The sequence below is a fragment of the Microtus oregoni genome, unplaced genomic scaffold (genome assembly GCF_018167655.1).
Source record: "Microtus oregoni isolate MIOR12 unplaced genomic scaffold, Mior012 000002F_ref0000024, whole genome shotgun sequence".
Taxonomy (NCBI): domain Eukaryota; kingdom Metazoa; phylum Chordata; class Mammalia; order Rodentia; family Cricetidae; genus Microtus; species Microtus oregoni.
Window position 1 is genome coordinate 70,619,714 of NW_024543061.1, and position 72,089 is coordinate 70,691,802.

A 72,089-nucleotide genomic window follows, 5' to 3' on the forward strand; every position below is an offset into this window, starting at 1 on the left:
AACTAAGAGAGACTTACATAGATCTAATTTACATGGGAAGTAGAAAGTAAAAAAGACAAGATCTCCTGAGTAAATTGGGAGTATATGGACCTTGGGGGAGGGTTGAAGGGGGAGGGCAGAGGCAGGGAGGAGAGCAGAGAAAAATGTAGAGCTCAATAAAAATCAGTTAAAAAGAAGAAAAAAAGAAAAATAAACTGTGGTTGAATAAAAAAGAAGTTAGAATCTTTTCCTCTAACTTCAAGAATAGGAAAAAACATTCACTTATCATCTCCATTTAGCAAAGTTGTGTAAGACTTAGATAAAGCATTTTGACAAGAGAAAGAAATGAAAGTTGTCACCATCATTAGTATTTAATTTAAATCACCTGTCTTTTCATGTTACATGATCTGGGCATGGAAACTTAAACATACCAATCAAAAAGTTTAGGAGGGGCTGGGGCTGACTGAGGGGCCACTGGAATTGGCACCAGGATTTATTCGTAATGCTTGTACTGGCTTTGTAGGAACTTATTCTCTTTGGATGGATACCTTGCTCAGCCTATAGTATGGAGGACTTTGGACCTTCTTCAAAGCAATGTGCTCTACCCTCTCTGAAGAGTGGATGTGGGTTGGGGTGGGGTGTAAGTAGAAAGAATAAGGATATGGGTTTAGTTCTGAACAACAAGATGGCAGATCGTAACCATCTGTAACTCCAGTTCAGTGGAGATCTGAGGCCCTCTTCCAGCCTCCAAAGACACTGCAAATATATTGTTAACAGATAAAATATGCAGACAAAACAACTATACACACAAACTAAACAAATAATAAATAAATATTAAAAAGAAACATTACTGCCTTTTTCCTTATAATCATTTTAACTTAGTAGTGTGAAACTTAGCATTGTAAACTTGACACAGTGTAGAATCCCCTGGAAGCGACTCTCAGTGAGGAACTGTTTACATTAAGGTTACCTGTGTGCCCACCAGAGAGGGATTCTCTTAATTGGGATAATTGAGATGGAATAGGTTCTGGACTGAATGAAAAGAAGAGAGCCATGAAGCCCTATTGTGCATTCATTTATTCTTTGCTCTCTGCTCTAGAGTGTGATGTAGTACGAGCTGCTTCAAGTTCATACCACACTCAATTTGCAATTATGGACTGTAATCTGGCTTTGTGAGTCAATAGATCCTTCTATCTTTATTAATTTTGTCAGGGAATTCTATCACAGCAACAGAAATAATATAAGATAGGCAGATATACCACTTACATTATCTTGCACCTAGTCCATCTAATGATAACAAACTGAATTGTGGGTAAAATGGCTTCTGAGTCAGTTTCTGTTTAGTCTATGAAAGAGAGCACCACAGACTTCCCTAGGGATAGACAAAGGGAAAAGAAGATGTAGACCAAGGCTTTCAACCCCTGTTACTAAAGGCTGCCCCTTGCTACTTCTTGACTTAGTCTACCTTCCTCTTGGCATTGTGCTGATTTCCTGCCTTTACCCTCTTACCTACTGAAATAAAGCTTGGTAACATTTTCTACATTTTCCTCAGCCTTAATAATCTTGTGGCAACATAAAGACCTGAATCACTGCTGCAGTCAAGATGTGAGGGAATGTAGGAGGAGACCTTTTTTGTTTCTTCTTATCTGTAAGTCTTGGGAACAGATTTTACTGAAGAGGTACATTTTTGTCATGTTCCAAACTCCATAAGTAACTGAGGATGACCTTGAACATCAGATCCCCCCTCACTCCTGCCTCCACCTCCCAAGCACTGGGATTACAGACATGGCATGATGCTTTAGTTATTATTTCTATTGCTGTGATAAAATGCCATGATCAGGAGCAACTTGTGGAAAGGGTTTATTTGGCTTTTACTTCTACATCGTGGTTCATCATTGAAAGAAGTCAGAACAAAAACTCAAACAGGGCAGTGGTATGAGAAATCCTTCTATATATGTGTTGCTTTTATTGGTGAATGAATAAAGAAGCAGCTTTGGCCTGTGACAAGGCGAAATAGAGCTAGGCAGAGAAAACTAAACTGAATGATGGAAGGAAGAAGACAGAGTTGGGGAGAAACCATGTAGCCCTACTGAAGACAGACACTGAATGGAACTTTACCTGGTAAGCCACTGCCATGTGACAATGCACAGATTAATGGAAATGGGTTAGTTTTGAATGTAAGGGTTAGTCAGAAATATGCTTACACTATTGGCCAAACAGTCTTACAGGTAATATAGCTTCTGAGTGATTATTTTAGGAGTCTGGGTGGCCAGGAAACAAACAAGCAGCTTCCAACAACAAATTGTCACCCAACATGGGGCATGAAGCCATGACCCGAGATTAAGAATCTCATGCTCTACTGACGATTAGGCTAGAACCTGAAGCCTTGAGCTGGTGCAGAGGGCATGAAGGGGTGCCACTTACTGGCTTCCTCCACCTGCATTCTTTTTTTTCCACCTGCATTCTTATCAAACCTAGGATCTCCAGGTCAGGTATGGCACTATCCAAGATGAGTTGGGATCTTTACCATGAATCATTAAGAAAATGCCCTATAGGCCTGTGTATAGACAGACTTTATGGAGACATTTTCTCAATTGAGGATCCCTTCCCTCTAATGACTCTAGCACCTGTCAAGTTGACATAAAACTAGCCACTACACATGGGTTACCACATTTAGTTCCTCATGCTTGAGACTGAACCCAAGGCTTCATGTATGCTCTGTAATATCTCCAGAAACTGACTTATTTCCCCAGCCCCTGCTTCTACATTTTGTCTTTTACTCATAGGCAGTGTCTTTTTTTCTTGTAAATAATTTAAATTTTTGTTTTGCAAGTAAAAAAAAAATACAGTAAGTTTCTTCTTCATGCAAATCAGATAAACCATGTAGAAACCTATTCTAATCTTAAAAAAATTGCTTTGAAATTTAAATGCAGAGAATAGACTATGAGGAATGTAATTGAAGAAGCATCACATAGGACTTATTCAATGGTGTTTTCTTCTCTTCTCCATGATGTTGTGATGTTGCCAGGGATGCTCTGACCACACCATGAGGTCTGAATGTCTTAGGTACTGTAATCTTGGATGAAACATAAATTACTTGATTAATTATTATGTACTGTTAGGAGTTTTGTCATAGTAACAAAAAATAAAATATTTCTTTAGGCAGCAGATGAAGTTTCTGGAAGAAAGAAAAGTATAATAAATTATAAAAAGAACTGTATCTAAAGACATACCTCCCTTTAAGTGATGCTGATAGGTCTCCACATGGCCTTACTCCAGAATTAATAAAATTTCTGTATTTAACAAACTGTTCAATAATTCTGGATTTCAAATGTGATAATTATGGGGTAGTGGGAAGAGCAGTTATGGTCATGTTCATGGCACCAACTGCTCTACCACTGAGATACAAGTCAATCCTACTTATTGATAGTTTATGACATTATCCAGCAGCTGTATAGATGTTATTATTAGTGACTCTGATTAATAATATTACAACTTTATTTTCAGATACAAACTTGGTGAGTTTACTATGTGTTTTGATATATATGGTTACATTACATAAGCAATTTTTATATGATTAAGAAGTTCTGATGAGGTTATGCAAATTTAGTTTGCCCCAATGCTTTAGTGAGACTGACATTATGAGGCAATAATACTATGAAGGGTTTGACCATTAGGTCATCTTAAGTCTGACCCCTTGGACACCTAAGTGTGTGAGATATTATAATGATGATCCTAACCCAAAATGATTCCGAGAAAGATAAAGAAATGGGAAGTGACCTACAAGAGTGTAGCCTATAGTGATGACACATCACATTGGATGTTTCAAAGGGGGAAAATAATAAGCCTAAGACAAGTAACTTCAATGATAAACATTTTTGTTGTTGGGTTTTTAAATCATGTCCATTAGTTTATGTACACTGTCAAGCAAATAAGAATTTTTGAACGTTTCCTTCTGTCTATTGCATGATTTATTATGTTATATTTTATATACTTAGCCTATCGTGCAGTATTGATGGTCTGTATTGTTACTGTTCAGCTCTATAAAACATTAACCCTTTGTTTTATTTGTAAAATGTTAGAGTCAAATGGAAAAAAATAGTTAAAGCAGTGCAACCTTGTGTCCTTGCCGTGTTGTTCTGAATCATAAGAAACTGGTGATATTTTGATGTCTTTGTTTGATGTGTCATAATATAGATTTTCTGCATTTAGTCATTTCCAAGATATTTCATAAACTTTCAAAGAACTTTTGTCAAAGATACCTTAAATTACAATGTATGACCTTTGGCCTGCAAAGACTTATGTTAATGTCATAATACAAAATATATTCAGTTCATCTCCAAAAGTCATTACACTCTGAAATACAAAGAACTCTTTGAAAACACAAATATGAACCCAGTTTTGTTAAGCAATATAAACTTAGTATACCTTATATAGACACTGTGAGATCAATTTATGTAAGTTCAAGTTACAGTGGTGTAGATAAATAAATCCAAGGAGAAGATATAGAAAAAAAATAAGGAAGAAACAGACCAAAACAAGATACTAAATTAGTGAGGAAACCATTAAGTTCTTTATTTTCATATTCATCATCTGGACTATGTTTTTATGATGTGAAGCTCCCTTGATTTGGAAGCACCATCCTTTGATGACCCCACTCTTGGGCTTGCTTTTCTTGCTCAGAAAAAATAATTTTCAGCAAATGTTCCACACTCATGTCATCTCTAACTTCTTGGAATCTCCATTGTGTGCTCACCTTCATCCTCACATTTTCATTCTTTGCCCCATTTTGGAATATCAATATTGATCATGTGTTACCCTTTCTGTCTATCCTTTGAAACATAGTTGGAGGTCACCATGTTTCCATAACTGTTTCATTCTGTATGATTGTAAAACCAACAACAAATACATGATGACAAGTTCCAGTGACTTTCTAAGCAATAGACTGTGCCCTTTGGATCACAGGTGTACTGGTGTCTGAGTACCTGGATTTCTGTACTTAGGCAAAACCTTTGCAAAGGGCCCAGCACCAGGGGACATGCTAGAACTCTACTCTCAAAGAAGTCTTTCAAATGAGCCACTGCTGTTGTGGGAAGTCCTTCTGTATATGTGTTGTTTCTATTGGTTAATGAATAAAGAAGCTATTTTGGTCTGCGATAGGATAGAATAGAGCTAGGTGGGAACGACAGAACTAAATTCTGGGTGGAAGAAGCAGAGTCAGTGAGAAGCCATGTAGCCCCACCAGAGATGGATGGTGGACAGAACTTTGCTCAGTAAGCCACAACCACATGGTGATACACAGAATAATAAAGAAACTGCTCTGTCCTATGGCAGGGTAGGATATAGGTAGCAGGAAAACTAAACTAAACTGAATGCAGGAATGGAAGAGAATTGAAAAAGAGGGAAGAGGAATATCATTTTTAGAAGAATCACAGAATTTAGGCTCCTGATTTCACTGTAGAACCTATAAAAGTGAGGCAGTTTTTAGGACTGAGCACCCTTGAGCTTTCACTCTTGTTTATATCAGATGTATATCAAGCTTCAGCTATTGTCTGTTTTACTATTCCAGCAAATTAGCCTGTTTGACATAATAGAGCACCATAGTCTGGATTAGTTGTATAGACAAATGAAAAATGCTTAATTCTCACAATTCTAAATGCTATTTAAAAATCAGAGCAGGTATTATGGTTGGCACTGGTGAAGGCCTTCTGGTATTGTCATCATGAATGGGTGAGTCATTCATATGGCTCCATCTCTTACTTCAGGACTGTGGGAAGTAGTGGGTGATGGAGTCGGATGTATCATTTTCTTTAGTGGTGTGGCCACTGTTAAATTGCCCATATTCCAGTAAATAATCACATTCACACTCATGTCAGCAGCTAAAATCAGACACTGTGTGTTGCACATATATTTACATACATCAAAGCTGGAAGGAGTTTTGCTAACCACAGCAGTCGTGTGTTTGTTCACGAGTTCAACCACTGAAGAAGGTTGCGAAAAAAGAAATCCCACACCAGCTCAGAATTGAGTATAATAAAAGGTTATTTATTTAGGGGTAGACTCACATATCAAATCCTCTGCATGAACAGGGAACATCAATCAATTCCAGTAGCCGAAATAGAGAGCCAGGATGCATGCATTACATCAGTATATCTAGTATATGAGGCCATGCACAAGTGGGTGGGTAACATAAAGGATATTGGATGTAGGAATTCCTATAGCAAATCACCATGCTGAAAGAGACCCCCACATAGTGGGGGCTTCCTCCTGGACCATGAATTAAGCATAAACCATACCCAAATACCGATTTTTACAGAGATATCCTTTATTAAGTGGAAAGAAAGGTTAAAACGATTGCTTTCTGCCTGAATCAGAAAGCAGCAACAAATGACTTTGCACGTGTCATTTTTCCTAGCAGAAGAAGGGAAGGTCTGTGTTAGAATTGGCAAGGATACAGCTGTAAAGGAGATAGGTTGAGGGAGAGAAGGGGAAAGGAGTAAGAGGTAAGGGTATTTGTCCAGGAGGAATAAAGGCTGCCCCTGGATAGAGATGAGACAGATGTGTCACATATCAAAGGGAAGTTTGTAAAGGTAAAGAGGAAAATCCTGAGTTAGGATGTGGTGTTTCATTTTAATTGAGCATGTTAATTAGGTGAACTAAAGGCGGCTTTTGATTGGTGGATCTTGGCAGACAGTCTCTTTGCTTCAGGAATGTATCCTAATGGTTTTTTAGCAAGGCAGAGGGAATTGGGGAGGAGAGCAATGCCTGCCAGAGATACATGCTTGAGTGGGTTAGTGTCCCTTCACATGCAATATTCAGAAGAGAATTTCACATTAGTCCTCCCTTCCAGTCATGGGTTCTTGTGTCCTCTGTCAGATTCCTTTGCCTCAAAGCATCCGTGTCTTGTATCTAAAACCAGAATGCATTGGCACAGGAGACCACTTCCTAAACATAACTTCAGCAGCACAGACACTGAGAGAAACAATTAATAAATGGGACCTCCCGAAACTGGAAAGCTTCTGTAAAGCAAAGGATACAGTCAACAAGACAAAATTACAGACTACAAAATGGGAAAAGATCTTCACTAAACCCACATCAGAGAGAGGTCTGATCTCCAAAACCTATGAAGAACTCAAGAAATTGATCATCAAAAGAACACATAATCCAATTAAAAATGGAGTACACACCTAAACAGAGATCTTTCAACAGAGGAATCCAAAATGGCTGGAAATGATCAGCATCCTTAGTCATCAGAGAAATGCAAATCAAAAGAACTTTGAGATTCCATCTTACACCTGTAAGGACGGCCACGATGAAAAACACTGATGACAACTTATGCTGGAAAGGTTGTGGGGAAAAGGGAGCACTTCCGCATTGCTGGTGGAAATGCAAGCTGGCGCAGCCCCTTTGGATGTCAATGTGGCAATTTCTCAGAAAAATAGGAAAGCAACCTTCCTCAAGACTCAGTAATACCACTTTTGGGTATATATCCAAAAGATGCTCAATCGTGCCACAAGGATATGTGCTCAACTATGTTCATAGGAGCATTGTTTGTCATAGCCAGAACCTGGAAACAACCTAAATGCCCCACAACTGAAGAATGGATAAAGAAAATGTGGTATATTTACACAATTGAGTACCACACAGCAGAAAAAAAAAAACATCTAAAATTTTGCAGGAAAATGGATGGAGCTAGAAAACATTATTTTGAGTGAGGTAACCCAGAGACAGAAAGACAATTATCACATGTACTCACTCATATATGGTTTTTAAACATAAAGCAAAGAAAACCAGCCTAGAAACCACAATGCCAGAGAACTTAGACAACAATGAGAACCCTAAAAGAGACTTATATAGATTTAATTTACATGGGAAATAGAAAAAGATAAGATATCCTGAGTAAATTGGGAGCACGGGGACCTTGTGGGAGGGTTGAAGAGGGGAGGGGAGTTGCAAGGAGGGGTGCAGAGGAAAATGTAGAACTCTATAAAAATTAATAAAAAACCCCGGAAGTCTGAATAGGTCCTTATAGGTACTAGTTTCTGACAGAAAAATATGTATTTCATAGTTCTATTGACTATGGCAATTTTCTCGGGCTGTATTCCATATACAGCCAGCCATCATCTTTATCACCATCACCATCATCATTATTATTTCATATAACATCATCATCATCATTTTATGTGTATGGACCTTTTGGCTTTGTATGTACCATATGTGTTCCTGGGGCCCTCTGAAACCAGAGAGAGTGTTGAATATGCTGGAACTGTGCATATAGACAGCTGTGAGATGATGCCGTGTGGGTCCTGGGAATTGATCCATAGTCTGTTGGAAGAGCAACCAGTGCTCCCAGGCATTGAGTCATTTCTCCAGGCCAACATTCATCCTCTTTAAGTGTCCATAGTAGAACAATGGGGCTCATAGCTGTGGTTTTCTTTTCTTATATTCTTCATGTTTTCACTGCTTATTGTATTTTAATGCAAACAACAAATTTTAGAATTTCACTTAGAGAACTGTTATCCAATGTTTTTTTTTAAAGATTTGAAAAATCAGAATTTTAAAATTTCAGTTATAGATGTTTTAGCATAAGAACTTTCTTTTGTTTTCCCTTCATGGTTTTTGTTCCTCTTTAGGCTCTCCCATCTGTTCTCTCATCATTACTGGGTCACCTTTTAAATGACTGAAACTGCAGTATTAGCTGCTCTCTTGAAGAGGCAATGTCAGACAACTGTCGCCAGACTCTGAGATCCTTTTTTAAAAAAAAATTGATTCATTATTTTATATTATAATAACTCATACAAGAAAGGTACAGAAAACCATACTGATTAAGCCAAGTCAAAATATGAATTCTTTATTAGCTGATGGCAAGAGCAGGCACATGCCTTAACATCCCTTGATGCTTGGGTTCAGGGGTACAGAATTTCTAAAGGCAAAATACACGAAGTCCAGAGTTTACATCAATGTTAGATGAGGGTCAGGATAACCTTGGAACATTTATTTCTGGCAGAGAATATATGTTCACAGTTTTAGGTACAGCGTGACAATTAATTTTGGTTTTGTCTTCTCTAGTTTTTTTTTTTTAGCTTATGTTAAGTTTGTGTAAACATTAATTATTTTGGTTAATACATCTTGACAATGGAAATCACAATTGTTTTTCTAAGGTATTAGTGGTGGATAGAGAGATGAGAATTGTCTAAGCAAACCCCAAATGGAGCCTGGACAAGGTGGTGTTACGCTAGACACTCAATATATCTGTGAGTGCACATATGAGTTATCATGTGCATGCAGGAGCCCGTGGAGATGAGAAGAGGGTGTCTGATCTGGTGGAGTCAGAGTAACAGACTACTGTGTGCTGGCATGTGGGTGCTGGGAATTGAACATGTGGTCTCTGAAGAAACAGTAAACATTCTTAACCTCTGAACCAGACTCAGAATGTCCTAACTTTTCAAAGTTACTTGCCATTGTTTTTTATTGTTTTTTCATTAAACCAGTTCTTGTTGTTTCAAACAGTGTTATCAATACATCTCTTAAACAGTCTCAAAAGGTATCTTCTGGCTAGGAATCTACATTGGGTGAATGGGCTGTGTCTCTGGTTTACCTACTAGATATACTGAGACTCAAAAACAGTTTGATCCCTGGGAATACAATCTAGGATAAACAACACAGTGTAAAATTATTCCACGAACAGAAAAACCAAACAGCAACATGGCTCACTGGGTAGCAGCACTTGTCACGCAAGCCCAGACACCTGAGTTTGACCAATGGACTCCACATAAAGGTGGAAGAAGAGAACCAGTTCCATCAAGTTGTCCTCTGACCTCCTCATGTACACTGTGGCATCCCTGCTTCTAACACATAAAACAAATTATAAACTTAAACAGACATATTTTGCTATTCAGAGTTTAATAGTGCTAATGCAATAGTTATCATGGCATATTAAACTCACAGGTGTATGCATCCTTAGATAAACAGACTTTAATATACAATTATTTTGCATGCAGATAATGACAACTATGTTTCTTCTTTCTGAATCATTAATTCTGTGTAAAAACAATTAAAAACCAGAAATCAGGAGGTGGTCCCTGCAGATAGCATTTCTTATTTCAAAGTTAGAATTAGCTAAAAAAATAAATAAAAAATTAAGCACAGGACAAAGAGAAGAATAATATTGTTACAGGAAGAAAACAAAGAGTTGTGATGGAGCTGGGTGTGGGGTGGGGTGAGGTGTGGGGTGGTTTAATTACAGATCAGTAACCTTAATGGAAAACATCAGGCACAAACTAATCTTACACTGTCTGAGAAAATAGAACTGTGATTCTAATAAAAAGAAAATGACACAAGAGTTGGAGTTACAGACTTCCTAAAATGATGTGTAAGTGTCTCCAGGGAGTTCAGTAAAATAAAAACACACACGTTGCAAAGGTAAGAATACGTGAAGCTAACATGCTTTCTCTGTTATGGTACACTGCTGCTTCCATAGCAGAGCGCTCTCCTTTCTTCTGGATGTTCCTTCTGTGCCACACACAGACAGGATGCACACGTCAGCAAGGTACACTTTATCCAAACATTGCACTTACCTGGTTTCCTATATTTTGGTGCCATTTTCACACAGCCAGGACCCATCTGTTTCATCTATATTAAGAATAATCTACCCTTGAATTTTAAACAATAGGAAGCTTTCCTGTTGAGTACAGAAAAATAACAACCAATAACTTTATATAATCCTAATTAATTTTCTTTTCTTTTGCCTTTTAAAAATATTTTAATATATATAATTTGAGACAGAATTTCACCCCATAGTCCAAACTGGTCTGGAAACTCACTGTATAAACCAAACTGGCTTCAAACTCAGGGTGGTTCTCCTGTTTCACCCTCCCAAGTGCTGAGATTAAGGGAATGAGTTTCTAGGCTGGGTGATCTGCTCCTTCTTTACTAACTGCATCTATGGGTCTCCGCAGGGCTTGCACAAGCCTGCTAGGAGAACATGCCAGTGGGAGCGCATTTGTTTCTTTTGTTTTCCTGTAACATTAAACATTGCAATGCAGCAGAGAACTCTCTATTTTCTCTCTAAGGACAATAGTAAATCATCATTAGTAGCCATGAAAGGCCATCCAGAACATTCACATTGGTAGATAGATCTTCACGACCAGTGCTCTCAGAACAAACAGTTACAATGAAACAGGAAAGTAGGAGCCTATGACCTACCTGCTCTGCTTTGGAGTCTATCTCAACAAGATGAGAATTCAGTTCCTCACAGGGAGACTTTGCTGTCTGCCCAGGTTTTATTTCACGAAAACCATGATAGAAATGTGAACAGAGATCACAGGAGCCATGTAGGAACCACACATGTGTGAAATGAGTGCTTGTGAACATTACATTCTGTGTGTAACTGAAGCCAGGCCAAGATAATAATGTATTTATAAGAAGAGAATGATCTAGAAATATCAACACTACATTCTCGTAAATAAACATTAAAGAATGATTCTATCTTTTATCACTCAGTAAGAAGAAATAATCATGTAAAATAACTATACAACAGTTTTTATAATTGTCTTACATTTCCTACTGACAAGTTACGATGAGTCAAAATGAATTCAATTTTTTAGAATAGATTATATATTCAGTAATCTTGAGGGAAGCTGTGGGGAGAGAATTTATTTTGGATTCATATGCTTTATATGGACACATAACTATGGGTCAGAGGTTGCTGCTGTGCTTGAGCGTGTTTGAGTCTGCATTTTGTTTTCTAAGGATCAGCATCTGGAGTTCATAGCTATATTTTATACGTGGATGCATAAAACTATGCAAATATAAATTAACTTTCATTATTAAATTCCTGTTGTTTTTAGATAATAATCTTTCTTCATGACATCCTTGTGGCTCTTGTCCAAAGGAGTGGATGTCATATTTCCACAATTGTTATTACATTAGTGTGGAGAAAAAAAAATTTGGGCTGACAGTTTGGTGTCCTGCAATGCCCAAAACTCCAGTCTGCTTTACATAGATAGTGAAGAGGAGCAGGTAAGAGCTGCCGTGTGTCAATCATTGCTTAATCATTTTTCCGGTTGGTGTGATATGTGTGGAGTCCATTCATATTCTTATACATATTTCTTGTATTTACAACTCTGTATAACATTTCATTGTTTTATTTTAGAACATTTTATCTATATTTGTGTACTGAATATTTATTTCCATTTTTTATTTTATAGAAACCATTCTTTTACAAGTACATTTATTCTGAAATTAACTTTGTCATTTAATTTTACCATACACAAAAATATCTATATGTATTTGATAGCTAATATTAATCAGACTGTGAGTAGGTGGAGGTAATTAAACTCAGATAACTAGGTAGACATTTTCATTTCCTTCGTGTACATTCTCTATGCATATTCTTATCTGGTCTTTCTGCTCAAATCTTTATTTTCTTGTCTTTTGCTATAATTAGTTGCACATGCCTATGAGTTTTATAAGACAGGGACTGGACGTATTTTACATCTGAAGTAATCATAAAAATTTTAATCCCTTAGTTTTAATTTTATGTGCTATGTGAATTAGAATAATACAGACTACAATTGTAATTGCTATGGTATGAATAATGTGGTAAAAGCTTTAGTGAAAATTAGTTCAGTAAATTCCTAAATTTCAACATTTTCACAGTACAACCCATAGAGGGACAAAAACACTTTCAAAAGTAGTTTGTATTTCTCATTTAAGTATTTTAAAGCTTTTTATTAAATTATACAGTCACAACTGGTATAGTTAAAAGTAAACGTTATAATGCTCCTGTTATTTATATCTTTGAAAAAATCAGAATAACCATTCCACATTTAATCCACATGTGTACTTGAAATAAAAGAATTTTCTTTACTAAGAAGAAGCATCGAAAGACACTTCATCGTTACAGAGGAAAGCTCCTTTATAATTCCTCAAAAGCATGCTTACATGGAGAGACAACTCTGGTCATTATCACCAAGGTAAATAATAAGGCCAAAAAGACGATCCAGGATCCCAGAGATGAGCTTCTCTGGAATTGATAAAAATTCTGAAGAGATAGAAAATGGATATAGATGTTCACAGCATTTACACAGAAGAGAACTCAGAAAATCAGAATAATAAACACAGCACCCAAGCCTTTGCCATGCTGCAATCGGTCTATAGGCAATATTATTGCATTTCCACTGAATAAAATGATCATATATTTTTGCAAAAAAAGAATGAAAACTGATCAAATCTTAAAAATAATAGCATGGGTAAGTTTGGAACTTCCTTTCCTTTCAGTAAGCAGCTTATTCCTGCATGCCAGTTAGTAACCACCCGAGAACAGTTACACTGAAGGTCCATTCAATGCCTTACATTTGCAGCTGCTGTGCCTGCTGTTCCTTGAGATGCTTCTGGGAAGCATTGTATTGATAAAAAAATACAAACACGAGTAGATGGCTAACTCTCCACAGACAGCAAGGACAGAGCTTTGACACAATTTTCCAGTGTGTTCCATGAGCTGGATTTTCCTGAGGTACTTAAAGGCACCCATGCTTCAGTTTGATTCCCTGCTTAGAACTGTGCCTCACTGGCTCTACATGGAGCATTTCAGAGTCCCCTGAACTGAATGGGCTGGTGGAGACAAGGAAGCAGTAACAACCTCCCTCTCTTGCCAGAAAGAAAGACCTCCTGCATTGAGGTGAGGAGGTCCCAGGAGTCCTGTGGAAGCTGAGCATGGAAAGGTGAAAGTCAGTGGCAGAATCCAGGACAACTGTGACAGAGAACTAAGCAGGCTGCCCCATGAGGTGAGTCATGAGCAGAAAAAGAGATTTCTCATTAATGTGTCTCTGAAGGCTGAACAGGAAATTCTCATACCCAAATGATTTTGAAATCGGTTTTTATCAGCACATCTTTACAATGTAGGTCACTTTGTGGTCTTGTTGAAAGGACATAGTGGTCAACTAAGTGTATCTTGTAGTGTGTCATTTACTGAGTACCTTACAAGAATTGCTATGTGTTCTAAAAAGGTGAGAGAGGATTAATCACCAAGCTTCCTCTTGCAAAAGATTCTTATTTGGGTTTTCTCTTTTACAGAAAAATATTTTTATATAATATATTCTAATTGCAGGTTTTCCTCTCTCTACTTCTTCTAGTTCCTACACACCTCCCCTCCCATCTGAATCCATACCCAATTTTTCTCTCATTAGAAAACAAACAGGCACCTAAGCAGTAATAATATAATATAAATCAAAAGAAAACAAATTGTAATAATAGAAAAGAACTGAACAAGAGAAAGTATCAAAGTAAAAGCATAAGAAATGCTTGTAGATGCAGAGGCAAAGACATTCTCCAACAGGAATTCCTTAAATTCCAAAACTGTAAGTTATAATAGCTATGCAAAGAATCTTTAAGTTATAAAACAAAGTAACCTGACTTAAAATTATGGGATAAGGAACCTCTAAAGATGCCATTGAGTTTGGATTGTGTTGTCAATCGACACCTGATTATGGGCCCTACCATTAAGAATGGTTTATTTCTTCAGCGTGTCACCCTTAGAGAAAATTTAATTTTCATTTGCAAGTGACCACTGATTGGAGGTAGCCTATGTGTTAGGTAAGAGGACAGGTGTCCACTTCTTCCTTCAGCTCTTGGACTCCATCTGGTGCAGACATATGCAGACGTTGTGCATGCTGCCACAGTCTCTGTGAGTTCATCTGCGTGCAAGTGCTGTTGTGTCTGGAAGGATTTGATTCCCTGTTGTCCTCCATCCCCTCTGGCTCTTACACTCTTTCTGTCTCATCTTTTATTTATTTATTTATTGAAAAAAAATTTCCGCCTCCTCCCAGCCTCCCATTTTCCACCCCCTTCTCCCCCTTCTCTCCCCCTCCTCCCACTCCTCTCCCCCTCCCCCCACTCCTCTCCCCCTCACTCTCCAGTCCAAAGAGCAGTCAGGGTTCCCTGCCCTGTGGAAAGTCCAAGGTCCGCTCCCCTCCATTCAGGTCTAGAAAGGTGAGCATCCAAACTGGCTAGGCTCCATAAAGCCAGAACACGAAGTAGGATCAAAACCCAGTGCCATTGTCCTTGTCTTCTCATCAGCCCTCATTGTCCGCCATGTTCAGATAGTCCGGTTTTATCCCATGCTTATTCAGTCCAAGTCCAGCTGGCCTTGGTGAGCTCCCAATAGATCAGCCCCACTGTCTCAGTGGGTGGGTGCACCCCTCACTGTCCTGACTTCCTTGCTCATCTTCTCCCTCCTTCTGCTCCTCACTGGGACCTTGGGAGCTCATTCCGGTGCTCCAATGTGGGTCTCTGTCTCTATCTCCATCCATCGCCAGATGAAGGTTCATCTTCCACAGTCCCTGGAGCCCTGAGGGGAAAGATTTGATAAATACATCCCTTTTAGGGACCATAATTTCCAAGGGTATTGAGTTTAAACTGACAATCAAAAGCCTGCTTGGGACTGACCTAGTTCCTCTGCATGTCTGTTACAGTTGTGCAGTTTGGTCTTCTTATGGAAATCCTAACAAAGGAGTTGTTGTCTGTTTCTGACATTTTTGCCTGCTTCTGGGACTCTTTTCTACTTCGTTGTTGCATCATTCATTCTTAATATGAAGAAAGGGGCCTAGTCTTATTTCAACTTGATATGCCATATTTTGTTGATATCCTAGGGAGACCTTCCTCTTCTGTGCAGAAACAGAAGAGGAGTGGATTAAGGGGGGGGAGGCTGGGAGGAGTGGAGGATGGGTATCTACATATATATGGAAATGTTGTTAATAAATGAGCAAAACCGTTGTATTCGTGGAACTCAATATGTAATTTTCAGCTTCCATCAAAGCAATACTACAAAGTCCTATGACAACAGCAAATTGTATGGTAAATTTGAAATATAACGGCACTTCTGCAGAATCTCTCCTTGAATATATGAAATGTCTTATAAAATTTAGCATTATAAAGAGTATCTTGATACAAAAGTAATATTTATACTTTGGTGTGTTTAGTATACTTCAATGATTGCTTTTGAAAAAATTCATTATTAGAACAAATAATATAATTCACTTTAATATGTACATAGTCCTAATCTTATTTTCAGGTTATGGAATAGAGAATTACCTGAAAGACTCCAATACAGGTTTTTTAGTTGGTGAGCTTATGCTTACAAAGATATGTATGCAAAACTGCACAGTCATCTGCTGGGAGGCCTGAGGTTGAAAGCATGACACAGTTATGTTCACCATGGAAAAGTTCTGTTATCCTGCAATGGTGGAAACACAAAATGAATATATACTTTATGTGGCTAATCTATTAAGTGAGTGACTCCTATAAATAAGTGCAAATGAAGGATCTCATGCAAGTAGGCAATGGTATCTTCACCAATAGTGTGGTAAATGCTGATTATTATGAAAGCCAAGTAGCCAATTCTTCTGATTCACATAAGGAGTTCATGAAGGTCAGCTTCTTTCTGCCTGTTTATAATTCATCTTCATTTATTGACACCATTCTTTTGATGCTTTCTTTTTATGATTTTTTTCTTGTCTATTGCATCATCCTTGAAAACTTACCTTGGTGTGAAAGTTGAGTCTTTTTTCAAAACCCAGGGTTGATCTCTTCTCTTCCGAAAGATGCTAGTCCATGTGATCAGTGAGAGGGATTGCAGAAAGTTCTACCAAGGAATCAAGGAATTTTATCAGTATGAAGTCTCATACTGTCTTTTGAATGTGTTAATATATTCTGTCATAGTATGCTTAATATCTAGTATGAAGCAAATTATTAAAGTTGAGAAAACTTATTACATTGCCAAAACATTCACACATATGTCATTTTGACTTAGAGTTAACTTTTATTCTAGTATTAGTAGGAAATTTGGCAACTTAATTATGTAACTTAATTCATATTTATGCTCACAACACAAACATAACAGGGATTCAAACAAATTTCCAGAAGTTATGCATGAAATTCTCTGGGTATTGTACTCAAACCATTTTTTCTACTATTTCTCAAAGTTCAGTTTTAGAAGGAAGGTTGTGGCTTGCTATTGGTGAAATGGTTGATGTAGTGGACATAGTTTCTTTTTTATGGGTAGCCATGTTATCACTAAGTAGCTGAGCCTCCACTGTTGTCAATCACTGTAGAGGTGGCTTACTAATAGGGTAGGTCTAAAGCTTCTCTTGGCTACTGTTATAAATAAAGGTCAAACTTGGGGAGTTATAATCAAAGATACAAGCAAGAAATTCTGAAGGCATGAAACAAAGCTGAAAGGACTTGACACTTGAAGGTGGGGGACTTCAGAATGGCAGGACATCCTGTGTCACTCATTCAATGGAAGTAAATTACCCTATATGTTCTTTCTCGGGGCTCAGCAACAAGATGTAGATTATGTGAGCTCTCTCCTCTGTGTGTAAGAGAGACTGGCCAGCAGCACTGAGCAAGGCTGAAAGTGCCTAATGGGGTAATTGGTCATATGAAGGGCTTCTCTTACTTGCTGAAGGACACCAGGGTGGGAGGTGGTGTCCAGGATCCCGTAAGCACAAATGGCCATGTAAGTTGCCTCTGCCTTTGAGGATGTGGCATTCACTCCTTCCTTCAATGGCCACCAGATACCATGGGTGCTGTGGGCGTATTGTCTAGCACATTGGCAATAATAAAGGTTAAGCAACGATTGATACACGGCAGCTCTTACCTGCTCCTCTTCACTCTCTATATAAAGCAGACTAGAGTTTTTGGCATTGCAGGACACCAAACTGTCAGTCCAATTTTTTTTCTGCACACTAATGTAATAACAATTGTGGGAATATGACACCCACTCCTTTGGACAAGAACCACAAGGATGTCATGAAGAAAGATTATTATCTAGAAGCAACAGAAATTTAACAATGGAAGTTAATTTACATTTGCATAGTTTTGTGCATCCAAGTATAAAATATAGCCATGAACTCCAGATGTTGATCCTTAAAAAACAAAATGCAGACTCAAATATACTCAAGCACAGCAGCAACCTCTGACCCATAGTTATGTGTCCATATAAAGCATATGAATCCAAAATAAATTCTCTCCCCACAACTCTACTCAAAATTGCTGAGCATAACATCTATTCTAGAATACCAAATTCATTACTGACTCATCCTAGACTGTAAGTAGGGAATTTAAGCCAATCACAAAAACTGTTGTATAGTTATTTTACGTAATTATTTCTTCTTATTGAGTGACAAAAGGTATTATCATCTTTTAATGTTTGTTTAGGAGATTATAGCGTTCATATTTCTAGATCATTCTCTTCCTATAAATACATCATTATCTTTGCCTGGCCTAAGTTAGACACAAAATATAACGTGTGCAAGCCTCAGAACTTTGGCAAGTGAAGTTTACTATTCTGACTTGTAATTAGGAAGGGGTGGGTTTGCTCCTTTAGTTTAGTATCTGGAGGGTTAATGTAATTCTTAGTAAATTTAACATCTAAATTAATCATAACAATTCTAATCCCTTAGTTTAAAATTTATGTGCTTTTTGAATTAGAATAATACAGAATACTATTGTAATGGTTATGATATGAATAATGTGGTAAACACTTTGGAAATAATTAGTTCAAAAAATTTTTAAGTTTAAGCATTTTTACAGTCCAACACATATGGTGACAAAACACATTCAAAACTAGTTTATTTCTCAGTTAAATTTTCTAAAGCATGTTGTTAAATTTTAAAGTCATAATTGATATACTTAAAAGCAAACATTATAATGCTCCTTTTCTTTATAACGATGACAAAATCAGAATCAAACTTCCACATTTAATCCATGTATGTACTTGAAATTAAAAGCATTTCCCTCACTAAGACGAAGTATTGAAAGACATATCATCATTAAGGACGAAAGCTCCTTTATAATTTCTCAAAAACATGCTTACATGGAAAGACAATTCTGGTCATTATCACCAAGGTGACCAATAAAGCAAACCAGACAAGACCCAGGATCCCAGAGATGAGCTTCTCTGGAGGTGATAAAATTTCTGCAGAGATAGAAAATGGACACAGATGTTCACAGCATTTACACAGAAGAGAACTCAGAGAATCAGAAGAATAAACACAGTCCCCTGGCCGTACCCTTTGCTGCAATCGGTCTGTAGGCAATATCATTGCATTTCCAGTGAATAAAATGGTCATATATTCTTGCAACACGGAGTTGAAACTGCTCAAATTTTAAACATAACGGCATGGGTCAGCTTAGAGTTTCCTTTTCTTCCAGTAAAGAGTCTATTCCTGTCTGCTTGCCAGTTACCACCCCAGAACAGTTAGACTGAAGGTCCATTCAATGCCTTACTTTTGCAGTGGCTGTGCTTGTTGTTCTTGAGTTGTTTCTGGGAAGCATTATGAAGGCTGAGTTCCATCAGCTGATTTCCTGCGGGGTCACTGAAATGGAGCTGTGAGTGCCCCTGGGTTTCCTTTGCTGCTTCCCTGGGTCCTGAGCCCCATTTTCGGTTCTGAGCAGATGACTCATGACTCATGTCTACAGCCCTGTGAGGAGCTATGGTCATTCTACTTAAGAAGACATCCTGATGCAGTCACAAAGGAGGAGCCCAGACAACTGTAGTTTTTGTACAAATGAAACATCTAATTTTACCTTGGGCCTTGAGTTCATGTGTTACAGTTTAAAAACATACTACAAATTTGACAAATTATTACAAATAGGGAAAATAAAAAGCAAACAAATTAGAGATAAAAAGTTTTACAAATTGAGGGTAAATTTATACATTGAATTTAGTTTCTGTATGTCCTCAAACTCACCCAACATATGTCCCCAAAGTCATGAAACATAATATCCTTTTTGAAACAGAATAATTATTTAAATCTTGTCATGTAAAAACAGTAGCATATTTGAGGCAATTGATACCAAATGACATAATGCCTTTGTGAAAGGGTTCAATGCTATAGCAGAATATATTATGTATCAATTTGATATTGTTTGAATTTAATAAGAAATAGAAATATAATGATCTAAATAGTGACTAAGAACATTGACATATTTAATTGTCTACATTATCTTATTTTGGGTAAATACTTTATATGAGTTTAATAAAATGAACCATGAGCTACTAAATTTGCATCTATTTGGAGTAATAAAAAAGTTCTGAGAAGTTGCAAAAATAATTAAAGGTACTGTAAATATTGGAAAATATTTTCTGTCGAAATAAACACATATAAATTAAACAATATTTGAAACAGTTCAAAATTATTCTTTTCAAAAGAGATTTATAGTATGTATTTTATTTGATGAAATAATTTGTTATTGATTTAATGGCTAAACTTTAAAGCTCACAAAGAGATAAAGTAAAGGCACTACATAACCAAATATTGTTAGTTCATACTTACCCGGAGAACATGTGCTTGTTAAAATCAGCCATTTTATCAGACTACTGATTCAGTTATAAGAAGAGTTGATTTAATAATTTAATCCCTGAGTTCTGGAATCAGTGAGATCTAAAATTAATTCTGGCTTTGAGACCTATAGCACATGACTGTTAAACAATTATAAATATTTTATTAATCTAAAATCTAAGTTCAAGTATGTACAAAATAAGCATGTAAGGCAGTTGGTACCCAGCTTGGCATATCAAGCTCTCAATCTGTGTCCTCAAGATACACAGAGCACAAATTGCAATACGAACAAGCAACACTTCGTCATCAGGTCTCCTATAGCTGTAGGTTTAATTATATTGATAAGGAAACACAAACACGAGTAGGTGGCTAACTCTCCACAGACAGCAAGGACAGAACTTTGATACAGTCTTCCAGTGTGTTCCATGAGCTGGATTTCCCTGAGGAGCTTAAAGGCACCCATGCTCCAGTCTGATTCCCTGCTTAGAACTGTGGCTCAGTGGCTCTACATGGAACATTTTAGTGTCCCCTGAACTGAATGGGCTGGTGAGGACAAGGAAGCAGTGAAAAGATCCATCTCCTGTTAGGCTTCCTGTAGTGAGGTGGGTGAGGGGCTCACAGGAGTCCTTTGTGGGTAGAGTAACAAAAGTTGAAAGTCAGTGTCAGAACCCAGGACAACTGTGCCAGTCAACTAAGCAGGCTGCCCCAGGAGGCTCAGGGTGAGTCACGAGTGGAAAAGTAGATTTCTCACTAATGTGTCTCTGAAGGCTTAACAGGAAATTCTCATACCCGACTGATTTTGAAATCAGTTTTTCTCATCACACCCTTACAATGTTGGTCACTTTGTCTTATTGAAAGAACATAGTGGTCAGCTAAGTGTGTCATTTTCCGAGTACCTTACAAGAATTGCTATGTGTTCTCAAAAGGTGAGAGAGGATTAATCACCAAGCTTCTTCTTTCAAGAGATTCTTAGACATGTTTTCCCTTTTACTGAAAAATAATTTTTTATACAGTTGATTCTGACTGCAGTTTCTCCTCTCTACCTCTTCCAGTTCCTACATACCTCCCCTCCCTTCTGAATCCAAACCTTATTTTTCTCTCATTGAAAACAAAAAGGCATCTAAGAAGTAATGCTAATATAAATAAGTATAATATATAAAATAAATCATAATAAGAGAAAAGAACTGAACAAGATCAAAAAGAGTCAAAGGAAAAGTCAAAATAAAAGTACAAAAAATGCATATAGATGCACAGACACATACAATCACACTCAGGAGTCCCTTAAGAATCCAAAATTGTAAGCTACAATCTTTATAAAGAATCTTTAAGTTAAAAGACAAATAAACAAAAGAAAATGAAAATCTGACTTAAATTTATGAGACAGAACCTTCAAAGATGCCATTGAGTTTTTTTTGTGTTGGCCATCGATAGCTAGACATGAGGTCCACCCTTAAGAATGATTTGTTTTTTCAGCATGACTCCTTTGTACAAAACTAAATTGTCATTTGCAAGTGACCACCGATTGGATGTAGCCTATGTGTTAGGTATGAGGACAGGTGTCAACTTCTCTCTTCAGTTCTAGCACCCCCTCTGTGCAGACACATTGCAGGCCCTGTGCATGCCGCCATGGTCTCTGTGAGTTCATCTGTGTGCAAGCCATGTTGTGTCTGGAAGGACAGAATCCTTGGTGTCTTCCATTCCCTCTGGCTCCAACATTCTTTTTGCCTTCTCTTCCATAGTCTAGGTATGAGGTATTACGATATGGTAATTTCCCACTCTACACATTGTGCATTTGTGGCTCTCTGTATTTGTTCCCCTCTGATACAAAGAGCAGATTGTAAACTGGACAGTGGTATGCATGCCTTGAAGCCCAGCACTTGGGAGGCAGAGGCTGGCAGATCTCTGTGAGTTCAAGGCCAGCCTGGTCTTAAAGAACTTGTTCCAGGACAGGCACCAATGGTACACAGAGACATATGGTCTCAAAAAAATAAAAAAAAAAGAGAAAAAAAAGAAAGAAAGAGAGAAGATTCTCTGATAATGGCTGAGCAAAACACTGATCTATGAGTATGACAGAATGTCACTTACGAGTCAGTTTATTGGTATTTTCTTTAGCAGAACACTAGTGTTTGGTTGCACCCTAGGTCTATGGCCTATCACGTCCCATGTTCTTAGACATCTAACAGCATTGGGTTATCGATTCCATCTCATGGAGTGAGCTTTAAATCCAATAAGATATTGGTTGGTTACTTGCACAAGCTTTGCACAACTATTGCACCAGCATATCTTGCATGCAAGTCACTTTGTAGCTAGGTTGGTGTCTCCTTTTCTTCTTTAGTAGTGATCATAATTCCTTCAAGTATCATGAACACTAGTCAGTAGGGATGAAGTCTCTAACATAGGCACCAGCTCAACTTCTCCATGTTTCATGAGTTGTGTACGGGTTGTTTTCAGCAATAAGGCTTCAGTGTTAGTTTGTAGAAAGCCACTACTATCCTAGGCAACAGCTTTGCTTGTTTGCATGATTCCATGGAAGGATTCTTATATTTTATTTTAAGTCTCTCTCTGTCTCATGTCTCAGGAGGCTGCCCACACCAAATATTATAGTTATATTGTATCAAATATATCATAAAAATTCACAAAACATTATAAAACTCAAAATACATTGTCAACTAATATTAAACTTGATGTTTGTGTAATCAATAATTATCCTACATCTAATGATGTTACAAGAAACACAAAAATCATTTCACATTTTTGTTCAAATTCTTGAAGTCACTACATTTTATTTCATTTTCAAAGATAAATTTTTGTTTAAAATACCTTCAATGAAATAAATGTTAGGTGAGTAGATATCATTGAATATTATCAATGTTATGCTATGTCAGTAAAATTAAAATATTAAATATGTAGTTATATAACTATTTTATCCTTAACTCCTTTGAGACACAATTGTTTAAATCTTGCTATGTAAAAACAGTAGCAAATTTGAAGCAATTGGTACCAAAGAAAATAGTGATTTCAAGCATTTCCTTTGAATATTGTATATGAATAATTGTTTTCCTAAAGTCTTTATCTGTGAAGATTCATTGACTAATTTTTATTGCTTATTTTCCCTGAAAGTGTTGATCACTTTTGTGTAGTCTGAGATCAAGACAAATAAACCTGTGCAAATATTGGAACTTTGTCAATTATTGTATATTTTGCTGGGGTTTATTGATGAGAAAATGGTCTGTCTTTAGTTAAAAGAGGTACTCTGAAATAACTAATATGCCTACAAATATAAATATTAACGTATTAGTTTGAAATATGTTTTAAAATTTATTTATTTATTTATTAAAGATTTCTGCCTCCTACCTGCCACCGCCTCCCATTTCCCTCCCTGTCCCCCAGTCAAGTCTCCCTCCCTCGTCAGCCCGAAGAGCAATCAGGGTTCCCTGCCCTGTGGGAAGTCCAAGGACCACCAACCTCCATCCAGATCTTAAAAGGTGAGCATCCAAACTGCCTAGGCTCCCCCAAAGCCAGTACGTGCAGTAGGATCAAAAACCCATTGCCATTGATCTTGAGTTCTCAGTAGTCCTCATTGTCCACTATGTTCAGCAAGTCCGGTTTTATCCCAGGCTTATTCAGACCCAGTCCATCTGGCCTTGGTGAATTCTCTATAGATCATCTCTATTGTCTCAGGATGTGGGTGCACCCCTCGCGGTCCTGAGTTCCTTACTCGTGCTCTCTCTCCTTCTCCTCCTGATTTAAACCTTGGGGTTGTAGTCCGGTGCTCCAATGTGGGACTCTGTCACTGTCTCCTTTCATCGCGTGAAGGTTAATATCCAGGAGGATAACTATCTGTTTTTCTTTGGGTTCACCTTCTTATTTAGCTTCTCTAGGACCACGAATTATAGGCTCAATGTCCTTTATTTATAGCTAGAAACCAAATATGAGTGAGTACATCCCATGTTCCTCTTTTTGGGTCCGGCTTACCTCACTCAGGATAATGTTTTCTATTTCCGTCCATTTGCATGCAAAATTCAAGAAGTCATTGTTTTTTACTGCTGAGTAGTACTCTAATATGTATATATTCCATATTTTCTTCATCCATTCTTCCATTGAAGGGCATCTAGGTTGTTTCCAGGTTCTGGCTATTACAAACAATGCTGCTATGAACATAGTTGAGCATATACTTTTGTTGTATGATATGAGAATATATAATAAAAATAATTTAATACAGAAAATTATTATAGAAATTAAACTTTGAAGGACAATATTATGAAAACATAAAGGTCAAAACTACCAAACATTGCAATAGTTAATTTAACAACTTCCAAATATTAATTAACATCTTCATAAATGTTTGCAGAGGCATGTCTTAGAGTTACAAGATCATAACATATAGATATAAAAACCACTAAGCAATAATTCTGTCATTATTCTTTTGATGAATTCTGAAAAAATATTTGACTAAGTTTTAATTACATAAATATGAAAATCTATATACAGAGACTTCCACTGCTCAGAGTGAAAACTTCCCTATAATCATCTAAAACCTTCTCACAGGTGATAATTGTGTTTGTCACCATGAAGTGAGACATTTAGAGGGATCAGATGATCCTTTGGAGTCCAGTCACAAGTTCATCTGAAGGGAGCAGGAAATCTCTAGAGGGAAATTGAAGAAACGAGCAACATGGAGGGAGACAGCTGCACAGGAAGTAAAATGCATGGAGAATAGAAAAAATAAACTCAGACCAAAATGACACATTCACAAATTTAATTTTCTATTTAGAATGGACATTTGCATTTCCAGTAAATGTGTTATTGAACACATTTGAACAAGCAGTCTCTGTTTGCATCCTTTTTTAGTGGCTTAAAACTATAACCCAAGCTACTTCAGAAGTTGAGGCTGAAGTGTCTTAAACTCAATAACATACTGGTCTATAGAAATAGATGCGTGTTCCAGGAATGAAACCATGTAAGACCCAGGAACAAAATAAAAGCGTGAAAGAATAATATGGAGTAAAGCCCTTGTCTGGCATGCAATTTTCAGTATTAGAAAAATGCTCATAAGTAAAAATATCACGACTTTGAAGCAAGATCACATAAATAGCTTAATTACAATGTCCAGAATATTACTGAGCCTACTGATTAGATGTATTCATTTTTTATTTTCTTTTATAAATGATAAGTCAGGTTTTTATGAAAATTATGAAATATAATGGTCAACGTCTAGAGGCTACATAGCTATGAGGATAATATTTCTATCACACATATAGTAATTATTTTACTATCATGCTTGTATTTATTGACTACTATTAGTCTTTAAAATGATATACCAATCTTTAGTTTGAATGGCTCAATAGTTCTGAGAAATCTTTAAAGTTTTTAAGAAACAAGCATTTTATGTTTGAAAATGTTATAAGACATTAGACTTACCCATACAATATACAATATCAATATCAATCAAAAGGGACAATGTTATCTGACACCAGGATTGTTTATGGCCAGAAATTCTCTGCAAGACTGAGCTAAAACCAATCTAAGTTTTAATTCCAGAAGTGAATGAAATTTATTTTGACCTGTATAGTCATTGCCCACATAATGACATTCTGTGGTCGAGAATTTATCCTCAACTTGCCCAGCATCTGGGATAATTCCCAGTAACACAGCAAACAAACCAAACAAGCAGCAATGTGTAAAGTACAAGTGACATCTTCCAATAAAAATAGGCTCTATTTATTAACTAAGAAAAATGGGCTCAAAATAAGGATCTGGATTAAGGCCCAATGTTACTTTTGCCATATAAACATTGAAAAAATCCCCAAGCTGTTAGCCACTTCTACTCCCAGCCTTCTTTGTGGAAAAGAGGTTGGTTATTACTTTGAAGAGAACATTCTGTGAGGTTAACATTCCTGGTGGTTTGAGTGATTATCTGTGAGCACAAGAACCTACATTTCTCCTATAAGGAAAGTACTTATATTTCCATTAATTATGCTTCATTTTTATAAACGGAATCTTATTTTAAGTGCTCCATATATGTGCTCTATACATGTTCAATTCATTTTGCTTACATATTACTACACTTAAGAATTAAAGCTGTAAATTAAAGCAAACCATGTCATATTCATTAATGTTCCTTTTTTTGTTTGATATACTTATACCTATTAACATCATGAACATTAACTTGGAGCTTTAAATTATATAATCCTACATAATTAGAGCATATAATTATATGCAATGATATGGTCTTTCTCTTTTCTGTCATCTAACTCTGTGAAATCTCTGTTCACATAATGATATAATAAAAATATGAAAACCAAGCAAATGATTTAACATAACAACAATAATTAGAATTTATTCTTGAATATATGGAAAGTAGCTTTTTGAATAATATGAAAATGTTAGTCACATTTTTTCCTATTATGCGTCTCTCAGTATAATACTGTTAAAATAATTTTCCGTTGGCTCTTGTTAAAGTAATTTGGAAGCTAAAGATGAATAATTTGGAAGTAAAAAAGAAGTAAATGTATTTTTTACTATGATACCAAAATTAATTCATCTCTCAGGAATTAGTAAACAGAGTCAGCACTTGACTACAACTAAAGGAAACATTTGAAGTTCTTTTAAAGGTAAACACTTCCTGTGAATTAGAGCCTTGAAATTGCAAAACAAAGAATAGATGGAACTTCTGAGTGTCCTTAAATAGATAGTAAATAGATGCAATATTGGTGGCAAAATATCAAATTTGTAAATTTGCTATTATAAGGATACAATTGTAGTAGGAGCTGCGGGTTGCATTCTGCCACCCAGCTCCCACCACAAATTATATTCTTTTAAACACTGCGTGGCCCATTATATCTAGCCTCTTCTTGGCTAACTCTCGCACCTGGACTAGCCCATTTCTAATAATATGTGTAGCACCCCAAAGTGCGCTTACCAGGAAGATTCTAGCCTACATCCATCCTGGGTCGGAGCTTCATCGCGTCTGCCTGGGAGAGGGGAGCATGGCGTCTGTCTGAGGCATCTTACCTCACTTCCTCTTTTTCCTAGCATTCTGTTCTGTTTACTCTACCCACCTATGTTCTAACCTATGAGGGCCTAGCAGTTTCTTTATTTTTTAACAAATGACTTTCCTCCATCATACAATACATCTTAGCATTTCAGGAAAAACATATAGAATAAACAGTGAATAAAAGTAGAATGTTGTTGGAACTTTTGTTTGTTTTCAAAAGAGCAAAATTACTAATTTGCTGGATTTTTAAAAATTTTTTATTGAGAATTAAAAAAAAGGTTTCTACCTCCTCCCAGCCTCCCATTTCCCTCTCCCTCCTCTCGCCCCTCTCCCCCTCCCCCCCACTCCTCTCCCCCTCTTCTCCAGTACAAAGAGCAGTCAGGGTTCCCTGCCCTATGGAAAGTCCAAGGTCCTTCCCCCTCCGTTCAGGTCTAGGAAGGTGAATATCCAAACTGGCTAGGCTCCCACAAAGCCAGAACATGAAGTAGGATCAAAACCCCATGCCGTTGTCCTTGGCTTCTCATCAGCCCTCATTGTTTGCCATATTCAGAGAGTCCGGTTTTATCCCAAGCTTTTTCAGTCACAGTCCAGCTGGCCTTGGTGAACTCCCAATAGATCAGCCCCACTGTGTCAGTGGGTGGGTGCTCCCCTCAAGGTCCTGACTTCCTTGCTCATGTTCTCCTTCCTTCTGCTCCTCATTGTGACCTTGGGAGCTCAGTCCGGTGCTCCAGTGTGGGTCTGTGTCTCTATCTTCATCCATCACCAGATGAAGGTTCTATGGTGATATGCAAGATATTCATCAGTATGGCTATAGAATAGGGTCATTTCAGGTTCCCTATCCTCAGCTGCCCAAGGAACTAACTGGGGACATTGCCTTGGGCACCTGAGAGCCCCTCTAGGTTCTAGTCTCTTGCCAACCCTACGGTGGCTCCCTTAACTAAGATATGTGCTTCCCTGCTCCCATATCCAACCTTCCTTTATCCCAATCATCCTGTTTCTCCAAGTTCCCCCCATCCTCCCCTTCTCACTTTTATCTCCCCATCTCCCCTTACTCCCATCCCACCCCACCCCCCAGATCCCAATTTTTGCCCAGCAATTTTGTCCACTTCCCTTAGCCAGGAGGATAACTATATGTTTTTCTTTGGGTTCACCTTATTTAGCTTACTTAGGATCACAAATTATAGACTCAGTGACCTTTAATTATGGCTAAAAACCAATTATGAATGAGTACATCCCATGTTCATCTTTTTGGGTCAGCGTTACCTCACTCAGGATAGTGTTTTCAACTTTCTTATATAAATAAGAAACTCTCAATAGAAAAAGAAAAGATGAATATAAAAAATGAAAAATGAACCAATAATGTACTCTCATAAGATGATAATAACCATTATAAGAGATGAAGAAGAGTGTTTGGTAATGATAAAATTGCTATGCCAACCACAATTAATATTTCATTAACTGTTATGTACCTCAAATAACCTAAAATATAATATAACACAGCCTTTAAGAGAGGAGTTTAATCCCAAATGGGAACTAGACACTTCTGCACCATACCATGGCCAGTAGATTAATCTATAAGGATATGGAAATACTTAAACTGGAGTCAGCATGGGAATTCGCTCATATATTCACCTCTGTGAGTCTAGAAGGCTTAGGTTCTTAGGTAAATTTGAGAAATTTCCTTAAAACTATACCAGTATTTTCAAGTATATAATTAGAAAGAATTTAAAGCTGAGTTGTCTACACAGTAGCTGTGGTAGCCACTAGTCATGCTTACATATGACATTCAAACTGTAGTTATTCAAAATAAATTTAATTAAAAAGTAAATAAAATATAAAACAAGTTCACCAATCATAGAAGCCATATCTACCACAGTCTTAAGTTTATAAAAAAAATCAATAAGTGGCCCAAATTTTAAAACATGTAGCTTCTAAATCAGAAGAACACTTCTAAATAATGATGAGACAAATAGATGATCATAATGACTTTTCACAATTAAGAATTACAAAATAGCACAATTTTTCTTATGAAAAATTGATTTCTTCAAAGGCAAAATTACATAAAGGAGACTTTAATATGACATAAATTCATAAAAAGTGAAATCAGAAAGAAGTTTCAATTCTCAACAAATGAAGCAGAAAGTGGAAAACAATAAACTGCAAAATAATGATCAAGAAAAAATTACAACAAAAACGGTCAATAAGAAACAAAGTCGATTCCGTTGAAGAGAGAGATAGCCAAGTTTGGCAACACACACATATAAGTCTCTGCTCTTAAGAGGCAGAATGCTTGCTGACAGTTTGATGTCAGATTGTGCTAAACAGTTAAACACTATCTTCAAAACAAAAGAAAGGGTTTGGGAGGACTCAGCAGGTAAATGCGTTTGCCACCAAACTTTTTGAACTGAGTTTAAACCCTGACTCCCATACAGTAGAAAGAGAGAACCAACTCCTGTAAACTGTCCTCTGACTTTTGTACATGGGCAATGGAATGTGTGCCTGTGTGTGTGTGTGTGTGTGTGTGTGTGTATGTATGTACTGACAAGCATGCAAACACAATAATAAATAATAAATGTGAAAGAATATTTAAAAACAAAAGGAAGAAGAAATAGACTCAAGACATTGATTAAAGGGCCATGAAAAAAATGTTACAAAGTTGAAAATATTTTATGTGTGAATTTATTTTTTTTCCTTACAAGTTTTGAAGACTTATAATACTGAAACTATATAAAGAAATCATTTCAGAAACATTGCCAAATTTATTTTAAGAGGCCACAGTCACACTGGTACCCAAAGTATAAAAAGACTAAACAAAAGAAGAGAATTACAAACCAATTTTCCTCATTAACACTAACATGGATGCATAATGCTCAATAAAATACTTGCAAATTGAATCCAAGAACACTTCAAAAAAAATCACCCACCAGTATCAAGTAAGCTTCATCCCAGAGATGCAGGGATGGTTAAACATACAAAAAATGGTCATTGTAATCCACTATAAAAACAAACTGAAAGAAAAAAAACACACATGATCATCTCATTAGATGCTGAAAAAGCCTTTGACAGAATTCAAAACCCCTTCATGAAAGTACTGGAGAGATCAGGGATCCAGGGGACATTTTTACATATAGTATAAGCAATTTTCAGCAAGCTGATAGCCAATAACATATTAAATACTGAAAAATTCAAAGCAATTCTACTAAAATCAGGAATAAGACAAGACTGTCCACTCTCTCCATATCTAGTCAATATAGTACTTGAAATTCTAGCTGAAATAATATGAGAAGTGAAGAAGATCAAAGGAATACAAATTGAAAAGGAAGAAGTCAAAATTATACAATTTGCTCCTGATATGATTGTATATAAAAGTGATTTCAAAAGTTCTAGCAGGGCACACCTACATCTGATAAACACCCTAGTAAAGTGGCTGAATACGAGATTAACTTTAAAAAGACAGTAGTTCTTTTAGATATAAATTAAGTATGTGCTTCAAAAGAATTTAAGGAAATATTACCCACCACAATAGCTTCAAATAATATAAAATACCTTGGGATAAATCTAAACAAGCAATTGAAAGACATGTATGACAAGAACTTCAAGTCTTTGATGAAGATATCAGAATATGGAAATGCTTCCTATGTTCTTGGAGCAGTAGAAGTATCATAGTAAAAATGAACATTTTACCAAAAACAATCTACAGATTCTATGCAACCTCAATCAAGATTCCATTCCAATTCCACAGACATTAAAAAAAAAATTTAACTTCAAATGGAACAACAACAACAAAAACAAATAGGATAGCTAAAATAGAACCAAACATGACTGGCAAAATGTTAATGAGATTATTCTTAGTGATATTCTGCTATACTCAAAGATAAGTACCTGACATAAACACCATCAGAGAGCCACCAAGTGGAACTTGACAAATCTTTATGGTGAAAGTGGAAGAATGACACCACAAGAAAAACCACACAAGCTATTAACCTGGACCTAAAGGGGCTCACTGAGACAGAACTGACAATCAGGGTGACTGCTTGGGACTTATCTAGTTCCTCTGCATGTATGTTACAGTTACGTAGATTGGTCTTCTTATGGAATTAATAGCACAGGGAGTAGTGTCTGCTTCTGACACTTCTACTTACATTTTGAGACCCTTTTCCTCCTACCAAGTTGCCTCATTCATCCTGAATATGAGGGAAGGTGCCCAGTATATTTCTACTTGAAATACCATATTTGTTGATATCCCAGGTAGACTAGGCTTTTCTGAGCAGAAACAGAAGAGGAGTGAATGGTGCAGGGGAGAGAGGTTGGGAGGGGAAGAACAAGTGTATGTACATATATATGGAAATGTGGTTTATAATGAAAAACCTAGTTATACTAAGGCAACTCAGTTTATAATCTTCAGCTTCCAGTAGAATAGTTCTAGAATGGCCTATGACAATAACACATTGGATGGTAAATTTGAAATGTAACAAAACTTCTACAGGAACTGTTCTTGGATATAGGTTATTTGTTATAAATTTAACATTGTGAGTATATCTTGAGCAAAAATGTTGAGATACATAAGTAATATTTGTACTTTAGTGTGTCTAATATGCTTCGATGGTTGTTTTTGAAAAAAATCATTATTAGGACAAATAACATAATTCACTTTAATATGTACACAATCTTAATCCTATTTTCAGGTTATGAAAGCAGCATTACCTGACAGATTCCAAGTGCAGGTGTTTTAGTTGGTGAGCTTATGCTTACAAAGATATGTATGTAAATCTGTACACTTATCTGCTGTGAAGCCAGAGGATGACAGCACGACACAGTTTTGTTCAACATGGGAAACTTCTCTTATCCTGCAATGGTGGAAACACGAAATGCATATATACTTTATGTGGATAATCTATTAAATGAGTGACTCCTATAAATATGTACAAAAGAAGGATCTAATGCAAGTCGGCAATGGCGTCTTCACTATGGTGTTATAAAGTCTGATTATTATGAAAGCCAAGGATCCCATTCTTCAGATTCACATGATCAGTTCATGAAAGTCAGCATCTGCAATGGACCAGCTCAACCGGGGTACTGTGCGATTTCTCTTTGTATGCTGTGAATACCATTGGTTTATAAAGAAACTGCTTTGAGCCAATAGCAGGGCAGAGATAGGCAGGGAAACTCAACTGAATGTTGGGAGAGAGAAGACAGAGTCAGAGAGAAGCCCTGTTGCCCTGCTGGAGATAGACCAGAACTTTTCCCTGTAAGCCACAGTCTTGTGGCAAAGCACAGAATAATGGAAATGAGGTAAATTAATATGTAAGAGTTAGCCAATAAGAAGCTAGAGCTAATAGGTAAACCAGTGATTTAGATAATACAGTTTCTGTGTGATTATTCTGGGGCTGAGCAGTCAGGAATAAACAAGTAGCCTCCTCTCACAACACCAGAACACTGTAAATGAGGGAACAGGGTCTCAGGAATAGGTGAATGACAAACAGACACAAGACTCAATGGAATTGCATCTGAATGCGTATTTACTAGGCATGATGCTCATCCTTTATACAGAAAAGATTGCTTAAAAGCATGTGTTGTTTTACATGTGTTACAGATTATTTTTAGAATCATTAGATCAGATACATGAGAAAAGATTTTCATCAGACATATGTTCCTAGTGACAGTCTGTGGTTGGTCATCTTAGACATGGCTTGGCATTAGTTTTGATATAAATCATTAGATAGACTATGAATTTATGGCATTTTGAACTAAGGGCAAGTAGTTGTGGTAACCAGTCACACAGACTACAGTATTTTTATGTTTTTGCAGTCTATACAGAAGAACTTCTTTCTATCTCCTCCACATTTCTAACTCCCCTTCAAACATTTCCCCAAAACCAGTCTCAAGAAGTTACAGGCATTTATATCTCTCTTCTATCCTTATCGCATTTTTGTTGAATCTGTATAAATTGCTCAATTAAGTTTGTCTTTTTTTCTCTATTTACTAAGCACTAGATTAAACCAGGAAACCTTTTTCCCTTGAATGCTAACCCATCTTCTTCCATTAGCATCATTACTCCTGTATACGGCAATGTCTCATCAGTAGACTCTGGAAACTTAAACATACTATCTTTCTTTCCAGAAGAAAGAAGACTGTATTCCTTCAAACATAAACAGGTAATCCCAAAAGTGCAAGGGCTCCAATGCAGGAAGCACAGCACACACACACCCCTTCTCTGCAGGCATGCTTCCTTGAAGCTTGTTCTACATCTTACATGCGAGATCACGTAGACTTCGCAGGAGGTGGCTTGACAAGCATCATTAGCCTGTCAATAATTCAGCTTCATTTACAGACACCATTCTTTTAAGGCCTTCTTTGTATGATATTTTTCTTATCTATTGCATTATTCATGAAAACTTACTCTGGTTTGAAAGTTGAGTCTTTTTTCCAAACCCAGGGGTAATCTCTGCTCTCCCGATAGACACTAGTCCATGCAAACAGTGAGAGGAATTTCAGAAATTCCTACCAGGGAATCAAGGAATTTTATCAGTATGAAGTCTCTTATTATTTTTTTAAATGTGCTAGTATTTTCTTTCATAGTATGTTTATTATCCAATATGAGTCTACTTATTAAAGTTGAGGAGATTTCTTACATTGCCAAAACATTCACATATGTATGTCATGTTGACTTAGAATTAACTTTTAAATGTTTATAGTTATAAGTTTTATTCTTCTATCAGTGGGAAATTGGGAATTGATCTATGCAACTCAATAGATATTTATGCTAAAAACACAATCATAACAGGTATTCAAACAAATTTCAAAAGTTATTTATGAAATTCTCTGGGTATTATGCTCAAATCAATTTTTCTACTGTTTCTCACAGATCAGTTTTAAAAGGAAGGTCACGGTTTACTATTGATGAAATGAGTGATGCAGGGACATAGTTTCTGTTTTTTGAGTACCATGTTATTACCAAAGCTGAGCCTCAACTACTGTCTATCACTGTAGGAGTGGATTACTGAAAGGGTAGTATTAAATCTTCTCTTGGCTACTGTTATAAATAAAGGGCAGACTTGGAGAGTTCTAATAAAAGACACAAGCAAAGAATTCTGAAGGCTGATACAAAAAGCTGAAATGTCTTGACATCTGAAGATGGAGGACTACAGAATGGCAGGACAACCTGTGTCTCTTGTCCAGTGAAAGAAAATGACCGTACATGCTCTCTCTCAGAACCCAAACAACAAAATGTAGATTATGAGATCTCTCCTCCATGTATAAGACAGACTGGCCAACAGTATTAGGCAAGGCTGAAAGCATCTAGTAGGGTAATTCTTCATATGAAGGGCTTCTCTATCTTTTTGAAAAACAGCAGTGTGGGACCTGGTGTCAGGGATCCCATAAGTACAAATGGCCATATAAGGTGCCTCTTTCTTTGAGGGTGTAACACTGACGTCTTCCTTCAAGCACCACCAGATAGAGTGGGTTTTAGAATGTTATGCTTGCATAATACAGAAGTGTAACATTGCAAACTGCAAATCGATGCAGGAGCATAGATCAATGATTTGCTGAAAGAACAATAGTGTTGGGTCTCAACCTTCCAAATGCTGCCATGCTTTTATACAATTCCTCATGTTGTGATGACCCAAAACCATAAAATTATTTTTGTTTTCTACTTCACAACTGTAATACTGCTATTGTTATGAATCTTAACATAAATATCTGATATTCCCTATGGTCCTAGGTGACCCCTGTGAAAGGGTCCTCCACCCTTAAAGGGATACAACACACAGTTTGATAACTACTGAATTGCAGGATTTCTATGCAAAAATGAATGCATTTGTCTGATCACAGTCTTTTAAACTCAAAGACATGTGCCTCAAAAGTCAACTTTAAGCGAGTTCCACAGTCATTTCTCTGTGGGTCCTGCATGTCCAGTTTCTCCATCATAACATCCAGCATCCAGGTAAAAGCAATTTCCTGTCCAAATGATTAGAAAACTCCAGATTAAAAGGTTTTGTGCAGGAAGACCTAGTGAGAGTATGCATAGGGAAGGGACACTAAGGAAATGAATATTTCTGCCTAGTTCTCTTCTGTGATTGCCTCAACCTGTTCATGTTCTAATCAATATTAACTCTCATACACATATAGGTACTTTTGTGTATGGTAAAATTAAATGGCAAAGTTAATTTCAGAGTAAATGCACTTATACAAGAATGGATTTCATAAAATAAGAAATATCTGGATAGAAGTATTCACTACCAGTATACAAATATACATAAAATGTTCTAAAATAAAGCAATGAAATGTTATAAAGAGTTGTAAATACATGAAACATGTGTAAGAATATGAATCTACTCCACACACATCATATCTACAGGAAAAAAGGTTAAGCAATGATTGACACACGGCAGCTCTTACCTGTTCCTCTTCACTATCTATGTAAAGCAGACTAGAGTTTTTGGCGTTGCAGGACACCAAACTGTCAGTCCAATTTTTTTTCTCCCCACTAATGTAATAACAACTGTGGGAATACGACATCCACTCCTTTGGACAAGACCTACAAGGCTGTGCTGAAGAAAGATTATTATCTAGAAGCAACAGGAATTTAATAATGAAAGTTAATTTATGTTTGCATATTTTTGAGCATCCATGTATAAACTATACCTATGAACTCCACATGCTTGTCCTTAGAAAACAAAATGCAGACTCAAACATACTCAAGCATAGTAGCAACCTCTGGCCCATAGTTTTATATCCAATCATTCTCCTCCTATAAGTACATCATTATCTTGGTCTGGCTTAAGTTAAACACAAAATATTATGTGTACAAGCATCAGAACTTTGACAAGCAAAGTGTACCTTTTGGACGTTTGTTCAGCGAGGATCGGATCTGCTCCTTTGGTTCAGTGTCTGCAGGGTTAAGGTAATTCTTATTAAATTATTTAGTAAAGTAAAATGGTGAAGAAAGATTATTATCTATAAGCAACATGAATTAAATAATGAAAATTAATGTTTTTTTAGTTTTGGACATTTATATAAAGTATTTATCTACACAGCATAGACTCTGATAAATAAAAAATATACATTCAAGCACACAAAGAATAGAGTCTGTCCTATAAACCCAGTGTTATTCATCTGGCTAAACTAAATACACAAGGCTTTACTCTAAAATTTTCAAAGTCTCTGAACATAAATAAGTTCTATTCTAGAATAGTGAGTTCATTTCTGTATCATCAAAGTTCACCAGTTGGAAAATAAAAGGCATTATTAAAAACTTTGCATGGTTATTTATTCCTATTGTGGGACAAAAAGTTTATCATCGTTAATGTTTACTGATGAACATGTAGTGTTCATGTTTCTAGATTATTTTATTCTTTGAAATCTACTACCATCTTTGCATAGTAGTCAACACAAAATATAATGTGTACAAACATCAGAACTTTGACTAGCAAGGTGTATCTCTCTCGGTTCTAGTCAGGGAGGTCAGGATCAGGTGAGTTAAAATAATTCTTATGAAAATAAACATGTAAAATATTGTAACAATTTTAGGTTTCTAGTCTAGAGATGATGAACTATTTTGAATTAGGATAATGGAGAATACAATTGAAATTGTCAAAAAATAACTAATATGGTGAAAACATTGGAAAAAACTACATCAGTGAAAGCACAAATTTCATCATCTTTTCAAATACAACCTATGACAAAACCCTTTCAAAAAATCTCAATTAAGAGTTTCCCAGATTTTAATCTATGTATTTGTGTTATGAAATCATTAATAAATCAAAAGCAAACACAATAGCTCTGATATTCATGATATTGATAAATTCATAGTAACATTCCACATTTTTAATCCATGTGCATAATTTAATTAAAAGCTACTGTTCTTGATAAGTTTTGAAAGGCATTTTTAGTCATTATTTTAAAAACACACTTACAGGGTTTGGCAACTGTAGTAATTAAAACCACAGCGACCATTAAGGCAAAGCCGACGATGCCCAGGATCACAGTGATGGGTTTTTCCGGAGGAGATGGAAAACCTGTAGAAAGAAATGTAGGGATGAAGAGTAGCAGTTCACAATGTTTACGTACACAAAAAATCCACATACACAGTGAGTCAAACAGGCAAATGTTGACCCCAGATCCTCCTCTACACCGTTATCATCTGTAGGCAGTCTCATCACAAGAGAATGATCGTAAATTTTTGCAACAGAATAACATCCATGTTCACAAATCATAAAAGCATGGGTTGAGTTAGAGCTCTCAGTCTTCACAAGGAGAAACCATTGCCACCTCTGCACCTATCTGAGAGCAGTTACAGTGAGGGTCCATTCAGTGTCTCACCTTTGCAGCAGCAGTCCCTGCAGACTGAGGGATGCTCTGGAGAAGTATTTTGAAAGCTGAATTCCACATAGGTGATTTCCTGTTCAGTTACTGAGATAGAGCTGCGGGTGCCCCTTGGTTGCCTTTTCTGGTGCCTTGAATCCTTCGACACATTCAGTTCTACATAGGTGACTCTTTCATTGCTCATCTCGGCAGCTGAATGATGCCAGGGCCTGTGCCATGCAGCTGTTCACTGAAAGGTACACATTCTGATGCAGCCATGGGTGGAGTTTGGAACATTGGAGCCCATTTTGTGGTTTTAATTTGTAATCTGTTTTTCCCCTTGAGCAATGAACTCATGTGCTGTGGTAAAAATAAATAAATAAACAAATAAATAAATAGAGTTTTGAAAGACAACCCACTTTTGGTAAAATATTTTTGATAGCACAATAACTTTGTGAGAAGTAAAGATGTCTGTAAACAAAAGAAAAAATTTTTCAAATTAAATTTAGTTTTCATGGGTATAACACTATGAAATGTTTAAAGCTTACATCAAAGATCCCTATACTATAAAGAATAGTTACAGGAAAAAATGTTGCTTTAATTTTCGCAACTTAAATTTTTATTGTCTTGAGCATTTCACATATGAGTAGCATATTTATATCATTTCCATCCTTCTCTCTTTCCTTCCAGCCTGTCCCATGCATTCCACTCTTTCTTGAATCCATGATCTCCTCTTTAAATATTGTTACACATACATGTGTGCGGGCTTAACAGCAATCTGCTGGACTTTTATAATAAATTTTAAATCCAACAAAGACTGCCATAAATGGGTAGTCTAGGAAAAGTTTATACACATACATGCACATAAAACTACCCTTACTTTTAATTCTTAATACATTCACAAAATTAAATGGCATGATATTAAATTTATTTTATAACTTAGTCAGAGAAATGACTAAACATTAAAAGATATTGCAATTGTTAGAGTGTGAAGTTATGTCAGAAAATCTGGCATAAAATAAATGGATTTCAAAATACTTCCAAAGTGATTTTAAAACCCATTTTATTTAAAGAAACAATCATCCAACATGTGAAACCATAACGTGATAAAAATGATTCATACTAGAATGATTACGGTTCAAATGTTCCTGAAGGATCTGAGTCTATCAAAGTTCAGTGTCATTTTATCACATACAAAAGAACTGTAATAACTCAATATAATTGATAATTCATTCAATTAGCCTGGGCATAAACAAGATCTAAAACTAATTTTGGCTTTAAAACTTACATGTGACCTCTGAATAGTTACCAATAGCCCAATACATTTGTCTAAAATATGAAAAAAACTTTTATAAGGCAATTAATACTTACCTCTGGCATGTAGAGCTCTCAGGAAATGCTAGTTATTTTTTAGTCTTAATTTCTACTATGACTGTTCTTACTACTGAGTGAGAGTCCTTTTAATAATCTGTGACATCTGGGATAAATCCATATGCTGCTATCCAAGAATCCACAGAGCACAAATTGCAACACTTAAAATCCATACTCCATCATGAGGTCTCCTGTGGCTGTAGATTTAATTACATCGACAAGGCTGACTCTCCACAGACAACAAGGAAAGAACTTTGAGGCAATCCTCCAGGGAACTCCACAGACTTGGATTATCCGAGTTGTTTAGAGGCATCCACATTCCTGCTTGGTTCCCTGTATCAGAACTGTCCCTTAGTTACTCCACATGTCACATTTGCAGTGTTCTGTCAACCAACTGGGCTCCCTCTCCTGCCAGAAAGCCAGGCCTCCTGCAGTGAGGTGAGGAGCTCACAGGAGGCCTGTGAGAGCTGAGTGCCAAAAGATGAAAGACAGTGGCAGAAATCTAGGACAACAATGACAGTGAACTAAGCAGGCTGCCCCATGAGACTCAGGGTGAGTCACTCACGAGTGGAAAAAGAGATATCTCATTAATGTGTCTCTGAAGGCTAAACAGGAAATTCTCATACCCGACTGATTTTGAAATTAGTTTTTCTCATCACACACCTGTACAATAAATATAAGAAACGTCCTTTAGTGTGCTGTGTAGTGTTGTCTTTTCCAACTGTTTTTCTAAAACTGCATGTGCATAAAATAGAGAGGACAGGGCAAGGAGTTCAGCCATGACTGAAGTTAATTGTTTTCTACAAAAATTGCTATCCTTCTTGAAGAGAGACGTAGATTTGCAAGCCTTGGTTTTCTTTGTTTTCCTTTGCTTTTTTTCTCTTCCTCCCTCTTTCCCTCCATCATTCCCTCCCACCTTCTCTAATTTAGGTACAGCTTTGCTTTTAGGCTGCTCATAACAAGTGTGTACAACATTATAACACACACAAACACTCTCTATGTTTTTATATATATATATATATATACATGCATATGAATATTATATATGCTCTCATATATACGCATATAATTATATACATTGAGTGGATGCATTTGTTATATATATGATATGTGCATACATCATGTATGTGTTGTATGTACATTCTATTTATATTTTATATATGTATATAAATATATGTATATATATTATAGGTATATATGTAAATACAGAGAGACGTATTATATTTTAAATCTTAATTGTATTACAATGTAAAATTATAAATTTATAGGAATATTATGAATAATATACAATGCTGATTTTTATTACTGATTTTTCTGAACAGTGATCAAGTTTTCAACTTTTTATAGCTGGCACAAAAAACTTCCTTGCACACTCATCTTCTCAAACTAATATATTCCTGTATTTTTCTTTCCCATTATATCCTATTAATGAGGATTGTATGTGGCCTGACACTTTCACAAGAACTGAGCCCAGATGTGACACTTTCGGGGAGCAGTGTCCAGCTATAACATCTTTTACAGGAGTGGAGTAGATCTGTAGCACTTTCCCTGGGGAAACTTTTCTCTAGCAGATAAGAACTGTAACCCTTTTGCTAGGGCAACTCTCCCCCATCGGAGGAGCAGAGCTGTTACACTTGCACTGGGGAAACCTTTCCAGTGAGCAGAACTTTAACACTTACAGTAACTTCATGGTATTACTTGGCTCCTAACTGCCAGATCACCTTTCAATGGGAGCTCCAACTCTTACAACCGGTATAAAGTGCTGAAACAGAAGAATCTTAGGAAGGCAATTGTGTCATGAGGCTCTGTTTTCATGATAGAATTATTGTAGTTCCCATGAAACTAGATGAGTTTCCTTCAGAGCAAGCTATGACAGAGTAAATGTAGTATCCTTGTCCTGCTGTCTTGCTTCTGCCCTCACCATGTGAACAGTCATTTCTATACACCAACCGCTATGGCATGTGTCTCATACCAGAAGACAAACAAATGATGACATATTTCCATCTACCAGAACCACAAGGTGGGGTGCAAAACAAAAACATTTTTCTTTATGAATTAGTCACAGGCTTTATCACAGTACAGAGAAGAGATTAAGAAGATTAATCTCAGCTCAGCCCTTCACAGTTGCAGTGTGTGAGCATCCACGTACACCCAGGAACCCAGAAGACATACTCAGTATATGACCTGGCTACCTATAGTTCCACTATGAGTCATGAAATGGCCTTGTGATACAGCTTCACCCTCTCTGGACTATTATCTGAGAGCTACACTGTGCAGCCAGGAACCCATTAAATGGCACAATTGTTCTTGACCCTAAAGATAGTTGTAAGGAAAATGGCTCACTGTAGATTATGGAAAAAAGCCTGATGACTCACTTCCAGAGCCCCATAAACAGGGTGAGGCTATCTGTCAGGGACACAGCACTTGACACAATGGAAGCCCCAAAACTCCAAAAGAATCACACAACTTGCAAAAGACTCACCCTATGCACACCTGAGGTACACAGGTATATTGTCTCAGCGTCAGCAAACTGGCACATCAAAAATGCAGTATATATCTCTTTGATCTAAATATTACTTAGAGTTAAAAATTTTAAATACTCTGAGTTATATTAACAAAATGAAGAATAAAAGCAGAAGATAATATTATCAATAGGTGCTGAAAGAACATTTGATGGATTCAAGTATTTTCCATTTTTTTAACAAATGTGTGATTTTTTTGAAATTATGTTTAGTGAATTGGTGTTTTAATTCTGTGTATGCCTATGTGAAAGTGTCAGATCTTCTGGAACAGGAGATACTGACAGTTATGAGCTGCCATGTGGGTGTTGGGATTTGAACCCGGGATCTTCAGGAAGAACAGCCAGTGATCTGAACTGCTGAGACTAAAGTAATTTTATGATAAAATTTTCAACAAGTTACAGGAAGAAGATACCTAGGTACAACCAATCTATGATAAGCTCACCTACCCAAACAATCCAAGTTATCATCATGTTCAATACAGAATTTTTTTCTTTAATGTCAAAAAGGCAAAAAGGTTCACTCTTATCATCTCCATTCAAAAAAGTCATGTAAGTCCAAGATAATTCATTTATACAAGAGAACTAAATAAAAATTGTCATCATCAGGATTATTTAAATTAAATCAACTGTCTTTTCATGTTACATGACCTGGGCATGGAAGCTTAAACATACCAGCCAAAAAGTTTATGAGGAAATACGTAAATTAAATAAAAAGTGTAGGGATGAAATAAAAAATTAGTAGTATTTTTAATTTGGAAATAAAAAACTTAAAAAGTAGTACTATTTACAATAACATAAAAAAGAAAGGGGAAAGAATGTATGGCTGATGAATGCTAGGGTTAAAATGACAAGGATGGGAATGGAGGAAAATTAATGAGAGGGTTTGTGACTGTATATGAGATAGCTACACTGACAAGAGAAGAGGAAGGACAGGGCTTTAACAACAAACAACAAAGCTGGTCTCCACAGACTCTATGAAGCTCCCCCTCAAACCAAGGAACACACTCACAACATTACTGAAGGCTCAGCAGTTAAAAGAACTGGCTGCTCTTCCAAAGGGTATGGGTTCAATTCTGAACACCCACATGGCAGATCATAACCATCTGTAACTCCGGTTCAGGCGAGATCTGAGGGCCTCTTCTAGCGCCCAAAGATACTGCAAACATGTAGTTAACAGACAAGATATACAGACAAAACAACTATACATGTAAACTAAACAAACAATAAACAAAAGTTAAAAAGTAACATTATTGCCCCCTTTTGTTAAACATTTCAGCTTAGTAGTGTGAAGTTTAGTATTGTCATCTTGACACAGTGTAGAATCCCTGGAAGGGACTCTCAGTGAGGAATTGTCTATATTAGGGTTACCCGTGGACCCACCAGAGAGGTATTCTTTTAATTGGAATAATTGAGGTGGAATGTGTGTGTGAGGGGAGTAGGCTCTGGATTGAATGGAAAGGGGAAAACCATAAAACACCATTATGCATGTATTAATTCATTGCTCTGCTCTAGAGTGTGATGTAGTGTGAACTGCTTCAAGTTCATTTCACATTCAATTTGCCATGATGGACTGTAACCTGGCTTTGTGAGTCAAAAGATCCTCATACCTTAAGCTGATTTTGTGAGGGTATTCCATCGCAACAATGAAATGAAACCAAGACATGGAGTTATAGAATATAAAGTCTTACATTTTGTCCATCTAACAATAACAAACTCAGTTGTGGGTAAAAATGGCTTCTTAGCCAGCTTCTGCTTATTCTATGAAAGAGAGTACCCCAGACTGCCATAGGGGTAGACAAAAGGAAGAGAAAGTACCAAGGCTTTGGACTCCAGTTGCTAAAGGCTGCCCCTTACCACTTCTTGACTCCGTCAAGAATCTGCTCAGCATTGACTTTCTGCCATTACCCTCTTACTTTCTGGCATAAGGTTTGATAACATTCTCTACCTTTCTTTCAGTCTGAATTCTCTTGTACCAACATAAGGACCTGAACTACTTGTGCAGTCAAGATGTTAGGGAATGTAAGAGTACACCATTTTGTTTCCTCTTATCTACAATTCTTGGGAATAGATTTATCTGAAGGGTGATGTGGGATTCCCCTTGTATGCTATGATTACCATTAATGAATAAAGAAACTGCCTTGGCCTGTTGATAGGGCAGAACTTAGGTAGGCAGAGAAAACTAAACTGAATGCTGGGAGAAAGGAGGTAGAGTTGGAGAGAGCCATGTAGCCCTGCCAGCATCAGACACCAGAACATTACCCAGTAAGCCACTGCCACATGGTGATAATTAATTAATTGGAAATGGATTAATGGAATGGGTTAAATTAATATTTAAAGGTTAGACAATGAGAAGCTAGAGCTAATGAGCCAAGCAGTTATTTAATTAATATGGATTCTTTGTGATTATTTTGGAGCTGAGCACCTGGGAACTAACAAGCGGCCTCCTTCTACAGAAGGGGTGTATTTTTGCCAACTCCACAAGTAACTGAGGATGACCTTGAACATTATATTTCCCCACTCCCACCTCCACCTCCCAAGTGCTAGAACTATAGACAAATATGATGCTTTAGTTAGGGTTTCTATTGGTGTTCTGAAATGCCATGAGCAGGAGCAACCTGTGGAATGGGTTCATTTGGCTTACCCTTCCACATTGTGGTCCATCACTGAAAGAAGTTAAGAACAGAAACTCAAACAGGGTAGGAACCCGGAGGCAGGAGCTGGTGCAGAGATCATGGACATGTGCTGCTTACTGGTTTGCTCACCATGCTTTCTTATCAAACCCAGGACCCCCAGCTCAGGGATGGCACCACCCACGATGGGCTGGGCTCTCTAACATGAATCACTAATTAAGAAAATGTCCTATAGGCTTGGCTATAGACAGATCTGCTGTGGGAGCTCCTTCCGCTCCTTTAGCCAATAGCCGCTGAGATACCAAACCACTGGGGTGTGGTCTCTCTCTCTCTTTAAAAAAGCAGTGGCAGCCCTCCCCCTCTCTCTCTTGCTTTTGGCTCCGCATCTGGCTACCAGACTCCTTTTCTGATCACGCAGAGGGCTGTTGTCTGGGAAGGTGATCTGTAAGTGTAGTAGGAGCTGCTAGCCACTTCCCGCCTCCCAGCTCCCGGCCACCAGCTAGCTTCACCCAAAATAATTACAAGAAAACTGTATTCTTTTAAACATTGCTTGGCCCATTAGCTCTAGCCTCTTATTGGCTAACTCTAACATCTTGATTTACCCATATAGATAATCTGTGTACCACCACGAGGTGGTAGCTTACCAGGAAGGATCCTAACCTGCATCTGTCTTGGGTTGGAGAATCATGCGACTGCCTTCACTGCCTTCTTCCTCCCAGCATTCTGTTCTGTTTGCTCTGCCTACCTAATTTTCTGTCCTATCAGGACCAAGGCAGTTTCTTTATTAACCAATAGACATATGACCCTCCTCCATCATGTAAGTTTTTTCCCTTTAAATAAATAACCATTTTATTAATCACAATTCCAAATTGGTGTGGCATTGTTTGTGACTTCGCCTTCACAGATCTTATAGAGACATTTTCTCAATTTAGGCTCCCTTCTCTCTGATGACTCTAACATCTGTCAAGTTGATATAAAACCAGCCAGCACACATAGGTTACCACACTTAGTTCTTGGTGCTTGGGACTGAACTCAAGGCTTCATGTGTGCAATTTAAGGTCTCTAGCAACCGACTTATTTTCCCAGCCTCTGCTTCTGCATTTTTCCTTTACTCTTAGAAAACATCTTTTTCTTGTAGATAGTTTAAATTTTTCCTTTGCAAATTAAAAAATACCGTAAGTTCCTATTTCATGAATATCAGGTAATTCATGTAGAAACCTATCCCAATCTTAAAGAAAATATTCATTGAACTTTAAATGCAGAGAAAACACTAAGAAACATGTAATTGAAGAATTATCACATAAGACTTATTTAGTGGTGTTTTTTTCTCCATGATATGGTGATGTTGCCAAGGTAACTCTGGCCACACCATGATGTCTGGAGGTTTCAGATCCGGTAATTTGGTATGAAACATAAATTACTTGTTTCATTATTACACACTGTTAGGTTTTTGTCATAGTAACACAAAATAAAATATTTCTTTAGGCATAATGTTCATACTATAACTTGAACATGAGCTATGTGTTCATAGATAATGGAACAGAGTGTAGAAGGAATGAAAGTAGCTAGCATCACACTCTGGCTTGAGAAGACTAGTAGATTGAATGGCAAAGGCATCCATGAGCTCATATATTTAAATTCTTGGTCTTCAGTTGTTGGAGATGTTTGGGAACAATTAGAAGATGTAGGCTTACTGGAGGAGATCTGTCACTGGATGTGGACACCGTGATTTCAAAAGACCAAGTTATTCTTAGCTAGCTGTCTGTCTAATGCTTGTGCATCAGAGGTAAGATCTCCACTGTTGCTCCAGGACTACACCTGCCTGGCTGTTACCATGGTCCCTGTCAAGAGAGTCATGAATATTATCCCTCTGGAATGGTAAGTTTCAGATTAAAGGACTTCTATTGTAGGTTTCTGTGGTTATGGTGTTTTGTCAGAGTAATTCAAAAGGAACTAAGGCAGTGTTAAAAGAACAGTCAAGGATGCTGTACCAAACTAAATGATGTAGTTGTTGATGCAGAATGAGACTAGAGAGGAGACTGAAGGACAATGATTGTTCTTTGCTAATGGGACATTGGAGAATATTCAGCAGGGGAGATTTAGAAAGGTAGCTTCTTGTTTTAGTCACTTTGAATATTCTATTAACATTCGAACGTTTATGCTGTGGCACAGAGAGTTTACTCAGGAAGTTCTTGGAGTCATCCAAGAAATACACATTATTAGATAGATTGGTGCTGGCAACATGGAACCAGAATCTGGATATAGTGTGAAAATATCAAAGGGAAGTCATACAATTCTAATGATTTTTATTCAGCAGCTGTAAAGATGTACTCTAATTAAAAATATCAAAATTCTCAGACAAGAACTAGATGATTTTATTGTGTGTTTTGATATCTATGGTTATATCACATAGGCAATTTGATATACAATTAGCAAGTTCTGATGAGGCTATATAAATTCAGTATGTACCAATACCTTAGTGTCACTGAAATTCTCAGACAATAATGCTATGAAGGATTTGATCATTGGGTTATTTTAGTTCTGACTTTCTGGATGCCTATTTGTATAAGATATTGCAGTGGTTAGCATAACCCCAAATTATTCTTAGAAAAATAAAGAGATGGAAGGTGAATCACAAGATTGTAGCTTATAGTGATAGGATTCATTAAAACTAATATTTCAAAGGGGTAAAACAATAAGCCTAAGGCAGTTAATCTTAGTGATAAACATTTTTGCTAGTTGATTTTCTTAATTATATTCATTAGTTTACGTACACTGGAAAAAAAATAAGAATTTTTGAATATTTCCTTCTGTCTACTGCATGACTTATTATGTGTTATATATTATATACTTAACCTACCTTGCAGTATTCATGGTTTATATTGTTACTCCCCAGCTTTATAAAATATTAATACTTTGTTTCATATATAGGAAGTTAGATTCATATGGTACAGAGTAATTCATGCTAGAAACACGAATAGATTTTGCACTGAAAATGAGACTAACAATGTAACCTTGTGTCCTTGCCATGTTGGTCTGAGTCATTGGATGGAAACTGATGATATTTTTATGTCTGGGTTCAATGTATCACAACATAGATTTGCTGCATTTAGTCATTTCCCAGAAGTCTCATAAACTTTCAAAGAACTTTTGTCAAAGATACCTTAAATTACAATGTATGACTCTTGGCCTTCACAGCCTCATGTTAATGCCATTCTGCAAAATGTATTCAGTTCATCTCCAAAAGTCATTGCACTCTGAACTACCAAAAATCTCCTTAAAAAGACAAGTATAAACCAAGTTATGTTAAGCAATATAAACTTAGACATAAGGCATGGTGAAGTCAATTTATGTAAGTTCAAATTACAGTGGTGTAGAGTAAACAATTCCAGGCAAAAGAAATAGAAGAAGAATAAGAAAGAAACAAACTAAAACAAGATGAGAACTCAATAGGGACAGCATTCAATCTTTATTTCCATATTCATTTTCTGAATTATGTTTTTATGGTGTGGAATTCACATGATTTGGAAGCCCCTTCCATTGATGGCCCCACTTGTGAGACGGTTTTTCTTGATCTTAAAAAAAAAAATTTTCTTAGCAAATGTACCACATTCTTGTCATCTCTAACTTCTTGGAATCTACAGAGTGTGTTCACCTTCACCCTCACATCTCCATTCTTCATCCTGTTATGGAATGTCGAAGTTTATCCTGTGTTACCTTCTCTGGCTGTCCTTTGAAACCTAGTTGAAAGTTACAATGACTCCATAATTGTTTCATTCTGTATGATTGTAAAGCTAACATCAAATTCATGATGACAAGCTCCAGTGAGTTTCTAAACAATAGATTTTGCCCTTTGGATCACAGGTGCACTGGTGTCTGAGTACCTGGATTTCTATACTTAGGCAAAACCTCTGCCAAATGGCCCAGCACCAGGGAACATGCTAGAACTCTCCTCTCAAAGGAATCTTTCAAATGAGCCACAGCCTTTATAGCCTTGAATGTATAATGAGTAAGATCCAGCCAATTACCCAGATGCCAACAAAGAACATTTCGTACTGCTTATATGCAAAATATATGTTTTCATTTAATGAGACACTACTCCTTTTAAAAACCATGCCTCACTCCTAGATTTGCCTAGACTTTTGTGAATTTTTAAAATATTGTTTATTTATTCCTTTAAGAATACCCTCTATTTCCCCTTTTCTCCTAAGGATATTATTTGTTTCCTTTCTTACTTAATTCTTTGTGGTTTGCTTAGAGTCTACAGTTGCTTTATATTTGCATAAACTATAATAATCTGCAATCAATACTAGTATCATGTCTGGTTATTTTACCACATATCATATATTAGGTTAAATAAGGAATCTAAAGAGAATGAGAAAGAAATGAGGAATACAATTTTAGAAGAATCACAGAATTTAGTCTCCTGATTTTACTGTAGACCCTATGAAAGTGAGGCAACCTTTCAGATGGAGCACCCTTGAGCTTTTCCTCTCATTCTTATTCATGACAGACGTATGTATATCAGGCCTTAGTTATGGTTGTTACACTAGTCCAACAATTTAAACAGCTTGACATAATAGAGTACCATAGTCTGGATTAGTTGTACAGGCAAATGAAAAATGTTTAATTCTCACGGTTCTAAATGTTAAATAACCATGAGAGCAAAGTGGCAGCTCTGGTTGGCTCTGGTGAGAGCCTTCTGGTGTTGTCACCATGAATGGGTGAGTCATTCATGAGGTCTCACCTCTCATTGCAGGACTATGGACTGTAGTAACTGCTGGAGTAAGATGTATCATTTTATTTGGTGGTGTGGCCACTATTACGTTGCCCATGTTCCAGTAAATAAACCCATTGCCACTCATGTCAGCAGCTAAAATCAGACTCTGCTTGTTGCACGTATATTTAAACACACCAAACCTCGAGGGAACCTTGCTAACCACAGCAGTAATGTGTTCATGAGTCCAACCACCATGCTGAAGGAGACCTCTACACAGTGAAGGCTTCCTCCTGAACACTGGGTAATACACAAACCACATCCAAACACCTATTTTTACAGAGATGTTCTTATTAAGTGAGGAAGAAAAGTTAAAGTGATTGCTTTCTGCCTGTGCCAGAAATCGGTAGCAAATGACCTTGCAGGTGTCATTTTTACTCAAGGAAGAAGGGCAGGTCTGTGTAAGAGTTGGCAAGGATACAGTTGTAAAGGAGATAGGTAAAGGGAGGGAAGAAGACTGGGGCAATGGGGTAAGGGTATTTGTCCAGGAGGAACAAAGGCTGCCTCTGGATAGAGGAGACAGATGTGCCACATAGGCAAAGGACAGTTTGTAAAGGTAAATGGGAAAATCCTGAGTTAGGATGTTGTGTTTCATTTTAATTGAGCATGTTAATTAGGTGAGCCAAAGGGGGCTTTTGATTGGTGGACATTGTCAGGCAGTCTCTTAGCTTTAGGAATGTAGCCTAATGTTTTTTAGCAAGGCAGAGAGAATGGGGAGGGGGGGCAAGGCCTGTCAGAGATACATGCCTGAGTGGGTTAGTGTCCCTTCACATGTAATATTCAGAAGAGAGTTTCACATTAGTCCTCCCTTCCAGCAATGGGCTCTTGTGTCCTCTGTCAGGTTCTTTTGCTCCAAAGTACCCTGAGTCTTATTTCTTTTTTTTTTTAAATTTATTTATTTATTAAGGATTTCTGCCTCCTCCCGGCAACCGCTTCCCATTTCCCTCCCCCTCCCCCTCCCCCGATCAAGTCCCCCACCCTCATCTGCTCGAAGAGCAATCAGGGTTCCCTGACCTGTGGGAAGCCCAAGGACTGCCCACCTCTATCCAGGTCTTGTATGGTGAGCATCCAAACTGCCTAGGCTCCCACAAAGCCAGTACGTGCAGTAGGATCAAAAACCCATCGCAGTGGGTTTTTGATCCTGAGTCATATTTCTAAAACCAGAAGTCTGAATAGTTCTTAAAATGTGAGTTTGAGACCAGCCTGGTCTACAAGAGCTAGTTCCAGGACAGGCTCCAAAACCACAGGGAAACCCTGTCTCAAAAAAAAAAAAAAAAAATACTAGTTTTGGGCTGGAGAGATGGCTCAGTGGTTAAGAGCATTGCCTGCTCTTCCAAAGGTCCTGAGTTCAATTTCCAGCAACCATATGGTGGCTCACAACCATTAATAATGAGGTCTGGTACCCTCTTCTGGCCGGTAGGCATACAGACAGAACATTGTACACTAAATAAATAAATATTTTTTTTTAAAAAAAGTACTAGTTTCTTATAGAAAAAAATGTATATCTTTATTCTAATGACTATAGCAATTTTCTTTGACTGTATTCCATATACAGCCATCATCTTTATCATCGCGATTATTATTCAATATACTGTCATCATCATCATCATCATCATCATTTTATGTTAATCGACCTTTTGGCTTTGTATGTACCACATGTGTCCCTGGGGCCCTCTGAAACCAGAGAAAGTATTGGATATGCTGTAACTGTGCATATAGACAGTTGTGAGATGATGCCATCTCATGGGAATCGAACCCTAGTTTGTTGGAAGAGCAGCCAATGCTCCCAGGCGCTGAGTCATTCCTTCAGCATAATATTCATCCTCTCTAAGTGTCAGTAGTAAGACAACGGGGCTCATAGCTGTGGTTTTCCTTTCTAAGTCTTTGTCAAATTTCCCAGATTATTGTATTTTAATACAAACAATAAATTTTAAAATTCCATTTAGAGGACTGTTAGCCATTGTTTCTTCAAAGATTTGAAACATTAGAATTTTAAATGTTTAGTTATAGAACTTTTAGCAAAAGAGGTTCCTTTTGTTTTCCCTTCATGGTTTTTGTTCCTCTTCTAGGCTCTCCCATCTGTTCTCTCATCATCACTGGGTCACCTTTTAAATGACTGAAACTGCATTATTGGCTGCTCTCTAGAAGAGGCAATGTCAGACAACTGTCGCCAGACTCTGAGCTCCTTTTAAAAAAATTGATTCATTATGTTATATTATAATAACTCATACAAGAAAGATACAGAAAACCATACTGATTAAGCCAAGTCAAAATATGAATTCTTTATTAGCTGATGGCAAAGAGCAGGCACATGCCTTAATATCCCTTGACGCTCAAGCTCGGGGTACAGAATTTTTAAAGTCAAAAAACATGAAGTCCAAAGTTTACATAAATGTTAGATAAATGTTAGATTATGATCAGCATAATCTTGGAACATTTATTTCTAGCAGAGTATAGTAACAATTCTAGACATGACAAATATTTCTGAGTTTTTTTTTTTAGCTTATGTTAAATTTGTATAAACATTAATTATTTTGGTTCATACATCTGGACCATGGAAATCACAATTGTTTTCCTAAGGTAGATGTTAGGGGTGGATAGAGAGATAAGAACTCTAAGCAAACCCAAAATTGAGTCTCGACAAGGTGGTGTTTCGCTAGACACTGCAATGTATCTTTGAGTGCATATGTGAGTTATCATGTGCATGCAGGAGCCTGTGGGGATGAGAAGTGGGTGTCTGATATGGTGGAGTTATAGTTGCAGACTACTGTGAGCTGGCATGAGGGTGCTGGGAATTGAACCTGTGGCCTCTGAAGAAACAGTAAGCATTCTTAACCTCTGACCCAGACTCAGGATGTCCTAACTTTTCCAATGTCACTTGCCTTTGTTCTTTATTGTTTTTCATTAAACCAGTTCTTGTTGTCTCAAGTAGAATCATCAACACATCTCTTAAACAATATTAAAAGGTATCTGGTTAGTAATCTTACACTGAGTGAATGGGCTGTATCTCTGGTCTACCTACTAGATATACTGAGACTCAAAAACATTTGAGCTCTGGGAATACAGACTAGACTGAACAACACAGTGTAAGAGTATTCCACAAACAGAAAAACCAAACAGCAACATGGCTCACTGAGTATCAGCACTTGTCACGCAATCCCAGACACCAAAAATTGATTCCTGTAACCCACATAAAAGTGGTAGAAGAGAACCAGTACTATCAAGTTGTCCTATGACCTTCAGTTGTACATTGTGGCATCCCCTGCTCCTAACACATAAAACAAATTATAGACTTAAACAAACATATTTTGTCATTCATAGTTTAATAAGATTTATGCTAATGAAATAGCTACTATGGCATATTAAACTCACAGGTGTATGCTTTCTTAGATGAACAGTCATCAAGATAAAATTGGTTTCCATTCAGATAATGACAACTATGATTCTTCTTTTCTGAATCATTAATTCTGTGTAAAAACAGTAAAAAAGAAATCAGAAATCAAGAGGTGGTCACCGCAGCTAGCATTTCTTATCTCAACGTCAGAATTAGCTGAACTAAAACAAGCATGGGACAAAGAAGAATAATATTACTGGAAGAAAGCGAAGAGCCATGATGGAGTAAGGTGGGGGCGAAGTGATATGATTGCAAATCAGCAAGCTTAATGGAAAACACCAGGCACATGCTAATCTTACACTGTCTGAGAAAATAGACCTGTGATTCCAGTAAAAAGGAAACGGCACAATGGTTAGAGTTACAGACTTCTTAAAATGATGTGTAATTGTCTCCAGGGAGTCCAGTAGACTAAAAACACAAACCTTTCATAGGTGAGAATACGTGAAGCTAACATGCTTTCTCTGTTATGGTACACTGCTGCTTCCATAGCAGAGCGCTCTCCTTTCTTCTGGATGTTCCTTCTGTGCCACACAAGGACAGGATGCACATGTACGAGTCCCACTACCCTCAGCAAGGTCCACTTTATCCAAACATTGCACTTACCTGGTTTCCTGTATTTCGGTTCCGTTTTCACACAGCCAGGACTCATCTGTTTCATCTATATTGAGAATAATCCACCCTTGAATTTCAAACAATAGCAAGCTTTCCTGTTGAGTATAGAAAAATCACAATTCATAACTGCTTATGTAATCCCAATCAAAATTTTCTTTTCCTTTTCCTTTTTAAAAATATTTAACTATTACATATATATAGTTAACATTTGAGACAGAATTTCACTCCATGGTCCAAGCTAGTCTGGAAACTCACTGGCTGGAACCATACTGGCTTCAAACTCAGGGTGAGTCTCCAGTCTTACCCTCCCAAATGCTGGGGTTAGGGGAATGAGTTTCTAGCCTAGTGGATCTGTTCCTTCTTTACTAAACAGCAATTTTGGGTTTCCCCAGGGCTTGCACAAGAACATTCCTGTGGGAGCTCATTTGTTACTTTTGTTTTCATGTAACATTATACATTGCAATGCTGCAGACAACTCTCTACTTTCTCACCCAGGAAAAATAGTAAATCAGCATTAGTTCCATCACAGGCCTTCCATAACATTCAGTTTGCTAGGTCTTCATGATTGGAGTAAACAGTTACAAAGAAACAGGAAAGTAGGAGCCTGTGACCCACCAGCTCTGCTTTGGAGTCTATCTCCACAAGATGAGAGTTCCATTCCTCACAGGAAGATTGACTGTTTGCCCAGGTTCTTATTTCACGAAAACTATGATAGAAATTGTTTCCCAAAGCAAACCAGTCCAGTGAACAAAGGTAGCAGGCGCCATCTAGGAAACACACATGTGTGAAATGGGTGCTCAGCACTAGAATAACCATCATTAATGCAACTACTAGGGTTTTGTGAGACTTGTGAATACTCCTTAGAGAGCGAAGCTTCATTAATAATTTTGCTGGTGCCATAGGTTAATGTAAGTTCCAAGGATGCTCAGCCAGCCTCTTGCCCATGAGCTACACTACAGTCCTAAGCACTATGTCAAAGTGTTCTGTAATATTTATACAATCCTTATCTGATAATAATTAGTGATGACAATTTTTTTAAAATTTCTACATAAAAATCAGCATAAATTTATTTCTGTAAAGAAAAAAGTTTCAATATTATTTTTGACATAATGATGTATAAATATGCAATGATAAGTTATATAATTATGTGAATAGGAAAAAGCAGTTACTTAAATGATTCTCTATCTGCAGTTGTTTTTATGAATACACAAATATGTGTCCCTGAATACACAAAATTAAAATACATAGGAAGCTTTAGACTGATATTCTCAGTATTTAAGAAATGTACATTTCATTTTCATTTCTATTACACTTATAATCATCCATTTGCCCTTAGATAAATGAGGGCAGTTACTTCTCTGTCTCTCATGTCATACAATTATTTCCATGACAATATGTGTTTATGAAACATAAATTATATTTCTTTACTTTGTTAATTTATTAAAATAACATTGTTACAACTGAACAATATTTTATAGGTAATATATGTCTAAGAAAGTATATAAAAATTGATAAAGCTCCTAGGTAAGACATTGGACATCACCCACCTCCTACTAACATTCCTTAAACCTGCTGAACAGTCCTAGTCTGCACCTTTCCCCTGGACTTCTTATTCTGTTCACAATTTCAACAGAGCACAAGAGCTGTTGGTACAATAGTTGGAAATGTAGGCTACTATATCCCCTAGTAAATATCAATCCTGAGACCACAGAAAATGTAAAGATTCTTGCAGGATAAATAACACAGTAAAAGAATAACATAACTCTCCTTTGTTTAAATGGCATGTATCAAATTTTGAGCTGAAGACCAAAGAGTTTGAGGAGAATGTCATTACGTAATCATGATCCATGGAGACATTGTGTCCATGTTGACCAATGCAAGAAAAGACCTCAAATTCTGTAAAATGAATAGCTTAACAAATGGTGCTGAAAACACAGGATATTGAAACATAAAGATGCTGAAGAAAACTTATAGGCAAGATCATTTGAAACCTCTTGGGAGCAAGACCAAGAGACAGGAAAGGATAGACAGCTCATTATTTTAAATTATTTCATTGTATGCTATTTTTAACAGTTTGCTTGAAGAGCTTAGGGAAATTTTATCAGCACTTTTCTAGTTGGAGTTAGAGTTGTCTATTTCTCCCAGACTCTCCCACATTCTTTCCAGTGTAAGCTGCCTAATGCCTCCTCAATACTTTGGGAACATATGGTTCAAATGCATAACACTGCCATTTTCTGATGACTTTCTAAACAATAGATACAAATTTTTAGCATGGGCTGACTTTTATTATATCACCTTTTCCATTCAGTATGTTTTTCAACACATCCTCATTGTAGAAGCACTTAATTTGTTTATTGTTGACTCATTTCCCATGGCCCGATGAAACAATACCTTGCCTTAATCAGCATTGCTATTGCTGTGATGAAATACTCTAACCACAAGAATTTAGAAAGGAGCTGGGCGATGGTGATACATGCCTTTAATCCCAGCACTCAGGAGGCAGAGGCAGGCGAATCTCTGTGAGTTCGAGACCAGCCTGGTCTACAGAGCTAGTTCCAGGACAGGCTCCAAAGCTACAGAGAAACCCTGTCTCGAAACAAACAAACAAACAAACAAACAAACAACCCCCCCCCCAAAAAAAAAGAGAACTTGGAAAGGAGAGGATTTATTTGGCTCATATTTTCTTTTTTTCCATTTAATTTAGCATTTATTTTCATTTATAACGAGATGTCACATTTTCTACATTAAAATATAATCATGCTTACCCCCTCCCATCCCCTCAGAGAAAAACAACTGGAAGATGGAATGCATAGAATGGGGAAGTTACTGCTGTACCTGAGAACACACAGCACAGAGACTCAACAGCAGACATGGCAGAGGTGTACAGACTATAGCTAACGGCTCACACCAGGAAGGAGCAGGAATGAAAGAAAGGCAGAGCTGGGTCAGAGAGCCTGGGGATTGAACAGAGTTGAAAATAACAGCAAACCCAAGGGAAAGTCATCACCATCTTCACGCCCCACCCCAGGATCTAGGAGGCAACAGAGACCTGAACCACCATAAACACAGGATGAGGATGGGATGTAGGGTTTCTCTGAACCGTACCCCAGCTTTTTCTAAGTTTCAATTCTACGACTGTAGCCCAGTGGGAATTACCAGCTCAAGACATGTCACCACTGCCAGGGTGGTACCAACTGTGTAATGTTGCATGATTCTGGGTGAGCCACCAAAAAAGATGCCACACAGGAATTCCAACTCACAGCACTGGCAGAAAGAAACTCGTCTCACAGGAAAGCACAAGCAGACAGTAAAACCCATCTGCAGAACAGAGGACAGACCCACAGGCACACCAGCACTCCAGAGGGAAGGCTCAGTCAAGAGCCTCATGGCTTTTCTGAACAGAGAATTCTCCCAGTCTCCACCTTGCCCATAAGATTGAGATGGAAGCATTTTAACTTCAAAACAATGATACTCTTTTTATTTATTTATTTTTTTTTGCCTTGGCTTTTTTTTTATTTTTTAAATTTATTTATTTATTTATTAAGGATTTCTGCCTCGTCCCCACAACCGCTTCCCATTTCCCTCCCCCTCCCCCGAACAAGTCCCCCTCCCTCATCTGCTCGAAGAGCAATCAGGGTTCCCTGACCTGTGGGAAGCCCAAGGACTGCCCACCTCTATCCAGGTCTCCTAAGGTGAGCATTCAAACTGCCTAGGCTCCCACAAAGCCAGTACGTGCAGTAGGATCAAAAACCCACTGCAATTGTTCTTGAATTCTCAGTATTCCTCATTGTCCGCTATGTTCAGCTAGTCCGGATTTATCCCATGCTTTTTCAGACCTAGGCCAGCTGGCCTTGGTGAGATCCCAATAGAACATCCCCATTGTCTTAGTGTGTGGGTGCACCCCTTGTGGTCCTGAGTTCCTTGCTCGTGCTCCGTCTCCTTCTGCTCCTGATTTGGACCTTGAGATTTCTGTCCGGTGCTCCCGTGTGGGTCTCTGTCTCTGTCTCCTTTCATCGCCTGATGAAGGTTAATATTCCTGAGGATGCCTATGTGTTTGTCTTTGGATTCACCTTATTTAGCTTCTCTAGGAACATGAATTATAAGCTCAATGTCCTTTATTTATGGCTAGAAACCAAATATGAGTGAGTATATCCCATGTTCCTCTTTTTGGGTCTGGCTTACCTCACTCAGGATAGTGTTTTCTATTTCCATCCATTTGTATGCAAAATTCAAGAAGTCCTTGTTTTTTACTGCTGAGTAATACTCTAATATGTATATATTCCATACTTTCTTCATCCATTCTTCCGTTGAAGGGCATCTAGGTTGTTTCCAGGTTCTGGCTATTACAAACAATGCTGCCATGAACATAGTTGAGCATATACTTTTGTTGTATGATAGGGCCTCTCTTGGGTATATTCCCAAGAGTGGTATTGCTGGATCCAGTGTCCACCTGTGTCTTATCAGATCATCACGGATTAAAGTTAGAAGGCAACAACCACGCTGCCCCCAAAAAACCGACAAACTCATGGAAACTGAACAGTCAACTACTGAACCACACCTGGGTTAAGGAAGAAATCAAGAAAGAAATTAAAGTCTTCCTTGAATTTAATGAAAATAAAGGGACAACATACTCAAACCTATGGGACACAATGAAAGCAGTGCTAAGAGGAAAGTTCATAGCACTAAGTGCCCACTTAAAGAAAACGGAGAATGCATACATTGGGGACTTAAAAACACACCTGAAAGCTCTAGAAAAAAAAGAAGCAGATGCGCCCAGGAGAAGTAGAAGACTGGAAATAATAAAACTGAGGGCTGAAATCAACAAAATAGAAACACAGAAAACAGTCCAAAGAATCAATGAAACAAAAAGCTGGTTCTTGGAGAAAATCAACAAGATCGACAAACCCCTATCCAAACTAATTAAACGACAGAGAGAGAACACGCAAATAAATAAGATCAGAAATGAAAAGGGGGACATAACCACAGACACAGAGGAAACAATGATACTCTTAAGGGAGTTGAGAGGTAGGGTTTGGGAGACCCAAACAAGACATTATTAGCAACTAGCTCTCCACTATGTACAAATACATACATGAGAACAAACTTCATGCCTCCCCTCTGCTCCTTTAAAGAACGCACTGAAGGTGAAGTTTTCCGGGCATGGATCTTCCATTCCGATAGCAGTTTAAACCTTGCAACACTGGCACAATAGTTACCTAGCCTTTGTTTCTAATTACAGAGTAACAGGTAAGTAAACTCCCGCACAAGGTGGGGATGGAGGAGTGCAAAAGGAATCAGGAAACAGAACCAGTACTTCACAAGAGGGTCACGCCAATCACGCCACACGAGAAGCAGTAGTTAGTGCTTTGCAGAGTCTCGAGGGTAAAATTCGCTCAGGGTGCTCTGAGGGATTCTCTTCAGCATTTCTTTGGGGAAGATTCAGAGCAACTGCCAGCCAATATCCAAAGTCTCATAGACAGTGCGGTTTTCATAGGGACCCTGAGAAATGAAGTTTTTCTCAAATTTCTGCAGAAATTCCAAGTAAAGAAGGTCGTCTGACGTCAGGGCTTCTCCCACCACAGCTTTCATGGCTTACACATCCTTACCAATAGCGTAGCATGCATACAGCTGGTTAGAGACATCAGCATGGTCCTTTCTGGTCATTCCTTCTCCAATAGCCGATTTCAGCAACCAGGAAAGCGAGGGCAGCACATTGATAGGTGGGCAAATCTGTCTGTTGTGCAACTGTTTGTCCACATAGATCTGCCCCTCAGTAATATACCCAGTCAAGTCAGGGATGGGATGAGTGATATCACCATTGGGCATGGTGAGAAAAGGGATTTGAGTAATGGAGCCATTTCTACCTTCCACTCGACCAGCACGTTCATAGATCGTGGCTAAATTGGTGTACACGTAGCCTGGAAAACCTCGCCGACCAGGAACCTCTTCCCTGGCTGCTGAAACCTCTCGAAGCGCTTCAGCGTAAGAGCTCATATCTGTCAGAATGACCAAGACATGCTTCTCACACTGGTAAGCCAGAAACTCAGCAGAGGTCAGAGCCAGGTGGGGAGTGATGATTCTCTCCATGGTTGGGTCATTAGCCAAGTTCAAAAAGAGGCAGACATTGTCCATTGAGCCATTTTCTTCAAAGTCAGATTTGAAGAACCGGGCTGTTTCCATGTTTACCTCCATAGCAGCAAACACAATGGCAAAATTTTCTTCACTGTAGTCCACTACATCTTTGGATTTCTTTTCCAAACCAGCCTGGAGACAGATCTGAGCGGCAATCTCATTGTGCGGCAATCCAGCAGCAGAAAAAGTGGGAATTTTCTGTCCCCTAGCAAGACTGTTCATGCCATCAATGGCAGAAATACCCGTCTGAATCATCTCCTCTGGGTAGATCCGACACTGAGGGTTGATTGGCTGACCCATGATGTCAAGAAAGTCTTCAGCCAGCACCACAGGACCTCGGTCAAAGGGTTTTCCTTGTCCATTGAATACCCGACCAAGCATATCCTCTGACACTGGTGTCCGGAGAATATCCCCAGTAAACTCACAGGATGTCTTCTTGGCATCTATACCTGATGTCCCTTCAAATAAATACCTGAACCACTGCTTTGGAGCCACTAACTTCTAGAACTTGCCCACTTCTTTTTGTGCCATCTGGTAACGTCAAGTGGACAATCTCAGCATATCTGGGAAACTTCACGTGATCTAATATTACTAGTGGACCATTCAGTCCTGAGACAGTCTTGTAGGTGAGACGAGGCTGGGAGAGGTAGTTCCGGCTCACTACCAGCGCCTGCTCCCGAGCTCCGGCCATCGGCCCACCGGTGGGCACGGGCAGCTCCGGCGCGGCCCCATTCACGATTCCCCATACTGCTCGCAACGCCATCTTGTCTCCTCCGTCCCGACTGGCCTGGCTCATACTTTCATATTGCTTTTCCTCATCAAAGGAATTAATGACAGGAACTCAAACAGGGCAAGAACCTGGAGGCAGGGACTGATGCAGAGGCAATGGAGGGATGCTCCTTTCTGGCTTGCTATTCTTATTACTGATTTACACAAGAAGGATTACCAATAACCACAAGACACAGTCAATATTAAACTGTCTTAAAATTTCCTTTACCAATGTTATTAATCTAACTCTTCAATTTAGACCCCAGAAGATTTTAGAACAAGGGCAGAAAGCAGCCACAGTTCTTGCACAACTGTGGTAAAAGTGGACCCTAGGCTACTTGCTAATACTCTCCTCCTCTGAGACTTCTCATACTTGTCCACCACTATTTATATCACCCTCAGTACTGCTGTACATATCCCTACTAGCATGGTCCATTAAGCCCTGCTTTCCTAATCTAAATTCCACATTCCCCAAACAAGCAAAATGGTTAGGACTATCACAACAATATGCCACTCCCTTGTATCACTTCTGTCTTAGGATTCTCTAGAGAAACACAACAGATAGAATAGCTATGTTTATATGTACATTTTTTAGAGTGGCTTACAGGTTGTGTTACAGTTTTTTTTTAAACTGACTCTCTTCCAACAGAAAATCCAAGAAACCAGTAGAACAGTCTACAAGGCCTGATGTCTCAACTGATTTTCAGTATGCACAGAAATACTGAAGAAGTAGGCTTTTATGTCAGTAAAGGAACTAACTTGTTATCAATAGTGAAGGCAATCAGGTAAGAACAAAAACTTCTATTTTTTTATGTCCTTGATATAGGCTGTCACAGGAAGTTGTGCCACAGATTAAAAGTGGATCTTACCCTTTCAAAATATCTGAATTTAAGTTGTGCCTTCCCACTTCAAATCATTTGATTAAGGAAAATCTCTCAGACCAGATGTATACCCAAATGTTTGGGTTTGAGTTAATTCCAGATGTAGTCAAGTTGACAACCAATAATAACCAGCATACTTGTCAACCACTGACCTGGTGACAGCTGTTTTGAATGTTTACAGTTAAGAGACATTATGATGAAATATTTAGAAATATCTGTATACAATCATTTGAGGACATGGTTTTCTTTCCCCTATTCACATGCATAATTGTAGAATTCATGAAAATGTATACCAGGTCTGTTTTCTCTACAGATCATCATTCTTTGTACTAGGAATAAGCACACCTAGAAATACTTTCTAATAAATTGATATTTATTTTCAAGCAACAGCATAATGAAAAATTTATATTTAGAACTCAATATATTTAAATCTCATCTTTCTCCTAATAGGAATTTTAAAAACCCACATATACTTGTAGTCTTTGGGGATTTCGTTTTCAGATTCTCTTTTCTTAGAGTTAATCCATGTGAGTTCCTCCCTGGTAAGGGACTGAATGAACAACACTGTATCAGTCTTTTATGGTTCATCAATATTGGCGGAAATGGGAACATCTCTTGGTCCACTAATGAAAAGTCCTGGAAGTGAACACTACAGAGTTAACACTCACCAAAATCCTTAGGGTTAATACTCACCTTCCTTTTTAGGAAGCAGAGGATGAAGAGGCGAGCTTTTTCTGCTTTGTTCTTGGCTAGAAAATACTAGGGCACAATTCGAGGCAGTAATTATTTGTGTTTAGGATATATATGATCATTGGGGTGCTGGGAAATAGTTTCCACAGGGAGTCAAACTATCATATTGCTGAAAGCACAACTGGTGTGGGAGGTTCTTTTGTTCATGTCCTGCCTTCATTGGTTAATGAATAAAGAAACTGCCTTGGCCTTTTGAAAGGGCAGAACTTAGGTAGGTGGAGAAAACAGAACTGAATTCTGGGAGGAAGAAAGCAGAGTCAAGGAGATGCCATGGATTGTCTGCCTGAGACAGATGCTGGTTAGAATCCTTCCCAGTAAGCCACTGCCACATGGCGATAGACAGATGAATAGAAATAGGTTAAATCAAGATGTGAGAGTCAGCCAATAAGAGGCTAGAGCAAATGGACCAAGCAGTGTTTCAATTAATACAATTTCTGTGTGGTTATTTCGGGTGTAAGCTAGTTGGGCAGCTGGGATGAACAAGCGGGCCCTCCTCTCTGCAACACACAACTACTACAACATAAAGGAATTCCGTAATTACTTACATTTTGGAAGTAAGATCCCCACGGTTGTCATAAGCACCACACACAAGGTTCCAAGAATGCCAGTCACTATTTTCCATACTGTTGTTTTTGGACCTGAAAAGAAAAACAGTGACAATGAGGGAGTTTCAAACTTTCAGGTAGGTATTGAAGATCCAGTCTGCATCCATTTTAGGATTTAAGGACATCTTATAGATAATAAAACTAGGTTTATTCCTGTTTATGAACAAACTTCTGCTTCTTAAGGATTTGGCTATGCTCAACCTGTAACTTTAACTACAAATGATTCTGTACTGCCTGTTCCAGGAATGGCAATCATGTCTTAGTTTCAAAAACTTTTTACAACCAGCTTGCAACCTTACCTCTGTTTCAAAAGGTAGTATGACTATGTATGACTATCTTGTCATGCCTACCTGTTCTTATGATTGCCTTGTTATGTCCACCTTACAAGCAGATTGTTGTTTCAGGAGGTTGTTAGAACTAACATGAATACTTATGTTCTCTTCCTGCGACTCCACCTTTTTTGCCTGCCAAGTCCTCCAGTTGGAAACCCCCTAACCCTGAGTTATAACATCCTTGCTTTCTTCACACCCAGTGCTGACCTCTTGAACCCTGCCATAGGAGCAGACAGCTTGTGTACATGAATAAAAAAAAAAACTTGCTTTACTTAATTGCTTTTTTCAATTAATTAGGCCTTGATAATTTGGGTTTATGGTCAATCTCCTCCCATCTTTGGGATCATTAGTCCCTTAACTCCACCTTCTTTGAGATATTCAAATACCACGTGTTATCTGGCTTTTACTGGGTAAATCAACTGTGATGGATGCCTTTCTAACTGTGGGAAGAGTTAGTGATGACTAATTACTTACAGGAACATTAAAATAGTTTGTAATGATCCAAGGTGTAGCTTAGCAGGTAAAAGCACTTGCACTGCAAGACTGGTAACCTGGGTCCCATCACTGGAGCCCATGGAAAAAGCCTGTGGTGTGCATTAGCATCTGTATCTATTACTCTTGTGGGTAGCAATAAGAGAATTGGAAACTAGAAGCTCACAAGCCAACTAGCTTGGGGTAGCCTACAGAAACTAAAAGACTCTGCTGAGAAACAAGGTGGAAGCCGAGAGCAGGCTCCTCCAGCTCCTCCTTTCTCACATATCTATAAAAAAAAAAAAAGAAAGAAAAGGCAAATAAAGTTTTGTGTTTTTTTTTAAATTGAATTTAACTTCTTAATTTTACTTCTGTTATCTGGTTAAATATAATTTTACCTCTAAAATACTATGAAAATTATTTCTCTGCAATCTATTATTCCTGAGAAACCAGAGTGTAATTTTTTCCAATCTGGTAGCTACTTCTCTTTCATCACTTTGGTCTACTGCATGCTCAGATCAGACCCATTGAGAGTGAATTAGACTTAACTGAATAAAGGTGGCCTCAGTAGCTATGTTCAAAATAGCTGGGAATGAAGTCAGCCATGTTTGCTCACACCTGTATTCCTACCACTTTAGGATCCTAAAGCAAAAGCACTGCTTTGTGTTCAAGCCCATCTTGGATAGAGTATAGGGCCTGGTATCACAAAAATGAGGGAGGGTGTGCATCCAAATAGACTAGGGTCCCAAAAAGCCAGTACATGCAGCAGAAACAAGTCCCAGTGCCATTATCAATGGCTTCTCAGTCAGCCCCCATTGTCAGCCACATTAAAAGATTCTGCTTTGATCGCATGCTCGTTCAGTCCCAGTCCAGCTGGATTTGGTGAACTCCCATTAGATCAGGCAAACTGTCTCAGTGGGTGAACCAACCCCTTTTGGTCCTGACTCGCTTGCTCATCTTCTCCCTCCTTCTGCTCTTCAACTGGACCTAGGGAGCTCGATCCAGTGTTTTGATGTGGGTCTGTCTCCATCCATTGCCGGACAAATGATGAAGACCTTCCTAGGCCTGTATGGAGAGGGGAGGGCCTTGGACTTCCCAGAGGTCAGGGTACCCTGCCCTCTCTTGATAAATCCGGACTAGCTGAACATAGCGGACAATGAGGAATACTGAGAACTCAAGAACAATCGCAGTGGGTTTTTGATCCTACTGCACGTACTGGCTTTGGGGGAGCCTAGGCAGTTTGGATGCTCACCTTACTAGACCTGGATAGAGGTGGGCGGTCCTTGGACTTTCCACAGGTCAGGGAACCCTGATTGCTCTTCGAGCAGATGAGGGAGGGGGACTTCATCGGGGGAGGGGGAGGGAAATGGGAGGCAGTGGTGGGGAGGAGGCAGAAATCCTTAATAAATAAATAAATTTAAAAAAAAAAAGACTGGAGGGGAAGGGAGAAGGGTGAGTGGGGAAGCGGGAGGGGAATGGGAGGAGGGGAGGAAGTGGCAATTTTTAATGGAAAAATAAATAAATAAAAAATGGAGGAGGGGGAATAAATGATTTTTTTAAAGTCTATTTGCTTATTTTACATTTTGACCACAGTTCCCCTCCCCGCTCTCCTCCCAGTCTCTTCTCAACCTCTCTGTCTGCCTCACATTCAGGCCTCCTTTTCTGTTAAGAAAAGGGCAGGCCTCCCGTGGATATCATCAAAACATGGCCTATCAAGTCCCAGTAAGTCTAAGCACCTCCCCATGTGTTAAAGCTGGACAAGGTGACCCAGTATGGGAAGGGATCTAAAATCCAGAAAAGGAATACGAGATTGCCCTGCTCCCACTGTTAGGAGTCCCACACAAAGACCAAGTTACACAACTGGCCCATATATGCAGAGGGCCTCAAAAGTCTCATGGTTGTCAGTCAGTTCAGACTCTGTGAGTCCCTGTGAGCCTAGGTTAGTTGAATCTGTATGGTTTTGTTTTGTTTTGTTTTTTTTTTGCAATTTATTTGACCCCTCTGGCTCCTACAATCGTTCCTCCCTCTCTTCAGCAGGACTCCCCAATCTCTGCCTAATGTTTGTCTCTGTTTCCATCGGTTGCTGGGTGAAGCCTCTCTAATGATAATTTGAGTAGTTACCAGTCTGGTTACAGGAGATGGTCAGTTCAGGCTACATATCCACAATTGCTAGAAGTCTTAGCTGGGGTCATCTTTGTATATTCCTTGGAGTTTCCCTTGTGCTACCTGACCCTGAAACGCTCCCCTCCTTTCTAGTCATCTCTTTCAGTACTCACCCCGTCATCCCCCCTAGTCTGATCCCTCATGTTCTCATCCCCCCTTGCCCTGACTATGAAATTTCTCTTATTTCCCCTTTCCAAAGAGATCCAAGCAACCCCATTGAGCTCCACCCCCACCCCTTGCTACTTGGCCACTCTGTGTTGTGATGAGGGAGCGGGCCTGCTTTTTGTCCCTCCTGGCTCCATCCAGGTTAGCTTAACACCCAAAATAACAACACACAAACTGTATTCATTTAAACACTGCTGGCCCATTAGTTCTAGCCTCTTATTGGCTAACTCTCACATCTTGATTAACCCATTTCTAATAATCTGTGTAGCACCACAAGGTGGCGGTTTACCGGGAGAGATTCAGCATGTCTGACCTGGCGGCTGGCTCCATGGCGTCTGACTCACTTCCCTTCTTCCAGAATTCTGTTCTGTCTACTCCACCCACCTATGTTCTGGCCTATAAGGCCAAGCAGTTTCTTTATTAATTAACCAATGAAACAACAGAAAGATAGAAGACCCACCTACAATAACTCTGGGTCTGTGGATTGTATCATAGTTATCCTTCACTTTATAGCCAATATCCACTTATAAGTGAGTACATATGTTTAACTTTCTGGGTCTTATTAACCTCATGCAGGATGATTGGAATTTTTAAAATATCATTCAATTGTGTTCTTAAACACAATACAATTCTGTCAGAATCTGCTTCTTAGATATTTGAGAGAAACAAATCATAATTTATTCTACTGTAGTATCCTAGACTAGCTGGGGTCAAGGGTGTTATAAAGTTATGTAATTAATATATTGTGACTAATTTAGCATGGTTATACTTCCTTTTCATTCTGTTGCTGTGACAAAATTACTCTGGGGAAAAAAGGTACATTGAATGTAAAAGGGGCCTTTTCGTTTATAGTATGTCCTTTTATAGTATGTCAGAGATGTTCTATCAGCTTGAAATGACTGGTCACATGAACAGTCAAGAGCAGAAAGCCATGAACACACTCATGTGTTGATCTACCCCTTTCTGCTCTTACAAAGTTCAAAGCTCCAAACTTGGGAATAATGTCTCCCACTTGCAGGCAGTCTTTCCATATCTGTTAGGGTACCAATATAATCCACTACAGACATGCTCCCAGGCCAAACTGATATAAACAGTCTCTTAGTAGTACTCTTCCTCATTGATTCCCTGCTGTGTCACATTGACCATGAAAAATAGTCAAGACAGGTATTGAAGCTGCAATCTAAAACCTAGTGCTGAGATCTGACACTTGCAGAATGGACAAACCACTGTACCTTGTCTTTTTCCTCTGACAACCCGTTTTGGGGAGAGGAGCCGAGGCGTTCTGTCGAATGTCACTTCTGCATAGTTTAGTTGCTCCTCACTTAGCATTACAGAGCTCTGCTTGGCTTTAGGTTTTCTTTGCTTCTTTGTAGACTTAGTTGTCTTTATCTCTGTGTAAGAAATGTCCTGCTTGTTTGCTGTATGTTCATGGTGTTTGCTGTGAGGCATTTTGTTCTGCTTCACCTCAGTTTTGGCAGCCTGCTGCCCTTCTACTGGAGTGTCTCTGCAACAAAAACAACAACAAAAGCACATACACATGCACCCTGCATTGTTGAGCCATCTCTGAGCTTTGGCTCTCATGTAGTATCCTAGACTAGGATTTGTTTATGAAATTGGCAGGTGAAATGAAGAAAAGAAAAGTACAGATCCCTCTCTGATATAATACTTTCACTGCTAAGTATTTTAAATCCTCAGTAATGGGTTTTTCTGCCAAAGAAATAAGGCAAGTCAAGTCAAATTAATAAGACCAGCTTTAATTTGAGCAAAAACATGTCTGTGCTTTGTGATCTCAGGGAATGAATAAAGACTACAGGTCTATGGACCAGAGCTTAAATACCCTGTAAATACAGTATTGATCAGCTCCAGAATAGAAACCACCACCTGGCAGGCTTTCTCAGGGGCAGGGTTTGGAAAGGGAGAATGGGGGGCTGAGGCAGAGCTTCCGATGAAACAATTCAATAATCCCTTAAAAAACTCGCAACCACTTTCCCTCTCTGAGCTTGTTTTTAAAGGTGTTGACCTGGAATTTTCTACAAGATTCCTTCTTGGCATTCCATGCATGATTAAAATGTATAATAATAAAAAAAACTGGCTAAAATGTCACTGTATTAATGAAAAAATAGAGATTTTTAATTAAAGCCAATTTGAAATCAGATGCCTATAAAATATATTTGTAAAATAAAGTATTATTTAGTGGAATATAATACTATTAGAAACAGAGTAGGTTTACTTAGAAACTTTATAAATTTGGACAGAAGCATGACAGTCTCCTTACCCAAGACCATTTTTCTACCTAAGAAGTTTACAATTATTTAACATACACATACAAACACACATACACACCAGGCACAGAGGTCCCCCAATATGGATCATCAGATTAATCTTATGGAGCACAAACAAGGGACAAGTAAGGGAAATAACTGACCTTTGCAAAGCTCAATATAACATAAAATCACAAATTTGAAATAAAGTCACACAGATTAAAAGAACAATAGCCAACTCTGAGTAGTAAGTGATAAAAGTGCCTTAAAATTGGTTATCAGTATACTAATAACTGTTGCCCACTGTTTGCTCTCAATTTAAATATTTTAGCCTACATAAATTTTAAATGGAAGTTTAAGTTATGTAGCATCAGTTTTTGTCACCATTGTATTTTATCTTATATAGAGGAAAGTTGAATGAGAATACAGTGATGATCGTGAAAAATGATCCTGAGTAAGAAGATGAGTAAGTTTCAGTACCTGAGACACTAGAGTGTTGGGAGAACCACTGGTGTTAACAGATATTCTTGATGAAGGACTCTTTAACAGGCCCAAGCATGGCAAACATGGTGCCAGCAGGTTTTGCCCTCCTCCTTTCCTCTTCCTTGATAAACCATTAGATTACATTTCTAAAACTAGCCACTAAGGTTCATTCCCTTATTTGAACTCTGCCTTATGCCTAACTCATTCCTGAGGCTGACAACCAAGGTTCAGCTCTCAAATACCAAGGACTAGCAATCAAAATTCATATTTTGGCTATATTGACTAATGTCCAATGAGGATTTACCAACTCATCCTAACACAGACTTCCCCTTTTCTTCCTTAATAGCCACTCCTACAGAGAGGCACCTGTTGCTTTCCTTCCTGAATCAAGAGGCAACTCCACACCTACTTGCTCTGCCACCAAGGCAGAAGGAGCAATGGAACTAAATAGAAGACCCAGATATTGACCCACATGTCTTTGAACACCTGATCTTTGATAAAGAAGCAAAAAATGTCAAATGGAAAAAAGAAAGTATATTTAACAAGTGGTGCTGGCATAACTGGATATCAACATGTATAAAAATGAAAATAGACCCATATCTATCACCATGCACAAAACTCAGTTCAAATGGATCAAAGACCTCAACATAGAACCAGCCACACTGAACCTCATAGAAGAGAAAGTGAGAAGTACACTTGAATGCATTGGCACAGGAGACAACTTCCTAAATATCACCCCAGTAGCACAGACACTGAGAGAAACAATTAACAAATGGGATCTGCTGAAACTGAAAAGCTTCTGTAAAGCAATGGAAATGGCCAAAACCACAAAATTACAGCCTACAGTATGGGAAAAGATCTTCACCAACCCCACATCAGACATAGGTCTTATCTTCAAAATATACAAAGAACTCAAGAAATTGATCATCAAAAGAACAAATAATCCAATAAAAAATGGAGTACAGACCTAAACAGAGAACTTGCAACAGAGGAATCCAAATTCCTGAAAGACACTTAAGGAAATGTTCAACATCCTTAGTCATCAGAGAAATGCAAATCAAAACAACTCTGAAATTCTATCTTATATCTGTAAGAATGGCCAAGATCAAAATCACTGATGGCAACTTATGCTGGAGAGTTTGTGGGGTCAAGGGAACACTCCTGCACTGCTGGTGGGAATGCAAGCTGGTACAGCCCCTTTGGATGTCAGTGTGGTGATTTCTCAGAAAATTAGGAAACAACCTTCCTCAAGACCCAGTAATACTATGTTTGGGTACATAGCCAAAGGATGCTCAATCATACCAAAAGGACATATGCTCAACTATGTTCATAACAGCATTGTTTGTCATAGCCAGAACCTGAAAAAGACCTAAATGCCCTTCAACTAAAAAATGGATAAGGAAAGTATGGTACATTTACACAATGGATTACTATACAGCAGAAAAAAAAATGATGACATCTTTAATTCTGCAGGAAAATGGATGGAACTAGAAAACATAATTTTGAGTGAGGTAACCCAGACCCAGAAAGACAATTATCACATATTCTCACTCATAGGTGTTTTTTTAAACATAAAGCAAATAAAACCAGCCCACAAATCACAATCCCAGAGAACTTAGACAACAATGAGGGCCCTAAAAGAGACACACATAGTTCTAATCTACATGGGTAGTAGGAAAAGACAAGATCTCCCAAGTAAACTGGGGCCTTTGGAGGGGTTTGAAGGGAAGGGAAGAGGCAGGCATGGGAGCAGAGAAAAATGTAGAGATCAACAAAAATCAATAAAAAAAATGGCCCTTATACTTCCTAGATAATAAATCAAAGTGGCAACCTTTACAATTTTTGTGGGTGTACAGAATGATGGAAGGATATTCTTTTTTGCTTCTTCTCTCTAGAGACTCCCTATATTTATGCTTTCTTTATCTCTACTCCAGGCCTTCTACTTACACTTACCTCATGTCTTATTGGATATCAAAGCCTTGTTACAGTCCAGGCCTCTACTGACTGCTGCACTGACCATGCAATTCTAGGAGCCTTCAGCGTGTGCCCAGGTCACTTCAGCAGACTGCAGCAGGATCTTATCTCTGGAACCTACTTCTACTGTCTAACCAAAGCCAAACTTTTCACCTTTGACCCTACCTACTCTTGTCATCTCTCTCTTCATTAGCCACCTTCCCTTCAGTTCCTTCTCCCTCCTCTCTGGCTCTCATCTTGGCCCAGGTCACCCTTCTTTGTTGCCCATCCCTATCTGTCTCTCCACATGGCTCAGGTCTGATTTATGTTTACTGTGTACTCTCCCAGATAGCCCTGACTCTAACTATGCTCTCTCCCTTTTATCTACAAGAACCCAGTCACTCTGAAGCAAGCTGCTGACCTGACTCTGCTAAGGTACGTACCAGATCATTCCTTTCTGCTGGCTTCTGCCACCTACAACATCTAATTCCAAATTCCAGAGTCCGATTCTTCAGCTGCTCCTTCTGTCTCTCTCCTCTAGCCTGATATGTCCTCCAGGTCAACACTTCTACAATCTGTACATGTTTCCTGTAGCCTGCTATGCCTATAGCCTGCTACACTTGCAAGAACATTTCCCTTTTCTCTTGCCTCTTTTCTCTCTCTAGCTTTTCATCATTTTGTATGAGGAGCCACAATCCTCTCTGCAACTGCCTAGGATCCTTTTCCTTGCTTTCGCCCACTTGAAGCTACCTACTCTACTTCTTTTTGTGCCTTCCTAGGACTCTTCTCCCTGGGAACTGCAGTTCTGCCTACTGTTTCACTATGCTGTCTTTTTACCTGTGATCCTGCCTATGACTTATGATTCCTTCTTTGCTCAGGTCACTTCTCTATATCTTTTTAGCTCCCCGGTACAATATACTGCAACCATTTTTCTCTCCTCCACTAGGAACTGCCTGCAATTCTGTAGCTTCTTTAAGCCTGTCCAGGCCTGTGTGACCTGGGTCTTTTGTCTGTCAGCTCCTGCCTGCACTCCCATAGCTTGTCGTCTCAGATTCCACCTGAAGTTCCCTCTTCCTCCTTAGAACTGCCTGTTCTTCCTTGCGAGCTCTTAGGCCTCCAATACCCTTGCTGCCTCTATTCTGGAGCCCATTTGGGCCACCTACACTCTCTCTCAACTTCCTCTTGGAGATTATAGAAATTCCTTCCAGCAGAGTTTTGTTTTTCAGCCATCTCTCTTTTCTTCCACAGATTCAGATTTTATTGCTGCAAACAGCATGACCTCAGTAGTATCAAATATTTTCATATGTTAACAACTGCCATTGCATAAACAAATGATCACAAAATCTCCTATATTTAAACTTATTCTTCTCTACACTTCCTCAACTTCCCACTCTTAAAAACCTTTTCTCTCTAAAATTTCTCTATACTCTGCTCTAAAAAAAATCTCTTAAGATTATGCTAAACACTCTGTTTCAGGATTTGTAAACTCATTGGGTATGGATTATAATCTATAAACTCTGTAATTAAAATTTACCTTAAAACTTGTAACACGAAGTTATATCTTAATTTGCTATATTAGATTCAACTCTCATTCAAAAGTTAAATCTACTTACTGTATATATAACTTAAATTCAGCTCTTGTTTAAATATATACAATGACCTCATAATTGGCAATCATCTTTACTAAGGTTAAAGATTACATACCATATGACTTCAACATGTTAAGATGACCGCATATGTGACCACATGGCAGAAAACAGCAATCATATTTCTCAATGACAATGAACTCTCTCTCTCTTTTTTTTTTTTTTTTTTTTTGGTTTTTCGAGACAGGGTTTCTCTGTAGCTTTGGTGCCTGTCCTGGAACTAGCTCTTGTAGGTCAGGCTGGCCTCGAACTCCCAGAGATCTGCCTGCCTCTTCCTCCCGAGTGCTGGGATTAAAGGCGTGTGCCACTACCGCCCGGCCGACAATGAACTCTTAATTTATCATCACATTGCTTCTGAGACTAAGGAAACAACAACAAGTCTTCAGAATATTTTGGATTGATATAAAATTTTACTTTGGTTAACAAAAGTGAACTTAGGCATTTACCTGGTTACCTATTTCTTGTTAAGTCTTCAACACCAGGCTTCTAAATAATTTAAATAAATAACAACATATATTTAATGAATAAGATTTATAAATTCCTAACAC

The 72,089-nt window shown here is 38.0% G+C and overlaps 2 protein-coding genes and 1 pseudogene across 2 annotated transcripts; all 3 read right to left on the reverse strand.

The window, feature by feature from the left end:
- Nucleotides 1–16,095: 16,095 nt before the first annotated feature.
- On the reverse strand, nt 16,096–37,831 carry LOC121440401 (NKG2-A/NKG2-B type II integral membrane protein-like). The gene is made up of 6 exons (XM_041641168.1): nt 37,645–37,831; nt 37,239–37,340; nt 36,163–36,213; nt 35,722–35,873; nt 16,521–16,621; nt 16,096–16,213 (listed from the first exon to the last, which is right to left on the reverse strand). Exons 1-6 carry the CDS (start codon nt 37,829–37,831, stop codon nt 16,096–16,098), a joined length of 711 nt encoding a protein of 236 aa, XP_041497102.1.
- Nucleotides 37,832–52,277: 14,446 nt separating this feature from the next.
- On the reverse strand, nt 52,278–66,647 carry LOC121436429 (killer cell lectin-like receptor subfamily I member 1). The gene is made up of 6 exons (XM_041636305.1): nt 66,431–66,647; nt 62,008–62,100; nt 61,406–61,471; nt 53,547–53,698; nt 52,923–53,026; nt 52,278–52,392 (listed from the first exon to the last, which is right to left on the reverse strand). The coding sequence occupies exons 1-6, from the start codon at nt 66,645–66,647 to the stop codon at nt 52,278–52,280; spliced, it is 747 nt and encodes a 248-aa protein (XP_041492239.1).
- On the reverse strand, nt 58,290–59,826 carry LOC121438911 (annotated as a pseudogene).
- Nucleotides 66,648–72,089: the final 5,442 nt, after the last annotated feature.

Coding starts and splice junctions, on each gene's coding strand:
- LOC121440401 (XM_041641168.1), bottom strand. CDS start 37,831: ATGAGCAATGAAAGAGTCACCTATGTAGAACTGAATGTGTCGAAGGAT. Junction 37,341..37,644: donor CAGGGACTGCTGCTGCAAAG/GTGAGACACTGA, acceptor TTCTTTCTACAG/GTTTTCCATCTCCTCCGGAA. Junction 36,214..37,238: donor TACTACAGTTGCCAAACCCT/GTAAGTGTGTTT, acceptor TTAACCCTGCAG/ACACTGAACCAAAGGAGCAG.
- LOC121436429 (XM_041636305.1), bottom strand. CDS start 66,647: ATGCCTCACAGCAAACACCATGAACATACAGCAAACAAGCAGGACATT. Junction 61,472..62,007: donor GGGGATCTTACTTCCAAAAT/GTAAGTAATTAC, acceptor ATTGTGCCCTAG/TATTTTCTAGCCAAGAACAA. Junction 53,699..61,405: donor TCTGCTTCCTAAAAAGGAAG/GTGAGTATTAAC, acceptor TGTGTTTCCTAG/ATGGCGCCTGCTACCTTTGT.